Here is a 69,418-nt window from a genome sequence, read left to right as displayed (position 1 = left end):
ACCTTATCTGAGAGCTTTTTGCATGTAATCATACGCCCCTTGTATTGCATAGGTCAACAGATAGCTGATACTTAAATAATAAGAAACCCCTGCTCACTAAGCGAAAATTATCTGACATACTGTCCCCAAGTAGAGGGTATCGGTTTTTTTCTTGTCACTTTCAGCTTCAGGGGAAACAAATCGAAGAACTTTTCCTTGGCCACCTGGCAACTCGAGGAGATATATGAGGGGATCCCTTTGCACCCTAGTGGAGAAACATTGAGGCAGCCTCTTCCCGCCTCTTCAGTGCCACTCACGTCCCTTGTGTCACCATGAGCTGGCAGGTCTATGCCTTGAAGTGTCAGAGCAGAAGCTTTGGCAGAGGCTTGGCCATCCTGCCAGGATGGTGCTAGAGAGGGACAGAAAGCTCACTGTCCATCTGTAAGAGTGGTGGCTGTTGCCAAGGCCATGCCAGTCTGCAAGGTTACAGTAGCTGGAATCTCGTTAGCTTTGGTGGGAGCAAGAGCATCTCCATCAGTATAGCTGGAGGTCTGGGCCATGGCCGCAGTCTGGGGAGCTATGGGGATAGGCGTTATGGGGTGGGCAGCCTCGGTGTTGTTGGGTTTGGCTTTGGTGGTGGTTTTGAGGGGCTGAGGTTTGTATGTCCAACAGTCTGCCCTGGGAGCATCTCAGAAGTTGTAATGGATCACTGGATGTGCAGATTGCCCCTGAGGCCCAGGAGGTGAGCAGCTGGAGAGGGGGCAGATCAAGGAAGTCAATGACAAGTTCACTACCTTCATTGACAAGGTGAGTGCTCATGCCTGGGGGGTCAGACAACCAGCCCTTGATAGCTTCAGGGATCTGCAGAAAGATCTTTCTCCTAGGACAGAAATGGGCTAGTGACTACCATATTGGACTGTGCTGGTCTAGATTATCTGAGGTCAGCTAGCCCAGTTTCTGTCTCTTTTAATTGGCCCTGGAGGAAGGTGTTTACTTTATTCTTCATGTTCTCCAAGCCTCCCTAAGAGGTTGGATCTGACCTTCAGCTACTTGTCACCACCCCATCAAACTAGGGCCTTATGGTGTTACCCTGAAATAAAGCAAATCTGTTCTGCATGTATACTGAATCAGAACAGGCTGACAGGTTCAGTTTTAAAGAAGTAAAAATAGTCAATGGATGTCTTGTAAGTGGACACATTGACTTTGGCAAATGGTTTCTTCCCCATAAGTTGCCACTTGATTCTGGGTCTTGGAGTTTCTTTCTCTATAGACCGGCATTTCCACTCTGAAAGCCAGTGAGTGGAGACCACAAAAAATCAGATGTTGTCCAGTTAATGGGCTCTTGGAAAAGGAGCATGGGGCCATTGCAAATGATTTGGCCAAGTGTTTTTCAAATTCTGTTGGCCAGGCTGTAAGTGGTGAACTATATTTGTAGCCCAGAAGAATCCTGACCTTCAGATCTCATCTTGTCTTAGCACCAAAAGGAGGTCAGACTTCTTATACTAACTGCACCAAACAGTGCGCTCCTAGAGCAACCTTGGATTGAGGTTTATTGTGAATAGCCCTGGGAAAGATGAGGCAGGCAGGGAGGTTGCATCTTGGGTTTGTGCCAATGGGACGCTCAGGATTGTCTGGGAAGAATGCTGTGGTTCTGCCTGGCCCCACCCTTCTCCGGGTGCTCTTTCTAAGGGAGGAACAACTATGGATTAGCACTACTGCATAGACTGGGAGCTGGGAAAACATAAGAAGAAGCCAGTAAGAAGAAAAGTAGAACTGGTGAATGTGCCCAGAGCTCTGGATTTAAGGCTGTCTTACCAGCATAGATGGTGCAGTAAGGAGCTATGTTCTATCCTGATGATTGTAGTTGGTAACACTGTGTCTGTGGTGTAATTGAAATTTGCTAAGAAGGTGAAACTTAAGTCTGTCTCTCTCTCTCATTCTCTCTCTCTCTCTCTCTCTCACACACACACACACACACACACACAAAGAAAACATGTGAGGTGAAGGATGTGTTCATTAACTCAAATGTGGGAAATCCTCTCACAATGTATACATAAATCAAATCATCATGTTGTACACTTTAAATACATTACCATTTATTATATCTCAATTATACCTCTGTGAAGTTGAAAAAAAAGGTGATAAGTTGTATGGGGCTCCTGCGTGATTAAACCTCCATCTTGGAAAACATTAAACTCAGCTATGTTCTTCCTTCATTGCCTGATAAGGGCTGCCGGGGTGAGAGGTAGGGGCAGAAACTGAGGGATGAATAGGGGAGGAGGTTTGCTGCAGGGAGACAGTGTCTCGTGAGCTTTACCAAGAAGGTGCTCAAATTCAAGATACTGATTATCAGTGAAATTTTTCTCTTTTGCTACTTATTGTGGCTGTCACTTGCAATGTCAGAAATACAGACAGAATCATGGGAAAAAGGAAATATTTTGTCCACATCAAGTAACTCTGGCTATGTGGTAAAAGAATATTCCCGAAAGTGAGTTATTTTGCTGGCTCATTGATGAGCCTTTTCCTGACATCTCTTCCAAATGATGCAGGCCAGTGGTTCTCAAACTTTGGTGCAAACAAGAATCAACTAGGGAACTTGGTAAACATCCAAAGGCTCAGTCCTTATCCTACGTCAGGAAACCTGGGCCTCTATGTAAACATACCAGAAATCTCTACAAATAATGGGGTGAACTAATCTCTAGCATAGCATGTTGGGATTAACACCAAACTGGAGTCACTTGTCACTCTCACCAAGCCCAAGCCCACTGTGGCTGTCTTGTGGAGCTGAGCCCTTGGACTTACTGTTTTCAGGTGCGGTTCCTTGAGCAGTGAGACCAAGATTCTGGAGACCAGGTGGGTGCTGCTGCAGCACCTCCAGCCTGGAGCCCAACTTTGAAGGCTAAGTCAAGGCGGACAAGTTCACAGCAGAGAAGATGAGGCAGGAAGCAGAGCTGAAGGTCACCCAGGGTTCCATGGAAGAATATGAGAAGTGAGTGGTGGGGGGAAGGTGGGATACTTGGTGTTGGGCCAAAATGCGTGTGGATGTCTGGTGTGAGAGCAGTGCTAGGGCATAGAATTGGCCTCTCCTTCCAGGAACTTATGAATCTGTTTGTGGATGTGGGTTCAGAGTGTAGGAAAGCAGAGAAAAGGGAATGTCTTGAGACTAACAGTCTCCTCTTCTATAGACTCCTGCCAGATGTGAAGCAGAGGTCAACAGCAGGACAAAGGCTGAGGGTGACTCCATGGTGCTGAAGAAGGTGAGAGGCAGCTGGCTTTGTCCCTCAGGTCTTGAGGGACAGGGCTCTTGCAATATTATGCTCTCCAACCTTCTCTGTACTGGGCTCACTTTCCTCAGCTGTGAAGCATCCCTGGCCAATGCAAATGACTTCCAAGTCAGCACTGGGCTTCAGGCAAGACTGTCAGAAGTAGTAAGAATGAAGGCAACCCTGATTTCTGGCTCCAAAGTCTTGTTTTTCAATTTCATAGGATATCAAATCCACCTGGCATTGTCTCCACTTCGTTAGTCTCCCCCAGTGCCTGCCCTGTCAATGTCACTTTCCCTCTGGCATCTTGAGGCCACTGGACCCATTGCTTCCTTTCTTTCAGGATGTGGACAGTGGCTGCTTGGTCAGAGTGGACCTCAATGCCAAAGTGGACATCATGCAGCAGGAACCTGAATTCCTCCAAGTCTTCTATGCTGCTATGAGTTTGGGGTCTGAGCTCCCTGGGAGCCCCTGGGATAGTTGGAAAACTTAGAAAGAGAGAAAAGTTCCCCTGGTCTTCCCCTGAGGACATGGCTGCTGGCGAGGGCACTCAGGGAACCTCTTAATGTGGGTACTGAGCTTTTCCAGAGGATTGATCTCTGTTCTGCTGGACAGGAACTGGCCCAGGAACTGCAGACAGTCTAATGGTACCAATGTGGTGACAATAACCAGCACCTGGACCTGGACAGCATCCTCTCTGATGTCAAGGCCAAGGCATTGTACCAGACCAAGATGCCCACCTGGAGAACTGTCCTGTGCTGGGTTATGCCCAGAGAGCATGTAGGATCCTCATCCCTGACAATAGAGATTGACCTGCTCCATTGGCCTTGTGGTTGGTAGGGCCACCTGCCTTCATATGTCCTGTCCTGGAGATTAGTGGGGAAGGAGCCCATGAAATCTCTGGCTCAGCCATCACTGGAAGTTTCTAGGCTTCCTGGGGTCTTACCATTCCTATGTTGGGGGAGCTGACCCAACACCACAGACCCAGATGCCTTTAGAGACACCAAGGTTTTCAAACCTGCACAGCCAGCTCTTCAATCCATGCATCGTTGTAGCCCGTGTCTTACCCAGGCTGGTTTCTTTCTACCAGCACATGCTCCCACTTCCTTTCCTGCCACATGCCTGTGGGAGCACGTCTTCAGGGAGCCCGATCTTCCGACTACCTCCCTGAGTGGAACATAGTTGAAGGCAGTTCCTTAACATCAATAATAATTCCAGGTCCACACATGAAATAGTTGCTGCCTTCTTCCTATTGTGGGTTGCCTGTTGCAACTCCCCTATCAGAGTCTTGCTGGGAAGGACAGACCAGAGATGTGTTCCTGTCCAGGATTTGGCTCTGTGATCTTTGGCAGTTGCATATCTATGGTGGTAGGAATGTTCTTTCCTCAGCTAGACCCTGAATTACCAGCAGACAGGAACATGTCTCCTCTATGGGTTGGTTTCGTCCACAATGACCAGACGGAACAGGGCACAGGAGTCCTGGTTGGGTGAAGCTTTGAGGTCTGGGGTGAATTGCCCTGGGTTTGGTTCTCCCTGTGCTACCTTTCACTCCTGCCTTTTCCTGGTTTTAGGGTTAGGGGCTCCAGGAAGCTGCCAGGAGAAAGGGTGATGACCTCAAAGTGATTAAGGTGGAGGTCAACCCAGCCATCCAGAGACTTCAAGCAGAAATTACCAACCTCAAGAAACAGGTGGGACACCAGCGTGGCAGTGGTAGCTTTTGAGGGGGTCGGGTTAAGATAGATTGTCTTATTTCTTTATTTTTCTATATTTGCACATCTTCCATAATAAATTATGAAAGTGGACAAAAGAGAAGCCCAGCAAGGAAGTAGGTATCTGGTCTTCCGTGTCCCACTTACTGTCTGCTGATGGGTCCTGGCAGAGTGCTGCCCTGCAAACACCTTCCTGGGGGCAGAACAAAAGGGTGAGGTGGCCCTCAAACATACCCAGGACAAGCTGGCCGAGGTGGAGGCCGCCCTGCAGCAGGCCAAGGAGGACCTGGCCCGGCTGCTGTGTGACTACCAGGCTGCTGAGGGCCAAGCTGGCCTTGGATGTGGAGCTCTCCACCTACCACAAGCTGTTGGAGGGCGAGGAGGGTAGGTGGGTGACTCAGAGGAGAGAGAATGAGTGAGCGTCCATCAGCAGTGACCTGTGTCAGCCTTACCATCTGGATGCTGGGCAATTATTTAACTCACTTCTTCCTGAAACACAACCTGAGCTTTGTCAGTGGTGGGGAAGGGGGGTGTCTGGTTACAGTGTTTCACCAGAGTGTATGTGATAGTACAGGCCCCAGCCCTGTATGCTGGAGTCCCTACCTCCTCTGAACTTTCCCTCTGGACCTCTGGACCAAGGGGAAAAGTGGGGAGGTTGCCCTACCATTGAGAAAGACAGAGAAAAAAAGGACTAGTTTTCCTTAGCTTTGCCCAGTCCGGGCACGGCTGCCCTGAGCCCAGGCTGGGGAAGGGTCAGAGAGGGATGCTCGGTTACCTCTGCTGGCGGAAGCATGTGTTATTTCTATTTAGCTTTGGAAGGTGGGCAAAAATGACACTTCCTTCCCGTCCTCTTTGAAGAAGCCCGGCTTCCGTTTTTAAAACAATTAACTTCAGGTCCCCGAGCCTTGCTTGGCAGCCAAGCAGGTGTCATTATTGCCCAATTAAGGAATAATAGTATTATTATTGTTATTGTTATAAGAATTATTATCAGGTAACAGCCAGAAGGTGTAGAGTGGGAAGCCGCAGCCTGGGGGCTCAGGTCACAAGGGCACTCTGCACCAGAATGTTGTTCCCAGCACAGCACACATGGAGTCCAGTGGAGTGGGATTGGGAGGACAGTCTCATCAGTTCCCTGTCATGAGGTCTGTTGGGAGCGCTGAGAGGAGGGAACACGGCCAGGCAGGGGATGGGCATAGCTCCTCGTTTGAGCAGGCACTAGGTGTCTAGAGAGGCAGCATTCATTCATTTGACAGTCATTTATTGAGCACCTACTATGTGCTACATCCTGTCCTTGATACTGATGCAAAAAGATGACCAGGACCTATGTATGGGGAAGGCAGGCAAGAGAATGTGCAGAGTCAGGGATGTAAGTGTTATCTAGGGGAAGTCCCTATCAGGAGCAAGGGGCCAGATTAGCAGGATGGGGGGAACTTCCTTGATGAAGAGTCCTCAAGCTGAACCCTCAAACCTAAATGTTAAGGAGGAATTAAGGGAGTGTTTTAGACAGAAGTGCTATCTTCTGGCGATGGGAGCAGTACCCGGCACATAGTAGGTGGTCAATAAATATTGGTCGAAGGATTGAAGGAGCTTGACAAGAGCTTGGCCCTTCGGTCTCTTTCCCAGAAGTGCAATCTGGGGCAGCTGGGAGGAGGTGTGGCAGGAGAGGTTGATGAGGACCTTTCTGGGTAGAGTGACCAACTTGCTCTGTTTTCCTGGGATATTCTGGTTTTAAAACTGAGCATCCCATGTCCTAAGAACCCACTATGTCCCAGGCAAACCAGGATGGTGGCTCATCCTGCCACTTTGTTAGCTCCAGCAATTTGGACTCCATCCCGCAGCATAAAACAGTAGACTGATAAAGGGGCAAGAGTGTTTATCTAGAAGACAGAACGTGCCTGAGCCTGCCAGTTGTCCCCTACTACCCTCTCCCCTCTTCTCCTACAGAAATAGAAATTACAGATGAGCACATGGCCATACATACAGACTACATTTTCAAGCCTCCTTTGCAGAAAACTGTGGCTATGAAGCAAACTTGTGCACAACGGGATGTGAGTTGAAATCATATCATGCTGTGCCCTTAAAAGGTGGGGACCTTGAGTGTGGATTCAGTCTCTGAAGAAAAGAAAGTATGAAGAAGCTTAAGAAACTCTATAAGCTCAGGCTCTACCCCAAGCCTTTTGAATAAAAATCGCAGGGTTGAGTTGTTTTAAAAAGATTTCAGGCAATAGTAGGTAAGAGTGTGGGCTCTACAGTGAGCTGCCTGGCTTCCATTCTCAGTTTCCAGCTGTGTGGTCTTGTCCAAGTAACTTAACCTCTCTGTGTCTCAGTTTCCTTATGTATGTTGATCTTGCAGCATTTATCCAGCACTTAATATGTGCCAGGTGTTGTTTTGAGACTATTAATGTGGAGAGAATATTCTGCATTTGTTGGGTAGAGTATTCTATAAATGCCAATTAGATCCTGTTGGTTGATAGTGTTGGCGAGTTCTTTTATATCCTTGATGATTTTTTCTCTCGTGGTTCTAACAAGTGTTGAGAGAGGAATACTGACATCTCTAACTTTAATTGTGGATTTGTCTATTTCTTCTTTTGGTTCTATCAATTTTTTCTTCACATATTCTGTAGCTCTTCCATTTTGTGCATACACATTAGCATTGCTGTGTCTTCTTGCAGGATTGGCCCTTTTACATTATATAATACCTCTTTATGTTTCACAACTTTTTTTTGCTCTAAAGATGACTTAATCTGATGTTAATATAGCCACTTCTATTTTCCTTTGATTAATATTTGCATGATGTATATTTCTCCATCCTTTTACTTTTAACTTGGATATATTATTATACTTGAGGTAAGGTTTTTTTTTTGTAGATAGCATATAGTTGGCTAATGTTTTTTAATAAGCCCTGACAACCTGTCTTTTAACTGGTGTATTTAGATTATATTTAATGTAATTATTAATCTGTTAAAGCATAGGTCTGTCATTTTATTTTTTTGTTCTCTGTGCTTCTCATTTCTCTCTGTTTTCCTGCCTTCCTGTGGCTGCTTGAACATTTTTTAAGAGCCCATTTTGATGTATGTATAGTGTTTTAGAGTATATGTCTTTGTATACCTTTTTTAGTGGTTGCTCTAGGTATGATATATATGTAACTTATAACAGTCCACTGCTGTCATCATTTGACCGGTTCAGGTGAAGACACCTTAGCTCTTTATATTCTTTTTCTCTCCCTCCTTCATAATATAGTTTCTTAAATATTTCCTCTAAATACATTTAGAACCACATGAGTGTTATAATTTTTGCTTCAATGATCAAACATAATTTAGAAAATTCAAGAGGAGAAAGAAAGTCTATTGTATTTCCTCATATTTTTTTATTACCATGTTCTTTCTCCTCTTTCCTGATGTTCCAAGATTTCTATTATTATACTTTACTTTCTACTTAGAGAACTTCCATTAGCCATGCTTTTGAATTAGGTCTGCTGGTAACAAATCCTTTTAGTTTTCAATCATCTAAGAATGTTATGATTTCCCCTTCATTCCTGAAGGGTATTTTTGCTGGGTATAGGAAACTGTGCTGACAGTTTTTTGCTTTCAAGCACTTGAAAAAAAACTGTGCCAGTCTCTTCTAGCTTCTGTGGTTTCTGACAAGGCATCAGCTGCCCTTTGAAATTGTTTCCTTTATAGGTAAAGTGTTGTTTCTCTTTTCCTGCTTTCATAATTTTAATTCATCCTCAGTTTCCAGAATTCTGACTATGGTGTATCTTGGTGTATATTTTTTTGATGTATTCTTTTTGGATTTGTCACCTTCTTGAATATTTAGATTTATATCCTTTGCTAAATTGGGGGAATTTTTAGCTCTTATTTGAGTACTTTTTTAGCCAGTCCTTTTTCTTCTCTCACAAAACTCCAATGACATGAATGTAAGATCTTTTGTTATAGTTCCTCATGTCCCTGATGCCCATTTCCTTCCTTCCTCCCTCCCTTCCCTCTTTCTTCCTTCCTTCCTCCCTCCCTCCCTCCCTCCCTCCCTCCCTCCCTCCAACTTTCTTTCTTTCTTTCTTTCTTTCTTTCTTTCTTTCTTTCTTTCTTTCTCCTTCTTTCCTTTCTCTCTCTCTCTGTCTCTCTCTCCTCTCTGTTTTTCAGGTTAGGTAATTTCTGTTATTATATCTTATAGTTCACAGTCTTCTCTAGTCCCTATATCCTGCTGTTAATCTCGTCCATTGAGTTTTTTTTTTACTTTGGTTATTGTATTTATCAATTCTAAACCTTCCACTTGGTTCTTCTTGATATGTATTTCTTTTCTGAGATTTCTATTTTTTTCATCTGCTTAGCATGTTCTTAATTGCTCTTGAAGCATTTTTATCATGGCTGCTTTAAAATATTCATCAGATAATTCTAACATCTTTGTCACTTTAGGTTGACACCTCTTAATTGTCTTTATTCATTCAGCTTGAGATCTTCCTTATTCTTGGTCTGCTAAGTGATTTTTTATCAAAACCTGGACATTTTGGGTATTATGTTATGTTATGATCTTGTTTACGTCTTCTGTTTTAGCTGTCCTCTTCTGACATTGCCCTAGCAGGGGAAAGGATTGGGTGCCACTCTATTATTTCCAGGTGGGGGTGGGAGTCAGGGATCCCCATGTGGTATCCACTGATGTTGGATGGACCTGGGACAATTTTCTATTTGTGGGGATGAAAGTCCCAGCTTCTGCTTTGGCCTTCCCTGGCATCACCCAGTTGCCAGAGGAAGGGGGCAGTTGAGGTGCCTCATTATAGGCTGGTGAATCTAGGCTTCCTGCTCAGCTTTTGTTGGAGTAGGTCGGGGTGGGACCTCAGTGTTCTTTGTAATGTTTGGCTAGAATAGAGTGGTTTCTGTTTCTGAGTTTTGTCTTTCTAGGCTGCCCTATTCTTGAATATTTCTCTCCAGAGAGTTAGACTTCTGCAGGGTTTTTGAAAAAATTTGTGCCCTTCCAGGCTGTTGCCTTCTTCTGCCCCAAGTCTGGGATGTATGAAACAAATAGGAACACCAGAGAACTCACCACCATGCCATTCCTTGGCTCCCAAGATCCCTATCCAGTATGACTTCTTTTCTCCACCTTTCAGAGTCTTCTCATGTCATATATATATATATATATATATATATGTATATATATATATAGTATTCAGGTTTTAGTTATAGTTAGTGGAAGAAGAGTGTTCACACTATTTCTTCTGCTCTAGTAGCATCAGAAGAAAGGAAAAGTATGTCTATTCCATCTTTCTGAATTACAGATCCTACATATTCTTCTATAACATGATTTTACTGCCTCTGTGGGTGATGGGAGGTTGATTTCCTGCTTCTTGTGTGCTGCACCCATCAGGGATGCCTGCCTAGACGTGAGCAAAGGCTAATGGCAGCACTGACCTCTGTGGGAAGTGGGTGAAGGTTAGGTAAGTGTTCAGCTGGCATCAAGTTTCCCCTGGCAAGGGCAGTAGCAGGATGTGAAGCAGAAATGGCCCACTTAAGGGAGTTTTAAAGACAGATGCTAAGGATCCTGTCCTTAGGAGGAATGATTTCAAGGGGGCATTGAAGAGTCTTTGTGTCCCTCCATGACTTCCTGAGAGTCCCTCACTCCTGTGGTTCTGGGATGGAAACAGGGAGGATAGGGTGTGGATCTCATCCTTAAGAATGTTTCTGGCTATTGAGGGAGATTGGTACACTTAGGGGACACATGTGAAAAAATAGGTACAGTCTGGAGGCCGACCAGAGAGGAGAGTTGAATTGAGATGTGACAAGAGATGTTTTGCCGGGGTATCCATATGTCAGGTTCATGGGGAGGAAAAACTGGTGGGAGAGGGGAAGTGAAGGCCATGCAGAGTGGAGGCTGGCTGCCCGTTAGCACTCACACACCACCCCGCAGAGCTAATGCTCACAGTGTAGCCACTGGCTGTCAGCCTTGAGGGAGGGATCTCAAAGCTTGTGACAGCAGTCTGTAGTTTTGCCATGGGTCTGAATCATGTCTACTCTGCCGCTGGTGTGCTGAAAGGAGCCAATTAGGGAGGGATTCTGGCTGGGACACTGTATCCGCATCACAATACAGCTTTGTTGGTGTTCACTCATCATGCCTTATAAAGAAATCGCAAAGGGATAAAACCTTTGTGCCTAAGTGAAGAAAGATGGAAAAGATGGAAAGATGGAAAAGAAAGCCAAGTGCTATTACTGGTGTGAAACTGACATCATCGAAGAAAAAGATTATTCTTCTTTTTTCAAATGTTTATTTTTTGAGAGAGAGAGAGAGAGAGAGACAATGAGTGGGGAAGGGGCGGAGAAAGAGGGAGGCACAGAATCTGAGGCAGGCTCCAGGCTCTGAGCTGTCAGCATAGAGCCTGACATGGGGGCTTGAACCCATGAAGTGCAAGATCATGACCTGAGCTGAAGTCAGAGGCTTAACTGACAGAGCCACCCAGGTTCCCTAGAAAATGATTATTCTTAACTAAAAATAGTTGTTTTGTATAAAAAGAGAAGGGGAGGTTGAATTTGGCAATTGCTTGGTTCTACAGTAGAGACATAACATGGGCGTATTATAATATATAATTCAGAAGAGGGCTAGAGTATCTGGACAGAAGTAGAAAAGAGGGATTGGTAAACTGTTCATTCAAGCACTCTGGCTGCTGAAATAACTGCATTTTTATGGAGGATATTATATACTGTGAATATACTTGGGATTTGGGAATAATGAAACATTTGGGTCACATACTTTGGTGTTGTCAAGGCTCTAATGAAATGTGAGTGTCTGTCCTCACCCCTAGAATTGTGAGCTAGGCTTCTGTCTTACAAATTTATGACCCCAGAACCTAACACAGTAACTGGGACAGAGTCAGCCATTAACAGAGGGCTGTTATGGGATGGATGGATGAATGAATGGGTAGGTCAGTGGGCAGGTGGACAGACAGATGGACAAATATGGCCTTCATAGCTCTGTATGTAGGGTCAGAAGACCAGACCAGGGACTCTCAAAGTGAAGGCTTTCATTTTGTTGGGTGTTTGCATCCTCTGGGATTCATACAAAGAAAGGGCTCATGAAATGTTTGCAATCCTCAGTTCTCTGAGCCTCAGTTTTCCCATTTGTGAAATGTGGGTTATCATACTCCTCCCCAAGCTGACTGAGTGGACTCAGTGAGATTCAGTGTGCAAGGAGCTCTTTTAATGCTGTAAAGTGCTTTACTAGTGTTGGCTATTGTGAATGGTAGCAATGCCATTATTTCAAGGTCAAGGGTGGGATGGCGGGAACGCACAGCAACAAAGAAGCCTGACTGCACAGGGGAGCGTAAGACCTGCCTGGGAGGGCACAGCAGAGGCCCTGGATTCGTAGTGGGTCAGCCTTGAGAACTGTCTCCAGGAGCCCTGGGAAGCCAGGCCACAAAGCCTTTTCTTAACCACATAAAAGCAGCTCAGCCAGGGTCCCTGATCTGATGCCGGTAGAGCTGTGAGATCTCTCACAGATGACTCTGTCAATTAAAGGTCTTCCTCTGCACCCCGGCAATCCAGCTTCCCCACTCCCTGGGAAAGGGCAACCGAGGCTGTGACAAATCTCCCAGCCAAGATCTTTCTAGGGATAATTTGGTTAGGCTAATTATCCCATGTTAATTAGATAAGACTCAAATTACATGAGCAAGACATGCAAACCCAGCACTTTGGGGATTTTCAAGTTATTTGCCTGGTGTCTCTGATTTTGCTAGGAGAAAATGATTTTTTGCTCCCAGGCAAACTAAACCCTCAAATTAGGGCAGTGGTTCCCTCCTGAGCCTTATAAAGGGTGAGCCTGAGACTGTAGGCTCATGAATTGCATCTCAGCTAAGGGTTAGCGTATTATTCCATCTCTCTGGCCTCCCCAGCATGAACCGCCAGTTCACCTACAAGTCGGGGGCTGCCGCCAAGGGGGGCTTCAGCGGCTGCTCAGCAGTGCTCTCAGGGGGCAGCTCGTCCTCCTATCGGGCAGGGGGCAAAGGGCTCAGTGGGGGCTTCGGAAGCCGGAGCCTCTACAGCCTGGGGGGTACCCGGAGCATCTCACTCAACATGGCCAGCGGCAGTGGGCGGGCAGGGGGCTATGGGTTTGGTCGAAACCGGGCCAGTGGCTTTGCTGGAAGCATGTTTGGCAGTGTGGCCCTTGGGCCTGTGTGTCCAACTGTGTGCCCTCCAGGAGGCATCCACCAGGTCACTGTCAACAAGAACCTCCTGGCCCCCCTCAACGTGGAGCTGGACCCTGAGATCCAGAAAGTGCGCAGCCAAGAGCGGGAGCAGATCAAGGCTCTGAACAACAAGTTTGCCTCCTTCATTGACAAGGTGGGTCTCTTCGGAGCAAGCCAAGCATAGACCCCCTTCCTTCTTCTACTTCTGCTGCCCTCAGTTGGCTTTCTATCTGAGACAGGCACCTCCCCAAGATGCAGACACAGCAAGAACTGAGTAGGGAGGAACTGGACCAACCTGGACGTCAGGACTGAGGGTGAGGGTGGACAGAGGGGCAGGAAGAGCCAGGGAGCTTGATTTGGGAATGTTCCCAAGAAGCAGGGCAAGTGGCCTCAGAGTTGAGAAGTAGGAGAATGACAGTTTATGAAACTAGGAAGCCAAAGGAGAGGCTCATGGCAGCCGAGGATTTCTATAAAGCCATGAGACCCAATTTCTCCTCTCATGGGACCTAGAGCAGCTCAGATCTTGGTTGAAAGATGGACTCATAGACTATAATACACCCAATCTATGGGGGAAGGCAGATGGGGAGGAGCAATGTACTAGAGCAGTGGTCCTCAAAAGTGCTCCCTGAACCAGCAGCATGAGCATCATCTGGGCACCTGTAGAAATGAACATTCTCAGTCTCCAACTCATACCTACTGAATCGCAAGCTCTGGCAGTGGGGCCCAGGAGCCCCCAGGTGATGTTGATGGCCACTTGAGTTTGAGAACCCCTGAGGAAAAAAGGGGTGGCAGGGCCTTGAGAAATAGAGACTTCCTGAGCTCAGGAGAGCAGGGGAAGCTCACCAAGGGTGGCAGTGAGTAGGGTGGCAAAGTGTGAATAAGAGTTCACTGGATGGAGGTGGGGAAAAGAAACCTAGAGAGAGGGAGAAGTCCCGTGTAGCATGGTAGGACTTGTTTGAAGAACGGGGAGAACTTGCCTTTGTGTGAGTATTGGGTGAGTGGTGGAAGGGGGAGGAGGGGTGGGCACACGGTGAAGAGCACAGGGAGGAATTTGGACTGGACTCTGCAGGTGATGTGGAACCACTGGACCATTTTGAATAAGGGAATGGTATGGTATTTGTAAGCTACAGCTTGAGAATGCTGGTTCTTCCCCCAGATTAATGCTCTGAGACCAGAGAGTTGGACATGAAAGCAACATGGGAGGGCCCAAGATCCCCAGTCAACTGAGTGCTTGCCTCTGGCTGGGCTGGGAGATGCCATGATGGAGGAGACAGAGAGCAGGCAGAGCACAGTCCAGGCTACCTGGCCCTGAGCAGAGGTGCCCAAGAGTGCGAAGGCCAGTACAAGGCCAGCTTACACATCTAGGGACTTGGCTGCCCATGGACACAGGTCCCTGCAGATTTAGACATTTACTAGTGGTAAATAAAGATGATGAGCCCCTGCCCAATATCAGAGGCTGTCCCCACAAAGAGAACCTCAGTCAGACAAAGGGCCCTGGATGGGGAAGGGTGTGAGGGACATTTTCTAAGTCCGGAGGCCTACGCTTTAAGCTAATGTAGTGTAGGACGACATAACCACAGCCCAGGAAAGGAAACCCCACAGGCCCTCCCTATTGACAGAGTGCCTGTTGATTTGGGTCCCAGGTGCGGTTCCTGGAACAGCAAAACCAGGTGCTGGAGACCAAGTGGGAGCTGCTACAGCAGCTGGACCTGAACAACTGCAAGAACAACCTGGAGCCCATCCTCGAGGGCTACATCAGCAACCTGCGGAAGCAGCTGGAGACGCTGTCTGGGGACAGGGTGCGGCTGGACTCGGAGCTGCGGAGCATGCGGGACGTGGTGGAGGACTACAAGAAGAGGTGAGCAGGACCCCATGCCTGGGCTGGCTGGCCTGCCAGAGCTGGGCTTTCCCAGCAGGCACTGGGACACTTGCTCAGGGGCACTGATCTTGGGTGACAGTGCCCCGTCCTGAGTTCCCCTGCCTTGGCAAGATGAGGGCCCTCTCTGGGTGACTGGGCAGTCTGGACAGTGGATAGTCAGTCTCTCAGGCAGTGGTAGGGCTGTTCTTGCAAGTGGCCACCTCCTTGGCACACTCCCTTCTGTTTCCCACTTGAGAAAGCCTCTCAGCTCCTAAGCTCGCTCAGAGGTCCCCCAAATTTCCAGGAACCACCACTTCCCCAAACCAGCAAGTCAGGGAGGTGGAGTTTCTCTCATTGTCTTCAGGTCCTGGACATTTGGGCCATGCTCCTTCTTCCTGTCTGGGACAGTTCTAGGTTCCTTTAGATTCACACTTTGGGATGGGGTGAGGTTACTAGCAAGGTGTCAGGCAGCTGGAGTGATGCAAGAATCATGGCTACAAGGGATAGCAGCATGTTCCTGTGATTTGGACACTGAATGGGAGGAGGAAGAACCTAGTTACTCCCCAGGCATCAGGGGGAATCCAGACCCAAAATCATCTGGTCCCCTGACCTGGGAGGGAGTTACTTTCAAACCCTGTCTACAGCGCTGGCCACATAGTCCTAGTGAGTGGGACAGATTTGCAAAGATGTAGAATAATAGCTGCTAAAAGATACATAGAGTGGACACCTCTTTTCTGTTCTTGTGATGAGAACACACACACACATACCTTGCTCATGTTATGCTTTTCCTATAGGTATGAGGAGGAAATTAACAAGCGCACAACTGCCGAGAATGAATTTGTGGTGCTTAAGAAGGTGAGGAGGAGGTGCATATATATGCCTGTCACCTGGCGGTGGGGCATGGAGGGCGGGGGAGGTAACAGAGAGGAAACTGAGGTCTGTGCTCCTTGTAGAATGACCAGGATCTGAAGTGCCAGAAGAAGATGGAAGGATGTGTTGCTTGGGATATCTTGGGACACCTAGATGTTTACCTAGAATACATTACCTTGTCAGCTTTAAAAAAAAAAGTTTTTTTTAACGTTTATTTATTATTGAGAGACAGAAAGACAGCATGAGCAGGGGAGGGACAGAGAGAGGAGGAAACACAGAATCCAAGGCAGGCTCCAGGCTCTGAGCTGTCAGCACAGAGCCCGATGCAGGGCTCGAACCCACCAACTGCGGGATCATGACCTCAGCCAAAGTCGGACGCCCAACAAATGAGCCACCCAGGCACCCCTACCTTGTCAGCTTTTTATATTTGGCATCGATGGGTGGGAGTCCAGATATGGATAGCCAATGTCCAAGTTATGTCCACTTTGGCTTGGGGAACAGGATGTGCTTTGGGGAGGGCTGCACGCTTACCTTCCAGCTCTGCCTGTCTCCGGCAAAGTGCTGTGGCTGCCTTGGGCTCTGACTGCCAAATGACCCCCTATAGGAGATATCTTTCCCTCCTGTAGCCTCTCTTTGAGAAATAGGGGGAGGAACAGGATTCCATCTTGGATGGGGGCAGATGATTTCCAGAGGGTCGCAGTGAGTCTTGGGTGGAAGTTATGTTCCTGCCCTCTGAGGCCTCACTCCATTCCCGGGGGCAGCTCATCTCAGTGTTGGTGCTTGGGTGTCAGTTCCTGGGAGAGCACTTTCTGGGCTTGAAGAAGGGTGATATCAGGGGGTCTCTGGATTCCTTTAGGATGTGGATGCGGCTTACATGAGCAAGGTGGAACTGCAGGCCAAGGTGGATGCTCTGGATGGAGAGATCAAATTCTTCAAATGTCTGTATGAAGGGGTAAGTCTCCATCCCCCAGCCCCATCCCTAACTCTTTCTTCTGGAAGACAGACATGTGAATGAGTGGTTACTCGTTCCTTGTAACTTTAAGAACCCAGGGGATCTCCAGCATTTGGATGCTGGGGGGCATGTAGATCAAAGGAAAGCATGACATCTATCCTGTTGCCTTCAAATGATGTGGACCATCAGTCCCAGCCTGGGACTCCCAGTCACAGTCTCACATCTTTGAGGAAGCCATGGGTCCTTGATACACTGATGTTCAGCTAAGGATATTCTCATTTCTGCCTGTCTTCTGTCTGCCACTTGGGGTGTCTCCCTGGGTCTTGAACAGGAATCTCTAGGGATAAATGTGGGGGAGTCCTCACACCCTTTCTCCTACCTCTGATCATCTGGCTTAAAGCCCGATCCTGTTGGCCAAGCATATGTGGGCTCCTGTGTCCTTAGTGTCTCTTGTGTGGTGGCCAGGCTGTTTCTCCTCTATATTTTCGACTCCTGACCTGTTTCAAGTGACAGATAGATGGACTGTTTTCTTCTTGGGCTGCTTCCAACTCATTCAGCAGTTTTCAGATGTGGTACTGAAACATCTGGGCTGGGGGGCTTTGGAGAATACAGCTTGTCTCTACTTGGGAGGCTCTAGGGGCTCTCTATGAAAGGGTCATCACCTTGGCCTTCCTCCATCCACAAATGGCATTTCATGTTTCCTTCCTTCCCATGTAGGAGATTGCTCAGATCCAGTCCCACATCAGTGACACATCTGTCATCCTGTCCATGGACAACAACCGGAACCTGGACCTGGACAGCATCATCACTGAGGTCCGCGCCCAGTATGAGGAAATAGCCCTGAAGAGCAAGGCCGAGGCTGAGGCCCTGTACCAGACCAAGGTGGGCTGAACACCTCCTCAGAGTCCATGGCCCACCATGGTCCACACATTTGTCGGGAGCATGGCACTGTCCTGGGTTCTGGGGTACTCCCAAAGGGAGGAGAAGATGAAGCTCTTGGACTGATCCACAAAGACTGGGGCAGCCATTGACAGACACCCATTGCTGAGTGCAAATGAATGTGGCATAAACAGAGTCCTGGATGCTGGGGAGACAGAGGTTAGGGGACCAACTGGGACAGGTCAGTACTGACTTCCTGAAGGCTGAGGGGTTTGAACTGAGTCTGAGAGGGAGGAAAACATGGGTAGTTAGCATCTCAACTCTTCCATTAATTACAATAAATTAGGGGGTCTCTTGAATGTCATCTGAGATCAGGTAATTCCTACCTTTCATTCAAGTTCAATTACAAGGATAAAGGGGGAGTATGATCTTAACTCCTTTAATGGGTCGTGGGTGGGGAAATGATTCTTTAGATAATTTAGTTTCTCAGATCAGATGGCAACTTCCTAATTGTTCCATGCTATTTATCGGGTTCCTTCCCAGGGGAAATTCACACACTTAGGACCTTATCTTATCTCTCCCCCTGCCTCCTTGCTACCATAGGGACAGAAAGATGTGGTCAGCAGGGTTGGGAGGAAGAGAGGGAGGTCCAGGCAACAACACAGGCCAGGGCTCCTTGATAAGTGTTCAAACCCAAGTTTCCAGTTCCCAAGTCCCTCCACGTGACTGTTGCAAGCCAGTTTCAGGGACGGCCATGTGGCCCAGGCACTCTGGATTGTCAGTGGCCAGTGCTTAACCCCAAACTCCTTCCAGAGGAAGTATGGGGTTATCCATATCTGCAAGTCTCCAATTGGAGCTAAGCCCTTACTGACCAGAGTTTCATTAGTGTAGTTCTAGCAACAGAATTAGAAGGGCTTCTTCTTCTTCCCCTTTCAAAGATGAAGAAGGCAGGGATCAGGGCATTTAGGTAATTTGCCAAGGTCACTTAGCTGGGAATAAATGGAGCTGGATTTGAATCTAGATGACTGACTACAAATTCCACGGTGTTCAGACAAAAGATCAGGACATGACTCTGTTAAGAAACATTTATAGTGACAACTTAGGATGGGCCAGGAACAGAGTGGAGAAGGACACTGGTCTGTTTGCTTCAGAAGGAGCCTGCTTGGTGTCAGAACTTAGGGAATTAGTGCCTCCCTCCCTGTCCATTTGTAGGGAGGGCCATCCTCCTCACATAGCCTTGCAGAGAAGCAGGGAAAGACCACCTGTTCTGCCCCAGTGTTTATCATCCCAAGATTAGTACCAAAGATAAAACACAGGAACATAGTGAGAAGCCTCTTTGTCTTCCAGGGGACCTGGCATTTTTAAGAGGAATCCTGACTCTAGGGCCTTGTTAGGGTCAGGTATGACAACCCATAAGGCCAAGCACCAGTTACACAGAGAGAAGCAGTGTGCAGTCACCAGAGTTCTGAGTGTCACACTTTTCCAAGTTTCTCATAAGCCAGATTCTGGGGTAGAACTAAAATATTCTCTATTGACTGTTCAGTGGATGACATCAAGGCGGGAGTGATCCCAAACTAGTAGATGACCTCAAATTCATGGCTAGTGGTGTTAGACTAGCAGAATATACCAACACACACGCGTGCGTACACGCACGCACGCACACACACACACACACACACACAATGTTCCTCCATTCCCAGAAACAGTTCCAGTAGCCCACGGCCCAGCTGGGCTATAAATGGCAGGAAGTCACAGAGAATACAGGTCCCTGTCATCCAGTCATGCTAAGTCTGATGGGGAAGACACAGAAAGGTGTGCTTATAGTACAGTGTGGTAAGATCTATGAACTGGAGTGGTAGGAACTATGGAACCCGAAGTACACCCAATCAAGGAAGATCAAGGAAGGCCTTCCGGAGGAAGCTGATCTGCTTTGGCTGAGTTGGAACTAGCTAGGGAAAAAGGGAAAATGGATGAGAAAGGGTTTTCCAGGTGGAGGTAGAGCCTCATGCAAAGTCTCAGAGACTTCAGAGCACAGGGACATTTAGGGAACAGTTCAGCACAAGTGTAGAGGCAGATGGGCAGGGGTAGCGAAAGATGAGTCTGGAGAGACTGGTGGATGCAAATCTCAAAGCACCTTGATGCCATGCTCATGGTTTGAATTTGACCTTGACTTTGAAGGGCTATCAGTAGAGCAGTGTCATAGTTGGAGTTGTATGTTATATGGTTGCAGTATGGAGAGGAGAAGACTTTCAACAGTCCTTATGGCCAAATGTAACCATCAGTGAGAGAACTGTGCTTAAGACAAACAAATAAATCCCGTGAACAGATAGATGTTTGAGTGGGGGGCTGTTGACAGGCCTGGTGAAGTTGGGGACCCCTACCCACCTCTGTCACACTCTGAAGGCAAAGGCATGGTCTGCCAGGCTGAGCTCCACCAGGCCTGGGTCAAGGTCTCTGATTTGCCCCCTATCCTTCTAGTTCCAGGAGCTCCAGCTAGTAGCTGGCCGGCATGGGGATGACCTCAAGCACACCAAGAATGAGATCTCCGAACTGACTCGGCTTATCCAAAGGCTGCGCTCAGAGATTGAGAGTGTGAAGAAGCAGGTGAAGGGGCTTTGGAGGTTCCTGGCTCACTCTCCAGGGAGGTGTGAATGGTCTATCACACATACTCCCCCAGGTCTCTCTCCTACTCTACATCCTTCATCTCAGAACCCACTTTCTCAGGTGGAGACCCTGATCTCATCCTCCACACTTACCTCCCATCTGAAATCTGGAACAATTGGAAAGGTCTTTTCAGAAAGCCAAGTGGCTAAGAGTAAGAATCTCCACTGACCCAGTTGAGGGGACTCTATCTATCACCATGGATGTGGCTTTGCTGTAGGAATTGGGGCCAGACAGAGGAGGGTCTGACCACAGTCAGCACATGGAGGATGAGGGGTGAAGTGAGGCTTGGAGTGCCTGCCCTTAGAACTCAGGGGAAAATGCTACCTCCTGTCCCGCAGTGCTCTAACCTGGAGATGGCCATAGCCGATGCCGAGCAGCGGGGCGATAGTGCCCTGAAGGACGCCCGGGCCAAGCTGGACGAGCTGGAGGCCGCCCTGCACCAGGCCAAGGAGGAGCTGGCCCGGATGCTGCGGGAGTACCAGGAGCTCATGAGCACGAAGCTGGCCCTGGATGTGGAGATCGCCACCTACCGCAAGCTGCTGGAGGGCGAGGAGTGCAGGTAGGGGGCGGGGAGGGTCTTAGAGCTGGAAGAACTTCTGGACTTTTCTGACTCAGTTTCCCAGAGTGCGGGGGAGGTTGCTGGAGTGGCTGGAGATGCTTTTCAGGTCATGACAAACAGCTTTTAAACAGCATCTGGTCAGTCAATGAGACAGCAATCTCCTTTATAGTTTTCCTGCCAGTCTCCAGACCACAACAGGGAGAAAGTTTCAGGATGGTTCTGTTGTGTCTTTAACACCGCTCGGACCCTTGCAAATATCCCTATAAGTAAAGAGATACTAGATCTTAGGTTCAGAGCCTCGGGAAGGCAACAATATCTAGCCCTAAAGTTTTAAACTGCTTTATTTTCATTATATTTATTTTTACTGCTACTGTTTTTTTTTTTAATCCTTTTTGATCAGGTAGTGTTGGTTTTCTATTTACCCTGGTGAAGGAAAATGTCTTAAAACAATTTTTTAAAATTTATTTATTGAGAAAGAGAGAGTGAGCGAGCACGTGAGTAGGGGAGGGGCAGAGAAAGAGGGAGAGAGAACCCCAAGCAGGCTCCACACTGTCAGTGCAGAGCCCGATGTGGGGTTTCACCTCACAAAACCACGAGATACGATCTGAGCCAAAGCCAAGAGTTGGACGCTTAACAGACTGAGCCACCCAGGAGCCCCATAAAACTTCTTGTTAAGAGAAATGCATTTTTTTTTGGTATAAAAGGCAGAGTCCATGAAAAATACTAAGTATGTAATGGTGTGAGTCGTACAGGTTCATAGCACGTCAGAGTGAGGTACATAAAACACTGACATGTGAAAAGCTTGCTCTAACTGAGCGCCATTGTAGTGCTGAGACCAGCAGAGGAGAAGTTACTGGTCCTAAAATCAGACGGTTATTTCCTTAGGGGCACCTTCTGATGCTAGCATTTCCACACGTGTATTTATTCAGGCAGTAGCCTCCCAGGAATGAAGAAATGGGATAAAGAGAAACCCAGAGGAGGGGCCCTGAGAGGTGCTGTTGTTGGGGCCCATGTCTGATGTGGGAAGGGTAGACTGGGGGGCGGGGCAGAGCAGAGACATGCAGGTGCAATGATGACATCTGGCCAGTTGGAGGGGTTCGTGGAGGCTGGGCTCATGTGGCTGATGATCTCAAGCTGCGGTGTGGGGAACTTGGATTCCAAGCGTTGGAGACTTACCTCCCCTTTTCTCTCTGCACAGGATGTCTGGAGAACACACCAATTCTGTGAGCATTTGTGAGTATTTCATGCCTCTGGGGGAATATTTGTAGCCCATTAATGAACACAGAGGAAATGGGTGCCTGCCTCCGGGCCCCCATGGGCTCTGCCTGGTAGATCACCTGGTCACAACCCCCTTCCTCGCTAAGACCTGTTCCCTCTTCCTCTGTGGAGCTCCCACTGACAGCTTCCCGTCACAATCTGATATTTCACATGGGCCCCTTCCCCAGAGATCTCACCTATGCTGGGACAAAACTCTCAGCCCACCCTCTTCTGCCTCCCCCGTCCCACGACAGCTCTCCTGCATGATGGAAGCTGTGAGCAGCAAGAGCCCACCTCCTCACTGAGAGCAGAGACCTGTGCTCAGGCACGCTGTGCACGACCAGTGTGAGTGCTGGCTCCACAGAGGTCAGCCTGGTCTCCTAAGACGGGCCAGCAAACCTTCCCGAAATCAAGCAATCCGGAAGTTCTTTGAAAAAAATTAAGAGCATATTCTAAAGTTAAATGAGAGCCCTACTGGCTTATGTGATGCTTCAGGGGACACTCTTGGTACTCCTGTTTGTTCAGAGAAGGAGAACACGCCCAATTTGGGGATCCTGTGGGATCTGGGCTAGTTTTTCCAGTGCCTGAGCTGCTCAGGAATTGAGCATATATCCTTAGAGTCCACAGTTGACGTGAAGCGTTTGCTTAAGAGGGAGACATTTAAGCTAGTTGCAGGTGGGAGATTGGAGGGGACTTGGTGTCACCCCTGTCCTGGGACATACACTTATCACTCCTCCCTCCACCCCCACAGCAGTCATCAGCAGCACGGTGGCCGGGACCACGGGCACAGGAGCTGGCTTTGGTTTCAGCGGTTCTGGCACCTTTGGTTACCGGCCCAGCTCTGTCTCGGGGGGCTATGGCATGCTGTCCGGGGGCTGTGTCACTGGCAGTGGGAACTGTGGCCCCCGCGGGGAGGCCAAAACCAGGCTGGGCAGTGCAAGCGAATTCAAGGACGCCCAGGGGAAGACCTCAGCTCTGAGCTCCCCCACCAAGAAAACCACAAGATAAAGTGAAAGTGTATTTCCCCACTGTCCACCTCACCCTGGTTTCCTCTGGACTCCCTTCTCCAGGACACTCCTGCATCACATTTATCATTGTCTCCTTCTTGCTTTTCCTTGCCACTGACATTCCCTCTCTTCTACCTCCTGCCTTAGTCTTCCTTCATTCAGAATCTGGATTCTAGCCCATCCTGCTGCCTCCATACTAAGAGACTCCCTAACTCAGGCTCCCCTTCCTGAAGCATTGCCAAGGATGAAGACCCAGATCTTTCCCTGGCCCGCACAGCCTCTTGCAGAGAAAGGTCTCTCTCAGCAGTCCCCCCTTCCACAGCCTGGCCTTAGGGAGTTATTTGGCCACATGCTGCCTGGGTTCATGAGATTACAGGGCCACCGACAGACCCACAAAGACTGTCTCCTGTTACAGCAACAGCAGCTCAGGCAAAACACTAGGTTATGGGTTCTATCTTGCGTGGCCCCTACACATTTACAGAGCTGGGAGTAGCCCTGGAGATTGGTCTTATCCATGAAGGGATTTGTGCCTTCAATATGTGAGTTCCTGTCCTCGTTCAGGTTTTACTTCTCTAATTCCCGAATCTCACCAATAAACTTAATAAAATTCATGCAGGACCAGGCTGCTTCTCTCTTCTATGGGAATCCTCATCTCAGACCACCTATTTTCTTCTTCTTTTTTTAAATGTTTATTTATTTTTGAGAGATAGAAAGAGAGAGAGAGAGCAGGGGAGGCACAGAGAGAGAGAGAGAGAGAGAGAGAGGAAGCAGGGTCCAGGCCCTGAGCTGTCGGCACAGAGCCCAACATGGGGCTCGAACCCATGAACCATGAGATCATGACCCAAGCTGAAGTTGGACGCTTAACCCACTGAGCCACCCAGGAGCCCCTCAGACCACATATTTTCTATCTGTGGAGGTAAATGACCTGAAACCTGGGTCATCGAGGTCTGGTGTGTTCCACAGCACCCCAGAGTATCTTTTAATCTGAGAGAAAGATCCTTGCATGGACTGCAGGATCCCACTGGATTTTGTGATACCCTGGATTTTGTGATACCCTGGAGTCATTTCTTACCCCATCCCCAGTAGCTGCGCCTTCAAGTCATGTTTTTCTCAAGCCAGTGCTCCAGTGAACAGGCGATCTTGAAGAACGTGCTGCTTATCAGCAGGGGGAGGGAAGCAGCATTTATCTTGTGGCAGGATTTAAAATTGATCAAGAGACAGAAGGAAGCCAGTTCTGGAAAGTCTGGGGCTCGAGTTATGGCTGCTCCCTGATCTCTGGGAAAATGCTGAAGTAGATGGTCTTCAAAAAATTGTTTTTCAATGTCTGTTTGTTTTTGAGAGACAAAGACAGAGTGCAGGTGGGGGAGGGGCAGAGAGCAAGGGAGACACAGAATTGGAAGCAGGCTCCAGGCTCTGAACTGTCAGCACAGAGCCAGACACAGGGCTCGAACCCACGAACTGTGAGATCATGACCTGAGTGAAAGTGGACGCTCAACCGACTGAGCCACCCAGGAGCCCCCAATTGGTTTCATTCTTAAAAAAAATTTTTTTTTCTTAACATTTATTTATTTTTGAGGAGACAGAGACAAAGGCATGAACAGGGGAGGGTCAGAGAGAGAGGGAGACACAGAATCCGAAACAGGCTCCAGGCTCTGAGCTATCAGCACAGAGCCTGACACGGGGCTCGAACTCAGGAACCATGAGATCATGACTTGAACAGAGGTTGGACACTTAACTGACTGAGCCACCCAGGTGCCCCGACAGTAGATTCTCTTTAAAACAATGAGCCGTGTTCCATCAGTCTTTGGTGAAGTGAATGCATTTGTGTATGAGTTGTGTTGAAGCATGTGCCATCTCTGTTATATACACTGTTCAGCTTCCAAAACACTCCTGTGCTGAGAGACTTCTGCCAGGTTCCCAGGCCGTGATGATGCTGTCAGGATGCAAAGAGCCAGTGAGAGGCTGGCATTCACGCAGGCTGTGACTCACAGGTGCATTTGAACAGGGTCACTGTGGGTCTAGAGAATCTTAGAGTTCAAGTCAATGGTTTTGAATTCAGATTCAGACTCTGCAACTGACTTGGGATTGTAAGCAAAGCTCTCAAGGCTTTTGAGCCTCATTTCTTTAGCTATAAAATAGGCAGACCAATCACCCCTGGATGATTATTATGCCCAAATGAGGCAATGTAAGCATGTCTTATGCAACTTCTGGTACAAAGTTCATACTTAATAAATGTCAGTGGAAACAGGATCTTGTCCTCAATTTTCTTGGCTCAAACACTTGACTAAATCTGCTCACCGAAAAGAGGTGTTTAGTGGTGGCAAAGCAATTTGCAAGCTCCAAACTTTAAAGAGACCACCTCAGGGCGCCTGAGGGTGGCTCAGTCGGTTAAGCAAGCGTCCGACTTTGGCTCAGGTCATGATCTCACGGTTCGTGAGTTTGAGCCTTGCGTTGGGCTATGTGCTGACAGCTCAGAGCCTGGAACCTGCTTCAGATTCTGTGTCTCCCTCTCTCTCAGTCCCTCCCTAGCTTGCACTCTGTCTCTCTCTCTCAAAAAATAAATAAATAAACGTTAAAAAAATTTAAAGAGACCATCTCATAAACTATATGCCAATTTATTTATTGCCCAAAGGAGAATCGGCTGGCAGAATAGCTAGTTTCAGAGAATACATTCTCGGGGCCAGTAAAGAACTTATAATCAGTCCAATGAGTATTTGTTGAGTATCTAGCATGTGCCTGGCACACAGTTAGTGTTGGGGATATAGTGGTAGGCAAACCTGGTCCATGCCCTTGATGGTGACATGATGGTAATAAACGTAACTGTAACACAGTGAGATGCTGGTAACAAAAGGAGATACAGAGACAGCACAGAGGAGAGTGAGGAGCTCCAAGGAGGTCAGAGGAGACTGCTGGAGGGATTACAGCAGGTGGAGAGGGAGGGTGCAGTGGTGCTGGGGGGCTGGGGAGGGCGGCAGCAGCCACATCAGAGAGGCCCTCTCAATTGGCTACAGAGCTGGGATTTTATACCGTAGTGCTCACAGGAGAAGCCAACACCTTGGGCATCAGACAGACCCAGGTTTCAGTCCCCCTCCGCCACTCACAATGTGACTTAGGCAAAACACTTTTGTTCCATGAATCTCAGTTTCTTCATCGGTATAAAGAAGTTACTATTAGAAGTTCCTGCATAAAGTTGTCATGAGAATTAAGTTTAGCTGAAGAATGCACAAGAATTATTATTTTGTTCAATATCTGGCACATACTGTGTGCTCAATAAATAGTTGCTATTATATGATTGTTACTACTGTCACTCTTAGCATTATTAGGATAGACTAGTCTTTCAAAAAGGCTGAGATGTGAAGTGCAGAAGGTCTGATAGCAATCAGATTATTTGATGAAAATGTGAAAATGAACTAAAGAGAAAAATGCATTGGCTATTAAGAGATATTTGTACCATCGTATGCTTAGATCAGAATATGAACACTGACTGACTCCATGGACAAACTCTGAAGTCTCAGTGTCTCAACACAATAAAAGTTCATTTCTCGGGGCGCCTGGGTGGCGCAGTTGGTTAAGCGTCCGACTTCAGCCAGGTCACGATCTCGCGGTCCGGGAGTTCGAGCCCCGCGTCAGGCTCTGGGCTGATGGCTCGGAGCCTGGAGCCTGTTTCCGATTCTGTGTCTCCCTCTCTCTCTGCCCCTCCCCCGTTCATGCTCTGTCTCTCTCTGTCCCAAAAATAAATAAACGTTGAAAAAAAAATTAAAAAAAAAAAAAGAAGTTCATTTCTCACTCATAGGCCGAGACCCATTTGGGCAGCAATCCCACATGATTCTCCCAGTGGGTGTCCCACAGAACTACGCGCTTCTGTCTTGAGCCTGGCCACATGGGACATGTGGCCTCAAGGTTACTTACTGGAAAAGGGGAAATGAGAGGTGAAAGAGACACATGGACTATTAACTGCCTCACCCTAGATGCCACTCACATTTAACTGGCCAATAGGGTCCCAAGCCCCAACCAAACCCCAAAGGAGGCTGGGAAATGAGGACAAGAAGGTGGATACTTGATAAGCACTAGAAGTCTCTGGCACAACCTTTTTGGTTGGTGACCAACCAACCAGGTAACCAGCTCGAGAATTCTTTTCCCCATGAGCAGTGCTTAGATGGCACCAGCACATGTGCCCTTGTCCAAGCAAATAACTTCCCTTTGACTTTGACAGTGTCAAAGACACTGTGCTTAGGCACAGTGCTATAGACCAGATGAGGCTGCACGCTATGGTAATTATATTTAGTTCTCCTTCATGTTTTTTTTTTTTTTAATTTTTTTTCAACGTTTTTATTTATTTTTGGGACAGAGAGAGACAGAGCATGAACGGGCGAGGGGCAGAGAGAGAGGGAGACACAGAATCGGAAACAGGCTCCAGGCTCTGAGCCATCAGCCCAGAGCCCGACGCGGGGCTCGAACTCCCGGACCGCGAGATCGTGACCTGGCTGAAGTCGGACGCTTAACCGACTGCGCCACCCAGGCGCCCCTCTCCTTCATGTTTTTAAGGAGATATTGGAAGACTATTTGGATTTGGGAAATGTAAGTCTATCTAATTGTGAAATAGAGATAGCTTGTTCAGTGTGTCTTAAAGCACATTCCTTGAAATGCTGGTTCCTATAAAATATTTGGCCAAAAAGAGGTCTTTATGGTCAAGCAAAAGCTTGGGAAACACACACACACACACACACACACACACACACACACATGCACACACACACACACGCACACTTTGTTTTTTTTTTGGACAAAAACAGTTCTTTATTTCTGATACTGGAATCGGCCTACCTCCCTTTCTTCTCTAGTTTTTTTTTTCAGTAACTCATCTATAAAAACATGATATGCTCACATGAGAAAATTTAGAAATGTTAAAAAATAGAAAAAAAACACTTCCCAGTCACCATCTTTGGAAAACACTGAGTTTCGCAGGATCCTTTGGTGTAGCTTTCCTAAGCATAGTGATGGATCTAAAAAGTCCCACAATATGATGCCCTGCTTAACCTTTTTCTTTTAAAAACCCAACAAAGAATCCATCCCACGCTTTTTTTTCTACACGGTACCTATTAATCTCCTAAGAACTACAGTTCCCAGGCAAACGAGAGCCAGTTTAATTGCAATATGTTTGCAAAGCCTTGCTTCAAGGATCCATCCATCCGTCCATCCTTTGTTGTTGAGCTCTTGTTTCAAAGGGTGATGCTTCTGGCTTAGTCTACCAACCCAGGTGTTGCTCCCACCTGGAACTAATGGCAGAGGTAGTCACTGGAGCCCAAATGACAGTAGGCTGCTGTCAGAGGCACCTTCAGTGTGAAGCCCTCCTCCCAGACCTCAGCCACCTTTTGACCTGCCCACATCCCCACACATCCCATGCCTTCCAAACCTGGTTGTATCACTTCTGTCTCTCCATAATCTGTAAGGAAGGTAAGCCTGGGGCTTCAAAGGAATTCCTGATTCATCTGGCCAGTCAACCCCTCAAGGGAAGATGAGAAAAGGTCATCCTGCCTGTTCCCTGACCTTGGGCAGAAGTTGCTTGGTTCCAGATGCCTGGGTGTCTCAGCTTCTTAGAAAGTGTCCAGAAAAAAAAGGAGACTTCAAAGGCTCCCTTTGAAACCCAATCCTATGTAAGTTTCTTCTGTTTCAATAAATACTTTTCCTCTCTTCTATTCTCAATGGTCAGAGTTAATAAACTCTCTCTTGTGCTTGTGGGGGACAAAAACCCGGCTACATTTATGGGGCATAAGAAACAATCTCATGAAATAATGGAAAGCCTAACCTTGAACTTCTCAAAGGGCCTGCTGGTCACCCAGCTTCATTGACATGGCCCCTCTCCTCTTCAGAGGGAATAGACTGTAGTGTCTCCCCTGAGGCAGCATAGAGAGCCCACTCTCTTTTCCACCCAGGACCTTCTAGACTCCTCTATCTGTTTATCTGTGGCTGGCGCCATCTCTATCACTCACCAATGTCCCCACAGCCTTGTTCCCTGTGGGGTAAACACCTTGGCTGTTATTATGCTCTGATTGGTTCAGTGGAGGCTGTGTCACTCAACTACACCCAGGTACCATCTGGCCATTCCACGAGGGTTCCAAGGGGGAGTCCAGGCTCCAGGGTATAACTGAGGGCACAGCAATGAGCCTTGTCCTAAGCACCAGTCTGTTTCACACTCACCCTGAATGTCCCTGGTGCCAAGGCTGGGACTGAACACCAGTGAGCAGGGGAGGGAAGGGTTAATCCAGAAGGACCTGCTAATCTGATGGTGGAAATGGGACACATACTCAGGACTCAGACAGACTGAGCAATAAGAGTGATGAAGCAGAAGCCCACCAGGGTGTCAGAACGGCATTATGGGAAGGGAGTGAGAGCGGGGGAGGGGCAGAGACAGACTCCCAAGCCCACTCAGGCTGTCAGTGCAGAGCCAGATACCGGGCTTGAACTCACCAACTGGGAGATCATGACCTGAGCCAAACCCGAGCTTCAGTCAGCTGCTTAACCAACCGACACACCCTGGTGCCCCTGAGAGGGGCCGATTCTAACAGAAGAGAAGAATTAGAGGCAACTTAAGTTGGAAAAAGGAAATTGGGTTCGATTGGAAAAGATACTCTTGAACTTATTTGGAATGAAGTTCTAGAATCTAGTTCTTAGTTTTTCAGATTGGAGGAGTCTTCCTCAGCCCTTCTCGACTTGTTCTTAATCATCAGTCACATTTTGGTCCAGAATCAGAAATGCCAAGGCAGCAAATGTCCCGATCAGGGGTTCCTTGCATGGGACGAATGATCATCTTCTGCTATCAAAGTAAAAGAAAACACGCAAATCCCACGAAAGACCATCTTCCTAAAGCTTTCTTGTTCCATCTCCTCTAGCATCTCCCTCACTTTTATTCCAGAAATGTTTTTGGAGAACCCTTTTAGCTCTGGGCCAAAGTCCTCACCCTCCACCTCTTGTGACCAGAGCTCCCACTGGCCTTAACTTTGTCATTGTGTCTGATCTGCCTCAACAGACATAGAATTCCTTGTAGACAGACCAGAAATCTCCACCCTCTGGGACTTCCTTCCAGTACTCAGGTCAGAGCCGTCTTTATCCAGAAGCCTTGGGAAAGCAGCAGCCCACAAGCTAAGGGTGATCCTCTGGAATATTCTTGACCCTGTTCATGTCCTTCGGAAGCAGAACCCGCCTGGCCATCTGCTCCATTGTACCACACCCCTCCACCTCTAAAGGGTGTCTCCCCCCAACCCCAGCCAGACCCACTGGAAGCTTCCACCACAGATCTTGACAGTGATAACCCCAGTAATTGGAGGACAGCAAGTGAAGATAAGGTAGCCAAATTATAATGCAGGAGGTGAGCAAACCAAATGCGGGGTTCCGAGCCATTTTATAGGGGATTCATGGGGAGTTCACGGTTGGGGGGGGGGGAGACAAATCTCAGGGAGAGGTGGTAATCTCCTATACGGAGAGGCCCCAGGTGGCTAATAGGTGTTCCCGACCTACAAATTAGGCTGCTTCCAGCCGCCTATTTAAGGGGCTGGGGGCGAGCCAGGCCGACCAGCGCAGCCGCCCTCCGCGCCCCTATCCCGCGTTCCGCACGCGCCCGCACCCGGTCCCCACAGCATGAGCCGCCAGCTGCACCAGCGCCCCGCCGGCGAGCGCCCCAGCTTCAGCGGCTGCTCGGCCATCATCGCGGGCCGGGTCAGCGGCAGCTCCGCCTCGTTCCGGGCCGGCGTCAAGAGCACGGCGACCTTCGGCAGCCGCAGCCTCTTCAGCCTGGGGGGCGGCCGGCGCCTGGCTCTGTGCGCCGCGGCCGGCCGGGGCGGCGCCTACGCGCTGGGCCACTGCTCCGGCACCGGCGGCCGGCTGGGCGGCTTCGTGGGCACCGTCTTCGGCAGCGCCGGGCTGGGGCCCGCGTGCCCGTCCGTGTGCCCACCCGGCGGCATCCCTCAGGTCACCGTCAACAAGAGCCTCCTGGCCCCCCTCCACGTGGAGCTGGACCCCGAGATCCAGAAAGTGCGCGCCCAGGAGCGGGAGCAAATCAAGGCGCTGAACAATAAGTTCGCCTCCTTCATCGACAAGGTGGGTCCTCAGGCATCTGTGCGGCCTTGCGTTGGTGACCAGTGTGCACCGGGGTGCTGGCTCTGCCACTGACAGCTGTGTGAAAACTTGGGCCAGCCGGTTATCCTTTCTGGGCTTCCCTTGGCGCCTCTGTAAAATGGGCACACTGTGGCTCTTACCCCACATGAGGATGTGAGGGTGAATTGGATGTTTCTAAAGTGCTTGGAACAGTGCTAGGCACCCCCACCCCCCGACCCACGACCCATGGTAAACAGAAGCTTCATTTTATCCTTGTGGACAAGACCCGGGGTCCGAATGGGGGTGTGCCACAGGCAGGAGACTTGTGAAATGGCCCTCTGAGAGCTCTCAATCATCACACAAGGAGATGGGTACATATATCCAGGACAGGAGCACAAGAGGGACACTGACCAGAGAGTATCACAGGACGTGATGCTTGGTGAAGGGAAAGGACTTAACAAAGTAGGAGGTAGGATGGGGGTATAAGCCAGGAAGGTGTCTAGAGGAGATGAAAGAAAAGGACCAGAAAACTGAAAGCTGGGGCTGGGGCGGGGGGGAGGGAGAAGGGAGATTGAGAAGGAAGGCATGTCGAGTTACAGGTGTTCATTCTCTATGTGTCTGTGGGGATGGGAGCATGCGGAGGTTAAAAGGGAAGCTGTCTCTGGTGACTCAGAGGCAGTGACCCCAAAGAATGAAGAGGAGAGAAGGAATATGCTTCTGTATCCAACCTGGGGCAGAAGGTCTAGGCCATGAGTCACAGGGGACATAATACTGACAAGAGCTGATGTTACTCAGTGCCCGGTGCTGTCCCAAGGGGTTCCCATATATCAACACACAACCCGTGATTGTGTTATCATTCTGCCTTGTGGATGAGGAAACCAACATGGCAGGAGGCCAGTAAACATGCCCAGGCTGATAGAACAGCAACAGAGGACTGTGTCCCTCACCGCTGTGCTCAGGAAGAGGAAGGAAGTGGTTGGAGGGGAGAGGGAAGGACTGGAAGAAACAGAGCTACTGTCCCAGAGGACAGGGCTCATTTTCCTGTTCAAAGTCTGTTCTTCCCCCTCATGTTTCCTTCTCTCCCTCAAGCTAGAGGTAGGGAAGAAGAGGAAGGCTAGCGAGTAGCAGAGGCTTGAAGTTATTGAGCCCAAACATGTAAGACTTTTGGTCAAGCATGAAGGAACCTTCTAAAGATGTGAGAACCCTCTTTGAAATGAAAACTGAAGAAACCAACCAAGAGCGACTTAGGTTGCAGATAAGAGAGAACGTGTTAATGGCCAGAGTGACTTTCCAATGCCATTCCCCACCCCTGCACTGTTCCTCCCTTGCTTCCCATCTTCCTTCACTCTGAAAACACCAGCATTTACAGCAAAAGAAGCTACTTCCATCACACGATAACTCATGGTGGCAGTTATAGCACTGCGTAAGCCTACTTCCCGATTTCTTTTAGACTCAATCTGATTTCTCGTCTTGGAGACCCAGAAAGGCACGTCCCCCTGGCTGAATCCATTCTCTGATGAGTCTTGCTCTTTCCTCCCTCCCATCCAAGACCGACTGTATCTGATTTCTGGGGCCCTCTCTCCCCACTGTGGAGAGGCAAGAACAGAAGGGGGATTCTGCACTATGACCACCTTTGGGTTCCAGGTGCGGTTCCTGGAACAGCAGAACCAGGTGCTGGAGACCAAGTGGAACCTGCTGCAGCAGTTAGACCTGAACAACTGCAGGAAGAACCTGGAGTCCGTTTATGAGGGCTACATCAGCAACCTCCGGAAGCAGCTGGAGACACAGACAGGCGACAGGGTGCGGCTGGACTCGGAGCTGAGAAGCATGCAGGATTTGGTGGAGGACTACAAGAAGAGGTGAGTGGAGAGGTGGAGAATCCGCCACTGGAGGGTCTTGATGACAGATTGAGGTTTCGATTTGCAGCCAGCATTTTTGCCTTCTTAGGTCCTTTGCTGATACCATGTGCGATTTCCTTTCCCCTGGGGAGGGAGGGAGATCCAGACAGGTTGAGACATAGGAAGAGAAAGGATCTCTACCCAAAGTGGTGCCCTGAATCGCCTAGGAAATGGTGTGCCCATTCTCACATTGGAAATGGAAACATGGGGACAAGAGGGCTGTCTCAAAACCAGATGGACAGCCCAGGTGGCATTGTAGCTCCTCCTGTGTGAGGGGCCTTCCACGGGAGTACCTAGGATGTGAGCCATCACGCCAATCCCAGAGCAAAACCTAAAGCTGAGCAAACAAGGGTTTTAAAAACTTTTTTCATGCTGCGGCATATCTGTGCTGCTGAATCCCATTAATTTCCCCCAGGCTTGAGCCATCCCGGCTCAGTGTGATCTGGTATTTTGGAAGCTGGCTTTCAGGTGCCAGGATCTCTAGGGAAAGATGACTTCTTCCACAGTTCAAGGGGATGGAGATGGTCAGAGCCAAGTGATTTCTCTTGCTCCATGTTCAGTCTGCCTGTCCACCCCTGTTCTGAAGTAGCCCCAAGCGGAACTCTGCCCTGAGACCTGCGTGGAGTCCTGAGGGAGGAGGTGACATAGTCTATAGTCCGAAAAGCACACAGATTATGGGGACAGGCTTAAAGAACACGCTCAGAGAGCCCCAGGCAGTGGAAATGAATACAGTGTGAACTGAGACTGAGTGGCGTTAAGATGGAAATGCCACCCCATTGGATATTTGGGTAGAATTCTGGAGGAAAAGAGGGGATTTCCAGGCAGAGCCCAGATGTCCAGGTCAGAAGCATCCAAAGATCGTGCTGCCTCTGGGCTTTTCAGACCAGGGAAGCCAGGTGTTCTGGAGTCACCACCATGACCATGAGTCACTCAGTCCTCTGAGAACTTCAGCTCTAATATTTATAAAATTCAGATACTGCTGCCTGCCTCGCCACTTGCACGAGCTGTTGAGAGAGGGTAATGCCAGAAAGTAATGTATTAACAGCTCTTAAAAGAATGAAAGTGCTAGGCAACACTAAGGCCTTGTGTCCTGATGTCATTGAGATCCTAGCTTTACTATTAAGTAGCTTTATGTCTTTACCTCATGTATAAAATTGGGGGATGATAATAATAGAAGCTATTTCGCAGGATTACCGTGGGGATGAAATGAAATAATGAAATGAATTGGGAACTATTGTAAAATCCACTTGGCAAGAAATGAAAGTCTACATCTTGTACAGTAGGTTATTGGAAGCATTCAAGATTAAAGTGATAGAGATGTAATATAATTAATATATCTGTGTTCTAAAACAAAAAAATCAATATGCATTTGGCTGTGGCTTAACTTTTATGTATGCATTATAATGTATTTTGTAAATTATAAGTTAGTTCCAAAGTCAATAGTGCTATGAAATGCGTTCTTTTTCTTTATAAAAGGGTGTAGATGTGTATGTTCTGCTGTTTGGTTTCTAGAAGTACCTAATGAAAAATTATGGCCAAATGAATGTGATTAATTTTGATACCCATCATGATCAAACTTTTTCTATGTATTTTATGGAATAGAAAGATCGGCTAAAAACTAATTGGTCTGCAACTAGGGTATACTCTTACTTGTTAACGGGAAGAAGAAAGATTGAATATTTTCTAAGATAATGTGAGATAATGATAAATTGTAATAGAAACAACTATTTGATAAAAAGAAGTATTCAATTGTCTTTTAAGTAACCCACATGGAATCTGAGATAAATCATATCAACTGTTTTTTATGTATTTTATCCAGTGTGACTGACAAAATCCGGCAGGCTCAGAAAATGTGCTAGTCACATTTTAAAATAACCCACTTCACTAACCTGTACTACTTGAGTCATTCAGCAGGACTTTTTCCCCCTTGGCAGCCAGTGGCATGCCTTAGGAAGAAGGAAAAAGTTGAAATGGATTGCTCGTGTTAAATCATGTGGAAACAAGCCATTTTCTAGCATTAATTAAGATTCATTATTCAACATTCTTTGACAACAGTGAGAGGTGGCATAGGTCTTTGAGTCATCTATACTCTTGTCTCCCCAATCTATAATATATCTGCATGAAGAACATCCCAGCCCTATCCAAGCATCCTGTTTCTAAGACCTTGCTTCATCTGGAACAGAAATATGTATATATAAAAAAAAAAAACCCAGTAGAAACATCTCGAAGGTGGGGATAGTGTTTTGTTTGGTGCCTGGGACGTTTTGCACCATGGGCTAATGCACTGTGCTAAGGGGCCGGATGGCAGAAAGGGTGCGTCTTTCTGCTGTCAGGAGGGTGGGGGTAGTTGTGAAACAGAGGAGGGACAGTGAAGCCCCCCACAGGTGCATTCTAGGGCAGCTGCACGGCAGGATAGGTCACATGTGAACGAAGGAGCTGGATGTGAATTCCTTTAAACCTGTTCCCATCACGTCCCCTTTAGAAGGCTGTGCATGTCCCAGGGTACGTGAACCCCAGTTTGTAGGCCACTGCCACGCAGCTCTGGGCATGGAGGTGATCACCAACTGCTCAGGGAGCATTTGCAGAACTGAATTATCCCAATGGCAACACCACCTCCATTCTCTTGCCGCACACAGGTATGAGGTGGAGATTAACCGGCGCACAGCTGCTGAGAATGAGTTTGTGGTGCTCAAGAAGGTGAGAGGGGAACAGGAAGGGCTGGAGGAGGCCTAGGGAAGCTCCCTGAACACCTGACACAGTGATGTCGGTAGGCTGAGGAAAGGGTGACCGGGGTTCTAATTTCCCTGCTCTCCTAAGTCCCCTTGCCTGGGATGCATGCTCCCAGAACCTGCCAGCTTCCAGTCCACACATTTCGCCACACTTCTGGCACAGCCATTGCCCCTCGCATTGGTTGGTTTGCTCTCAGCAGCCGGGCCTCCCTGTGAAGGCCAGGGAGAGGGGAGTAGAGCCCATAGGGAACCTGAGGCTCCTTGTGGCAGGGAGGGAGGGCAGGGGAAGGCAGCTGGCTCCTCTCTGTGTCCCCCAGGACGTGGATGCCGCCTACATGAACAAGGTTGAGCTCCAGGCCAAGGTGGACTCCCTGACGGATGAGATCAAATTCTTCAAGTGCCTCTATGAAGGGGTAAGTATATCGCTGAGCTCTCCTGTGTGGTCTGTGCCACTCACAAGTGGCTTCTGGCCCTCGGCCTGCATGGACGTGTCGACCGAAGGTTGGCAGCTCAGTGCAGCTGACGTTTGCTGAGCAATGAGGTGGGCTTGAGGAGGGCCTGATGGAGAATAAATGATCCCTGTCTTCCAGGAAGTCGCAGTCCGATAGGGAAAACAACCTGCAGATGAGCTCTGGCGGGGAGCAGAGGAAGGTATAGGGAGTTCTGCCTGAGCTGCCAGGGAAGGTTCCCAGAGAAGGATGAGGAAAATCTCAGGGGGTGCTGAGAATGGCACGGGGGTCTTGCCTGAGGGAGCTGGATGCGTGGCCTGAGTTGTGCTAAACCGTGAGGGGCCTGGGGAAGGGAAGGTGGTCGGTGATCCTAGAGAAGCTCTGTGTGCCACGCTCAGATCTAATATTCCGGATGAAGTCATAGAGTGTGGAACAGGGGTAGGTAGGTGCAGGCCTGAGTGCATGATGGAGAGGGCAGTCCCACCTTGGGGCTGAAAGCCCAATGCTCTCCCCTCGTGCCTGGCACACACCGGCACTGGTAGGCTCTGTGGAAGGCTGAGGGAGGGCAGTGAGGGATTGGCCAGGGAGGGTTGGGAGATGTGCTCTCTTCATGGGGATCCTCTAACTGGCTCCACTTCCCTAACTGTTGTCCAGGAGATCGCTCAGATGCAGTCCCACATCAGCGACACATCTGTCGTCCTGTCCATGGACAACAACCGGGACCTGAACTTGGACAGCATCATCGACGAGGTCCGCGCCCAGTATGAGGAGATCGCCCTGAAGAGCAAGACCGAGGCCGAGGCCCTGTACCAGACCAAGGTGGGCTGTGTGCCGGGTGTGCAAGGCCCAGTGACTACGGCTGCCACTCTCTCCTCGTGTGTGCCATGTGCATGTGTGTGTGTATTGGGCTGGGTTGAGACCTCTTTTGTCTTGGAGTTGGGCCTTGTGGAAATGCCCCCCTGTGGTCCAGGGAGGGCAACCACAGCTTTGGCATGTGTTAGGGGCATATATGGGCTTGGCTGTCGGCCCTAGCTGACAGCAGAGGTCACATGAGCCACAACCCAGGGAAGACTCTGTCAGTTTCTGTGGGTAATCCATCCATCTTGGCTTTTCTTTGTGTTCCCAACTTCGTAGAACTCCACCAAGGCTCTCACCCTTGTGGACCTGAGGACCCTGTTGAGCTGGAGCAGGGCCTTCCTGTCTGAAAGGAGAGGGTGGTCTTTCTCTCCCTTTTCCTTCCCTCCTAGTCCCTCCCCCCCCATCTCTCCTCCTAGTACCTTTGCTGCTTGGGCAGTGAGAACAGCATGTGGTCCCCCTCCCCCTCTCCATGCTCAGGACCCTTGGGAGGTGAATTCCCAAAGTTCCTCTGCTCCTCCTTCTGCCCCCCAATGTCAGATCCAAGAACTGCAGGTCACAGCGGGCCAGCAAGGGGACGACCTCAAACTCACCAAGGCTGAGATCTCAGAGCTCAACCGCCTGATCCAGAGGATCCGCTCAGAGATAGGGAATGTGAAGAAGCAGGTGGGTTCCATGAAATGAGTCAGCTGACGGGCTGTCTTGAGCACCAAGGGTATGAGACTAAATACGGAACAAGGATAAGACATGGTCCCTCCTGAGGGCATTTACAGTCCAGGAGGAGAGAATAGTCTGAACCCGTATAAAAGGATGAAGCATTCCACCCACTGTGAAACATGCTTCCTAAGGGCTGTAGGGGTCCAGAGTGGCCAGAGCGGAATGAAGACCCCAGGGAGGCTTCCTACAGGAGGTGGGAGGGGATGGGCAGAAAGGAGAGGGAAGGGAAGGGGTCCTGGGGAGGGAGCCGGCATGAGCAATGGATCCAAGGTGGGCGCTGCATGGCATGTGTGCAGGGGTGAGAAGCACCTAGCTCAAGCACAAGTTCTGTGATGGGTGGGGTGCGAGGGGGCGGGACCCCACCGGGTAGCACGGGGCAGATTATGGGCACCTGTAAAGCTGGGCAGTGGAGTTTAGACCCGACACAGTAGGTGAAAAGGAGGTTTCATGTGATGATGAATCGGTGCTAGAGGAAGGAGAGCCCAGCAGTGGAATTTAGGAGAATGGGAGAGAAAGAGCTTTCCAACGTAGACTTGGCCCAGGGCTCTGCTCTGTGTTTGCGCCCTGCTGTGGCAGTGCTGTGTGTGGTGGCCTGGCACTGAGTGACCCCATGACCCCAGGTGCATCATTTGGGTTATCTGAGTCTGTAGGAAGCAAACCCAGGAAATTCCCAGAGTTGGTGGAGGCTGGCACAAAGGCTTCCTGGGCAAGTCAAGTGGCCCTGTCCCCTTGTCCTCTTCTTTAGAGGCCCCTCCCTTCCCTACACACACACACACACACACACACACATGCTCTTCTTCTGTGCACCAGGCTCCTGGCAGCTGAAAGAAGAAAGACCACATTACACAAGAACTCATGGCGTTTTTCATTTAATCAAGGTCTGCATACATGAAAGAAAAACAACAAGGTGTTTGAAGCTGCCCTCAAGTATCAGATTATAATGTGTAGCTGGCAAAATGCCGTGTGTTCACGGTTGGGTGAACTTATTACCAGAAAGTGACGTCTGCAATCAGAACACCACCTAGGAGGTCAGGGAAGATGTCCTCCGTGGGGGAGCCCATGCGGGTCACTCTCGATGCTTGGTCCCCTTGAAGCTCCTCCAGAGGGCCCTCAGTCAGGGTGCTTTCTGGCCCTCTGGCCTTCCCACCAAAGAAGCACATAGTTTCACCTGCAGACTGTCTTGACATTTGCTGACCCCAGGATCCATGGGATGATTGTTGTCAAGGATGCCCCAATTTCATGCCCTCTCCCCTCACGCCACATTCACGAGACCCAGAAGCCTCCTGGGCTCACCGTGCGGGACCTCAGTCAGTGAAAAGGAGCAGAGGCCAGCTTGGCAGAATTTGGCACACTTTCCTATCAGACAGGAAGGCCCTGCCCCAGCCCAACAGAGTGTATTGCCACGCCCTGAATGATTAGACCTCCACAGTCCTGAGGATGGGACGTGGTCTTCTGTGGTCGGGTGGCTGGGTCCTGAGGCTGTGAGCCACTCACCTGAAACACTATGGGTGTTTGCACGGCTGGGGGCCTGCCCGGCACAGGGGTGGTGCCGGCTGGACCGCAATCTAGAATTCCGTCTGGCCTTAGCATCAGCTGCTTTCCTTGGGGTGAAGCAAATTTGACTGCAGAGGAAGGGGACACACCAGAAAAGAGAAGCCAGAGTTTTAGATCCCACCAAAACCTTGGCCTAGTGAAGGAACACACACCAAGACTAAGAGGTCCAAAAGCCCACGGCAGCCGTCCCATGGCTGCAGCCCAGAGCCTCATCTGCAGTTTTGTATTGCACGTTAGCCTTCCACCTGACAGCAGCTGCCTGCCCGCTTGGGAAACCTGGTAACAAGAGTATCTTTTGAGGCTATTACTCCCCTAGTGTGATGCTCTGTGGAATTTTGGAGGCCAGACTCAGTGTGGCAGGTTTACTGGACAGAAATTTCATCAGTAAGGAACTTTATTAATCCCTCTTTTTTTTTTTTTGGTTTTTGTCTTGGGTTGGCATTAGAATCTTGCAGCCAGTGTTACAGACCAGGAGGGAGAGGGCAGGGGCCACAGGCCCAGGGAGCTTGCCTTCTCAGTGCCCTTCCTCCTCTTTCCCAAGGTAGGGAAGCTCCAGCTTCACATGCCAACGCATGAGCGGAGGTGAGCCACGCTGGAGTTAGGAGAAAGGACAGATTCATCTGTAGCAATGTCCAAAGCGGGGGACACTGGGAGGACCTCAGAGCATTTACTATCGGTCAGGACCAAATGAGGGGAAGGTGTCTGAGCAGGATCTCAGAACCGCGTTCTGGCTCAAAGCGCTGGATGCACTTGCTCCGCAGTGCTCTAACCTGGAGACGGCCATCGCCGATGCCGAGCAGCGGGGCGACTGCGCCCTGAAGGACGCCCGGGCCAAGCTGGATGAGCTGGAGGCCGCCCTGCACCAGGCCAAGGAGGAGCTGGCCCGGATGCTGCGGGAGTACCAGGAGCTCATGAGCACGAAGCTGGCCCTGGATGTGGAGATCGCCACCTACCGCAAGCTGCTGGAGGGCGAAGAGTGCAGGTGGGAGGCCAGATATCTCTAATCTGGAACAGTTCCCTATCTGCGTGAGTAGGAAGATTCAGGGCAAACAGTTTGGGTCGGTTCAGGTCCTACTGAGGCAATGGGTTTGACATGGTGCAGTAGGAAAGACCAAAGTTAGACTCTAGGAAGGACCCAGTTGTCCCAGAGAGGTAGTGGGAGAGGAAATATTAACATCTGTAGCGGTTGCAAAACAGAGTGTCCCTGGCCCTTTGTGCTGTGCGCTTGAGGGTGAGTCCGGGGAGGGGGCGGGCAGGATGGCTTCCAAGAGTCATCTGAGTGCGAGGTAACTCTGGCAAAGCCTGAGGCCCTGCGAGGATGTGAGCTCGTTCTTCTTGACTGTGTGAGGCCACTGGCATAATAGAGGGGAGCAGGGACATGATCACTCCAGCCACCAGACCACTCCAGAGCCGCTCTGATGGAGAAGGGAGACTTCACAGCAGATTTTTTTTTGTCTCTGTTCCTTTCCGGAGAGGTCCCGCTGGGTGTGTGGGAAGAAGGGATGGATGGGCAGTGTGCATTCTGAGGGGCATCCCTGTGACCCCCTGGATAGATGTAGTGCTGCTTTACAGAGGGTTTATCTGCCTCCCCCACTTTCTCTCTCCAGGATGTCCGGGGAACACCCCAGTTCCGTGAGCATCTGTAAGTACCAGGACCTGGTTCTGCCCTTGGTCACCTACCAGAAGTCTGAGCCTCCAATTCCATGACACCAGAGAGAAGTCAGGACAGCAGGGAGGGTTCAGGACAGATGTAGGGGTGTGAAGAGGCTTTAGTAGCCAATGAGAAGCAGCGGATGGAGAAAAATAATAATACCGTGAAAGACAGAAGCACAATCCATGGAAAGATCAAATGATGCCCAGTAGTGTATAATCCAAACGCCTCTTGTAAGCATGAGGCTTCCTGGAGACATTCTATTGATCTTGAGACCAGCACACAATCAAGGCTCTAGCTTGCAGTCGGTGGGGCGGGGGGGAGGGTAGTGGTGCTGGGGGTGGAGGGGGCTGGGGGGAGCCTGAGGGCAGGACGGTGGAAGGAGCTGAAACAGGCTGGAAAGCTAGGGACGGTGCAGGGGAGTTACTGTGGGGGTGGGGGGGTACTCCAGCAGCCCCTTCCTTGGGGGCCGCACCGAAGGGTCTTTGTTTCTGTGGGGGAAGGTCCCTGCCAGAGCTCGCTGGAGCTCTAAGTCTGTCGCTGGTGGATGGACGCAGACCGATAGGACAAGGTCTAATACGTGCGGCCAAATACTTGAAAAATGATCAGTGCTGCTGAAAACCTCTTTGTAAACTAAAAGCACACTGCAGAGAGAATCTGTCCCCAGGGGGAGGGAATTGAAGGAGTGGCCGGGATGCCACAGGCCAGGGGTCTTCTCTCCCCGCCCCCTTCCAGCTGTGATCAGCAGCACTGGCGCTGGGGCAGGAGGGGCTGGCTTCAGCGTGGGCTTCGGCGCCTCGAGCAGTTATGGCTTTAAACCCGCGGCCGTGGACGTCAAAACCAAAGGCAACTGTGGCAGCGAGTTCAAGGATCCCCTGCCCAAGACCTCAGGCAGCAGCTGTGCAACCAAAAAGGCCTCGAGATGAAGGGCTGTGCGCAGAAAGCTGCAGAACCCGTCTGCTCCACCCCCACTCCCTGCCCGCCCCCACCCTGTCCCAGCCTTGAAGTGCTTCCTCTGGAGCCCCAGTCCCTGAGCTGTCCCCTGTCCCTGTGGTCCGGGTGGTGCACGCTCTTTTGTGGGAAGTCCGGTCACGAGTGCTCTCGGTGACCTCCTTCTTGGCCATTTATCATTGGGTCGCTGCCCCCAGTGCAGAGATGACGCATCTACGTAGGATGTTTACCCCTGGCCAGGTGTGAGCCCCTCTGTCCCCATGCCTTTCTTGGGCCTTTGTGGCCCAGGGGGTCTCTCTGTCCTCTGCTTCGGGTCATGTCCGGTTCTCCACTTCTCCTGCAATAAATGATCAGTGCCATTTGATTCCCATGTTGAATCTGTTGCCCAGGAAGTTGATGTTGGCAGCGCCCCTTCTAAAGTTCCTCGGTCTAATTCTGGGGTGCCAGGCCGGATGTGGGTCTCTGCCGTCTGGTTGTGGCCAGGTAGGTACTGCTGAGGGCGGCTCCTGGTCAGCAGCTGGGGTTTGTTTCTGACATGCCTCTGGACAGGCTCTGCTTCCGGGGCACCTGGGCACCGGTGCACACAGTGTGAGGTGGGCACTATCACCCCTGTTGCGGACAGGCTCACATCGCGGTCACGCCAGGACGCTCAGGCACGCGAGCTTCGGCGTGGCTTCTCGCCCGGGTTCTCAAAGGCACCCACACTAAGTGCCTCTTATTTCCTTCTTTTTCCTTACCTCCTCACTCTCCTGCCAACCCAGCTTAACTCCACTGCCCCACAGAGGGCCTCTTTCTGTTTTTCCAGCCAATTCTTTTCCACCCCAAAGTTTGAGGCTTGCCTGTGTGTACGTTTCTGGATGCGCTGGATCTGTTGGGTGCAGAAAGTAGCGGCTCACCAAACCAGTCTTCAGGTACTGGGAATACTGGAGTAAACAAACAGGCACAGACTGTGTTCTCAACAGAGCTTACAACCTATGAGAAGAGTGAAACCACGCAACTAACAGAGACATCCATAACACACGGTCAAGCAGTGATTATTGCCACGAGTGGAAATTAAGTGAAGAAAGAAGGGTGCCCTCTGAGGCACGCGCGTGTCTCTGCAGGGGTGTTGTTTTCTCGGAATCAGTTCCCACCGTTGGTTCCAGCAAGGTGCTAAGAGTGAGACCACCTTCCAGGGATGAGTCTTGTTTGAGGGGGGCATTCGAGGTGCCCAATGACGCCTTCTCTTCCCACATCATCCCTAGCTTTAACCTTGGTTTTTCTTTCCAGCAGGCCAGGACTTTTCATACCCAAGGATCTTTGCAAATATGATTTTTTCACTTGCAGGTTCCCGTGCCCCATTTAGGGAAAGCCCGTGTTCATCCTTTGTGGCCTGGCTGAAATGCCACCTCCCACGTTCATGGTTTTTCTGGTCCCTCCAGGCAGACTCCATCAAAGTCATTGAACATTAAATTTTTTTTTTCAATGTTTATTTATTTTTTGGGACAGAGAGAGACAGAGCATGAACGGGGGAGGGGCAGAGAGAGAGGGAGACACAGAATCGGAAACAGGCTCCAGGCTCCGAGCCATCAGCCCAGAGCCTGACGCGGGGCTCGAACTCACGGACCGCGAGATCGTGACCTGGCTGAAGTCGGACGCTTAACCGACTGCACCACCCAGGTGCCCCAAAGTCATTGAACATTAAATGAGAGGGAACAGGGGCGCCTGGGTGGCGGTCAAGCGTCCGACTTCAGCCAGGTCACGATCTCGCGGTCCGTGAGTTCGAGCCCCGCGTCAGGCTCTGGGCTGATGGCTCGGAGCCTGGAGCCTGTTTCCGATTCTGTGTCTCCCTCTCTCTCTGCCCCTCCCCCGTTCATGCTCTGTCTCTCTCTGTCCCAAAAAATAAATAAACGTTGAAAAAAAAAATGAGAGGGAACATTAGAGCTGGTGGCCAGACAGTTCTCCCTGTCCCCTTACTTAAAAAAAAAAAAAATGTTTATTTACTCATTTTGAGAGAGAGAGAGAGCACAAATGTGAGTAGGGGAGACACAGAGAGAGGAGAGAGAGTCCCAAGCAGCCTCCATATCGTCAGCATGGTGCCCGACATGGGGCTCGACATGGGCTTGATTCCACGAAAGGCGAGATCATGACCTGAGTTGAAATCAAGAGTCGGATGCTTAACTGCCTGAGCCACCCAGGCATCCCTCCTTGTCTCCTCACTTTATAGGCCAGCAAATGGAGGCCTGGATGGTTCTGTGCTCTGCCCTGGTTCATAGCCCCACACATCCACAGCACCATTCCAGAATCTGCATTATAGTTGGTGCTTTATTTTCCTGGTGTCCTGGTAGTTGCACACACGTGTGTCACCTCACCCCACTCCCTCTCAGCCCCGTGTTTCAGGGTCCCCAGTCTGTGTCACAGTTGAGACTCAATACACGTTTGCTGCAAGAATGCATGGCTTAGTCTAGTCCACCTTCGCTGGGGAGAAGGGGCTTGGGGTATACACAGGTGCCCTGATGACTTGGTTTGTGAGTAATGAAACATACTTGTGTTAATAAATTTGAGTTTTATAGACATCCATGTATATGAAGTTTATATAACTTATCAACCAATCTGGAACCCTTTGGATATGGACACTTGCTAAACTGGATGGTCAGATGACAGGCATAAGCCAGCCTGTCTCAGGCAAACGGTCCCCCTGCTAGCATACCAGTCGAGTGTCATAAGCGTGGCTTCCCATCCTGGCTCTTCTAATGGCTAGTTGTGGCCCTCGTGCAAGATCTTGCCCTTGCAAGATAGGATCGACACAAGCTGGCCATCACTGAGCCTTTCCTATGACAGGCACTGTTCTCGACGCCAACTCTCCTGAGCACTTTACGTCCGAAAACTCAGTTAATTCTTCCAACAATCTGATATAGGTGTTATTGCTACAAGATGCAATGATCATAATGCACATCTTACTAATGAGAATACTGAGGCTCAGAGGAGTGAAAGAAACCATCCAATGTCACATAGTTAGGAAATGGCAGCGTTGGGAACCGAACGCCAGCCCAACTGCAGAGCCCATACTTCCAGACAGGACACTTCGTTACTGACAAGGTTCTCATTGTAGAGGAGTAAGTGAAAAAGGATCATGGAAGAACTACAGTTTGCCTGGAATATAGTTTGCAGCCAACAGATGTTGGTTGTTACAATATTATTGCCCGTGCAGGGGCCTTCTATGCCGGCTCTGCACTGGTTCACGACCCATCAGTCCACCGTAGGACTGTGCCCAAGGACCTGGCTGAGAGGGGTTAAGTGCAGGACAGGGAGCACTGGGTCTTCTCATTGAAACACATTCCCATGCGGTCACGAACTGCTGATTTCTAAGCAGGAGAAAGAACGCCTTGGAGCCTGGATTTTGTGCACACACACTGCCCTCTGCCAGCAGCCCCAGGTACTGCACCTTCCTTTTCCGCAGCTCCAGAGGAGACTTCCCTTTAGTGCAGAGGGTGTGGAATGATCTGGAACAAGGCTCTGTGCCCGCCACAGGGTGCCAGCTGGAGGAGATGCTGTTTCACTCCCTGGCGCGCCCAGGCTGGCCCCAGCCTCCATGTTGCCCAGACCCTGGCTCCTGCCCCCTCCCTCTCCTCTCTGACCTCTCACTCACATAGGGTGAGGGGCGCTGGCTGCGAAGCCTGAACCTCCTCATCTCTACTCAGAGATCTTGGGGCTTCCAGCCAGCTCTTGCTCAATGAGTGCCTGAGAATCGTGGTGCTGATCTGGAGGTCCTGGGGGTGAAACCCGCATCCCTCAGCAATATGCTCCCCCAGCCCCATCTGTACTGTGTGCAAATCCCTGCCTTGATGCAGGGCGGCCCCCTCTGAGATCTCTCTCTTTCTCTGTCTCTCTGTCTCTGTCTCTCTCAGTAGATGATACAGGCATGGAGGTGCTGGCAAGGCACAGCCAAGGGGTAACAGAGGAAGGAAAAGATCAGAGCTGAACACAGACATTCTGGGAAGGCTTCCTGGAGGAGGTGGAAAGGGCATCTTAAAGACCTTTTATGTCACATTTGGCAGCTGCTCTGAGATTTCCAGCTGCCCTTTGCTAGCTGTGTCCAATCTTTCTTCCAGGGCCTCCACCACTTCTACCACCTTCAGGATGACAACTGCTTGTAGGACAATCGCTTTATTTGGCAAGTGCTGTCAGAACCGCCAGAGACAGTGAGAGTCTCTTCTCTCCTGTGAACCACTTTCCATGGCCTCGCGCATCGCTGCCCTCTGGTAAACGTCCACACCACACCCCTGTGTAGATGTGGTCCCTCTTAGAGGCTTGTTGCTTGAATCCTTCCTTCTTGCTTCCAATCCATCCATCCATCCATCCATCCATCTTCCCCAGGAGGGCTCTCAGGGGGTCCAAACACTCCAGATGCAGCACCAAGTTCCAGATTAAAGCTGCTCCCAACAAGTGACCTGAACCATAGCACAGTGGACCGAGGCTAGAGGGGACCTGTGTGCAGGAAGTCGCCCTGTGTGGAAGGGCACAGTCTGCAGTTGGCCAGTTGAGTATTTCTTTTGCCACTTATAAAACTGTGACTTGGGCAACCCGGTTTGCCTGCTCCTTTGTTTTCTCATTTGTAAAGTGGGAAAAATAAGAGTATTTATCTACAGGACTGGTGTGAGGATAAAATGCATCAAAATGCACCCAGCAAGCCCTCAACAAGCGAGCACTCGGTGTCTACACCTGAGCACAGCTGTTTCACTGTGTGGATTCCAATCCCTGCTGGATTCCCTGCTGGATTCCAATCTCAGGCCAGCAGCTCTTCCCCGTCTTATTCCCTTCAGCCCTTCCAGCTCACATCGGTTTCTAGAAGGTTCTCTCCCACAGCCGCTGGTCCTTCTCAGCCCTCTCCTTGGCTCTCAGTTATGACATGTGGCCCCCACCCTTGTTCCATGCTGCCCAGCTGTTCCTCTGCCCTAATGGGAACCAGTGCGCCCCGTCTCTTGTGCTCACTGGCTCCCACTTCCAGACCGTTCCTGTCCTGGTATGCGGCCCCGTCCCCCACTCTCCGATCTGCAGTCTCTTTTCACAACCAGCCTCCTGAACCCACAGCTGTGTATTGCACCTATAAGCTTGGCCATAAAGTCTCACGTGCCTCAGTGGGAGCCCACAACACAAAGGAGAGGGGGACTTGGGGTCTCCAGTCCTCTTGCTCTGGAAGGGAGGGTTGACAGAATCTTATAAAGATGCTTCACTCAGGTCTCAGCTCTGAATGGAGCTCTGACCTCAGCCTCAGGTGCCAACGTGGGGCGTCACCGAAGCCCCACCTGCCTGAGGTTCTAGGTCCATGCCAGGCTGGCGTTCCAGACAGTGGTACTTAGGACCTCCCAGCACAGTAGCCTGCAGGTAACTGTCCCCTTCCACCTGGGCTGGGGCTGGATGGAAATGCCTTTCTTGGAACAGCTCAGTTCAAGCCTCTGCCTCCAGAGACTCTTCCTGTACCCTCTCTATATGCCTTAGCCCCTCCCCCCAGGACCAACCCATTCCCTCCGCCCCCACTGACCCAGTCTTTTCCAGCTTCCTTTTCCTAAAACAACAGCTTCTCGGGGCGCCTGGGTGGCGCAGTCGGTTAAGCGTCTGACTTCAGCCAGGTCACGATCTCGCGGTCCCGGAGTTCGAGCCCCGCGTCAGGCTCTGGGCTGATGGCTCGGAGCCTGGAGCCTGTTTCCGATTCTGTGTCTCCCTCTCTCTCTGCCCCTCCCCCATTCATGCTCTGTCTCTCTCTGTCCCAAAAATAAATAAACGTTGAAAAAAAAAAAAAAACAACAGCTTCTCATTTCTTGTATTTCTTTCCAGATGTCCCGTTTTTATATTTTTTCCTCCCACTTCCTACCTTGCCTATGGTCACCCCAGACCCCTTAGTGCTTCGGTCCTGCCTGGATGCCTCTTCCTTTCTCCGGTCCCCTTCCCAATGCCCTTCCCCAGGACCCCCCAGGCTCAGGTATATTAGGGCACAGGGAAGGGGGATGGCCATTCCCCCCACACCTGAAGCAGGTGCCCATCCCCCCCAGGCCCAGCTCACCACTCACTCCTGTTTCTCCCTAGGAACCGGATGGGGGTGGGGAGGGGTTTCCCCTCCTATTTGGGCAGGGCTGCACCATGCTCCGATGGGAGATAGAGAGCATGTCATTAGTGAAGAGTGGCTTAATTACAGCCCACTGCACAGCCCAGCCTGTTTGCTTTGGAAATGGGCAAAGGAAGAGGCAGATCAAGCACCCAAGTTCACAGTCACGATAGAAAGATTAAGACATTTCATTTCCTCCAGCTTCTCCATTGTCTTTCAAAAAAAGAATCGAGCGATAAAGGGGACCAGGAAATACCTTGCAAACTTCTTCCAGAAGCGGCTGGGGTGGAGGGGTCTGAGGTAAGGAGACAGATGAAGTAATACAGGAATGGGGGCCCAGTGGTATTTTCAAACAAGCAAATGGAAGAAAATGTGTCCTCTTCCAGAGCAAGACTGTGCTTGTCTGCACATACCTCTGTGCACTTGAGCTGAGAGGAAAGTGCCCTGTGATGACTAGGTGGGTGGTGGGGTGGAGCTGTAGAGAGTTTAGAGAGCTTTTCTTTTTAAAAAGGTGGGGGGGGGGGGATAAAGAGCTACCGAGTTCTTGATCGACACTAAAGGACTGGGGGTCTGTCCAGCCATTACAGGCTTAGGAGCCAGGGAGTAGGAAGAGAGAGAAGGAAACAAGAATGGAGGAGTTTAGTGAGACACAGTCCGGGATATGCTGAAGGCAAAAGGGTACTCAGTCTGCTAAAATCAAAAACCAGACTGCAGAACCAGTCAGAGGGAAGGAGGGAAGGACAGAGTTCCCTGTGGATAGAGCCCAGAGTGGTCAGGGGCGGGAACTGGGGGACCACCGCCCTCTCCCAGGGGCTCAGTGAGGAAGAGACCCAGGGGACTGGATGACAGAGCCCAGCCAGCCCTGGAGAAGCAGGGGGGAACTCACAGGGAAGCCAGGACTCTCTGGCGACCCTCCTGTTGGGAGGAGGGAGACTTCTGGCCAGAGGCTCCGACTCACCGTACGTCATGAGCCCATCCTTGGGACTCAGGCAAGCCACCCAAGGCTGCCCTGAGGGCCACGAGGGTTGTGCCCAGCACCGGGACCTGGTGAGGGGGCGAGTGGGGCTGAAATCCAGTGGTGCACCCAGGGGACGGGACTGCCCTGCCACTTTTCTCCTGAGGAGGGAAGGAGGAGTCGCGCCCCTCCTGAGCTGGACTATGCCAGCAAGAAGGAAAGAGATGCTGGTGCGGAGGAGGGGACGTGGGGAAGGCCCTTGACTCAGAGAAGGGTGTTTGTGGAGAGATACCGAGGCGTGTCTGTAGAAAGTTCTATGAGAACTAGCAGGGAGAAGTTTCAAGTCACTAAACATCCTCTGTTAAGTTGTAGTCAGTAGAGGCTCCTGTACAGCGTCTTCTATGCTAACGTGGCACCAAGAAATGGCAGTGGGGACCATGGTGATGGCCCATCTGGGATTTCGCTGAGCACAGCACCTTATAATGGGGCAAACATTTAAGTGAGTGAGTGTGGAATAGAGTTAAATTGATGTCATCTAGCTACCCGTCTTCTCAATAATCTGGGGTGGGGGGAATTCATGCTAACACTTGGGTAGGGGGCTGTTGGGGGGATTAGCAGAGAGAGAGAGAGAGAGAGAGAGAGAGAGAGAGGGAGAGAGACCAGAGAATTGCTTGGGTATTGACATTTTACAGACTGGGGGAGATGCAACTTTAGTGACCCCTACAAACTGCTGGAGAATTTGCTAGTCTGTACAGTGCGATATGGAGGGTGCTAGAGTGATCAACCATCTGGGTGTTTCAGAACTGCCCAGGGGGCAGCACTGAAGGACGCATGTTTTGGAAAAACCCTCCGTCCCAGGCAAACCGGGATCGTTGGTCACCCTACAAAATGGTCTTCAGCTACTTCTCCCAGCCGTCCTGTCTGGGGTGCTCTCCCTCATATCCTGTGCCCCTTCTTCCTAACGCAGAACTTTCTGTCTCAGTTCCTCCACATCGTCTGCCCCTCTGCCTCTCATCCTGCATCTGGAGCCCCAGATTGTCGCAGTGGGCTGGGCCCCACCTCACAGGTGCATGTTCTATCTGCTGTCAGATGGGATCCTCCAGGATGCAGAGCATTTCATGTCAGGGAGGGGAAGGGTGTTGGGAGGGGGTGTGGTGAGGATGGCAGAAAAGCACATGAACTCTATTGTTGGGGCTAGCTAAATTTGGACAAGGATGGAAAAACAGCCTCCTTTCAAACTGGTTCAGACAGGTCAGGAGTCTTAGGTTTCTGCACTGAGCTCACTTTTAAAGGGAAATCAGGGAATTCAGTTCCAAGTGCTTTTGCCATTTCTAAGGTGCTGGGGTGTGTCCCCAAGTCTTGCAGCCCCAAAGTTCGGTCAAGGATCCTTCAGGTTTCTTCTTCCCTCCATTAATGGCCTTTAACTACAGAACACTGCTTCCCTAGACTGTGTTGAGGGGTAGTCCAAAGGCCAATGGACTAGAGGAAAATGGCCTTCAATATCCATTCTCAAGCCAGGCAGACGGGACTTTGGTTGTGTCCATTTGAGATTATTCAAGGCCCTGCTTTTGATTTACCTCCAGTGTGGTGTGCCCTGCAGAGTGGGCCTCTTACCCTCTGGAAGTATCCTTAACCAAGATGGCAGGAGATGGTGGTGTCTACAGGCTCAGCTCCCTGGGGGCTCCCCGGGGTACCTGTCTCCCGACAGTTCTCATGCAACACAGAGACTGCTCATTAACCTAAAGCGTGACGTCTCTTCCCCTCTTTACCCTCGCACGATGCCGCACTGTCCGCAGGGAGAAGGCAGGTGTCCCGGCCACTCCACCGTCTTTCCCTTTTGTCCCCTTTGCCCCTGTGCAGCCTGGCCCACCTCTCACTTCCCGACCCCCACCTCAGAAAGCCCCATGTATATTTTTTATTATTTATTTATTTTGAGAGAGAGAGAGAGAGAGAGAGAGAGAGAAAGTGGGGAAGAGGCAGAGAGGGAGAGAGAGAGAATCCCAATCAGGCGCCTTGCTGTTAGCTCAGAGCCCAACGCGGGGCTCAGACTCACAAACCGCGAGATCATGACCTGAGCCGAAGTCAGGTGCCTAATCGACTGAGCCCCCCCGGGAGCCCCAAGCCCCACGTATTTTATTCTGATTTTTTTTTAATCGGAATTTCAGTAACTGCTTGTCGGAGTCACACGTAATCCAGTGCAGGCATGTGGCATTAAAACTGCAAGAGCAACGAACAAACAAGTTTCACACGCTTGTATTTTGTCTCCTCCACTTCAGTTTCCGTTTTTTTAGAGAAGAAGGAGAGTGTCTTAGACGTTTCTCTCTCACTGTCCCGCGGAGAGCGGTACACACAGTAGGAACTCAATTTTATGGCTATTGAATGAACTGATCTCTTCAGACTTTGGCATGCTCAGTAGCCCAGTGAACTCAAAGATTGGGGTGGGGAGCGTGGTGGCTGATTAGAAGGTGGCCATCACAGCAAAGATCGGGACTGCCAGAGATCCCACAATGTGGGTCGGAGACAATTCCCTGCAATTACGTTCCCTAGAATTCGCTGGGAGGGGCACCTGTGCGTGGCAACGATGATGACACCTGTCTGGAAAGTCCCCTCTGCCTCCTCCTCTTCCTTCTGCGTCACCACCCCCAGCCCGTGGCCGTCATCACCGCCATCACTATCACTGCCCAGCCCCCAGCACAGAAAGCCCTGTGTCTTTGCTGCTAGCTGACATTTTATCCCATTACGTGCTGGTTGGGAACGCGGCCTTGAGACCAGACGCATTCGAATTCCAGTGCCAGCTCTGACCTCCTAGCCCAGTGCCCTCAGGCAAATTCTTTATCATCTCTAAGCCTCCGGTTCTCACCTGTCAAGAAAAGTGTGGAAGGTCAGGGTTAAAGTAGAAATGCTGGTGGTCCTGAGCACAATGCTGGGCACATGCGGTGTGAACGATTGATGCGAACTCTTTTTGTCTGCTCTGTCACTATTACTACGGTGGGCGGGTTCTATCGCTGCCACCATCGCTGCCACCATCGCTGCCACTACAAGTCATACGTCAGTCCCCTGGGAGCAGCTGCTGCGAACCAGCCCCCACCCCCAAGAGTGCTGGCGGGGGGGGGGGGGGGGGTACTAGCCCCACCTTCTGGAGGTTCCTGAAATCTATGGTCAAAATTAGCGTGCTTCCCCTAGCATCACAGTGCTCTTCTGTCTGGAGCTCTGGCCCCAGATTAAGTTCTTTACGGAGATTCCTCTTATTGGTCCACAGCTCCTTGGTGGCTGGGGCTGTGTGTCGGTCAAGGGACTCATTCACAAACCAGCACCTGCAATATGGCTTAGAAAGCCACAAGAAACCACTTACATTATGCCCCCCTCCCCATGCCCTGGGGCAAGGCCCTGCTGGGGCGGTGGGGGATGGGAGGGTGGGGGGCTGGGGAGACAGGGTCCCTGGAAAAGGAGCTTCTGCAGTCCTGCATGAGGATAGCTACCAGATGCCTGTTTCTGAAAGAATTTTGTAACATTTCACCCCACCAGGACTACCTGAACTAAGAAAGAGCTGCTCTCTCCTGTCCCTTAATTAAGTGGCTTCCTGAAATGATCAGGAAACTGACAGAACAGTCCACCCCGAACTCAGGGACTCCTGCAGCTTGGTCCCTGGGTGTGGAGTGTTTCTCTAGGGATCACAGGGGTTGGGGACACCCAGTATGGGGTGGACAGCCTTATTCGGGAGCAAAAACGTGGCTGCGGGAACTGCCAGCTGCCTGAAAAGGTTTTTACTGTTGAAAAGGCAACATCAAGGTCACCACCAACCACCACCCCCCACAGGCCTCACCCACAGAAAGCCCCAGACAACACCCCTGCTGAGGGCCATGCAGACTCTGTGTGGTTGCTTCCATTATCTTCCTATGGTTCGTTCCGTTGCTGAACAGCTGGGGTCCCGACAGTGACCCAGAGAATGACTCCTGGAACTTCTGTCTTGGATCTAGATCTTTGAAGACACCATGTTCTTTCCAAGTCTCCTCTTCTCTGGCATGAGTACTTCGGCTCCTCACTACCACCACCCCAATAATGGGAGATGGGTTCTCTTGGGAGGAAACCTTGGGTTTTCAGATGGGTCTTCTCTGCATAAAGCCAGGCATTGCCTTTGCTCCTCACGGATAGATAAACAAGACAGAGGAAGCCCTGGAAAAATAAAGCTAGGAGATCTCTGAAGGGGATAAGTTTCCTGCTCCCTAATTAAGAGCACAGATAAATGCCAGATTAGACCACTCCGGTCTGCAAGGACAGCATATTCCGCTTGCTATCAGAAATGCTTTGTTCCCACGAAGGGTTGGAGATCTCTATTCTACAAATTGCCCATGGCCCCTGGCCCTTTAGCACCAGGAAAGGAGATAGTGGAGAGACGCCCTTTTCCGGTGTCCTGGGCTCGACAGGATAAAAGGAGGCAGCACTCTGGGTGTCCCGTCAGAGTGTTCTCTATCTGTTGGTATTCTCTCCAGCTCTGTCAACTCCATCCTTCCTACCATGAGTCGCCAGCTGAACATCAAGGCTGGTGGTGACAAGGGTGGCTTCAGTGGGCGCTCAGCTGTGGTGCTGAGGAAGGCTGTGGGCAGTATGGCTTCTTGCCGTGCCGCTGGCAAAGGACCTGGGGCTGGCTTCAGCAGTCGGAGCCTCTATAGTCTTGGAGGGAATCGGTGTATTTCCTTCAGTACAGCTGGTGGTGGTGTTTGGACTGGAGGTTACAGCTTTGGGCCTGGCTCTGGATATGGAGGGGGCCGGGCCACTGGCTTTGCTGGCAGCATGTTTGGCAGTGTGGCCTCGGGGCCCGTGTGCCCATCCATGTGCCCACCCGGGGGCATCCATCAGGTCACCATCAACAAGAGCCTCCTGGCCCCCCTCAATGTGGAGCTGGACCCTGAGATCCAGAGAGTGCGCACCCAGGAGCGGGAGCAGATCAAAGCTCTGAACAACAAGTTCGCCTCCTTCATCGACAAGGTGGGTCTCACAGGAGGAGGAGGAGACAGTCCAGTGAGATGGGAACAAATCCCTGTTGCCTGGGAGTAGACAGGGCACAGTGGATGGAAAGGTGGCAGCTGGGTGTCAGGAAGGGTTCCCTGATCATAACATCTTGTAAGCTAGGTAGCACAAAGAGATGAATGAATGTGCTGCTTTCTTGGGGGGTTTTGCAAAGAAGGGTGGAGAATTGAGTGAAGCATAGCCCCACCTTGAGAAAGAAGTGCTGGGTTTCTGGAGGACAACTTGATGAATCTCCAGCTCTTTAAAGAAGACAAGGTAGGATCAGCACTATTGGGAGGGGAGGGCTCACAGTACAGAAGAAACCCTTGGCTGAGTCATCAGGGGGAGCATCTCCCAGGTGCTGAGTCAGGTGACGGAAGAAAGCTATGGAATTTCCTTCTTCCTCGAGATTTCAGGGATTGGTTTTGTCCAGAAGGCTATGGAATGACCACTTGTAAAGGTCTAGTTTGCATGGAATCCCATGAGTGGAGAGTCAGCACTTAAGCCAAACGACTTTAGAAAAATTCATATAACCTGGGAGTCAATGGCCCATGTCCATGGACACAATAGCCTCCATTGTGGTCCCAGGTGCGGTTCCTGGAGCAGCAGAACCAGGTGCTGGAGACCAAGTGGGAGCTGCTACAGCAGCTGGACCTGAACAGCTGCAGGAAGAACCTGGAGCCCATCCTCGAAGGCTACATCAGCAACCTGCGGAAGCAGCTGGAGATGCTGTCCGGGGACAGGGTGCGGCTGGACTCGGAGCTGCGGAACGTACGGGACGTGGTGGAGGACTACAAGAAGAGGTGAGCACGGCCCACCAAGGTCATAGGTCATATTCCCAGAGGCTTCTTGGCAAACCCAATCTCTGTGCCACTTTTTCGGTGGGGAGGGAGCAAGCACCAGGACCAGGGGCTCAACCCCCCCCCCCCACCGGTTGTGGCACAACAGCTTGCTCTGTTGATAAGACTGTCCTATCTGGTTGATTGGAAGGAGTTCCATGCTCATTGATCCACCGACTGGTTCAGTGGCCAGTTTAGGGAGCCTAATGGACACTTGGATATTTTCCTAGGATCCAGAGAGTGGAATATAAATGAGGCAACTCAGGGACATAGTCCTGCCACTCCCAGCCTGTGCAACGCTAGGCAATCCAGCAGGGACTCTGCACCCAAGCATTTGCCCGGACAGTGGGAAGGGAAGGTTACTTGGCCAGTGGGACTGAGGTCTCTGCTATCCTCTCTCCTTTCTCCCAGGTATGAGGTGGAGATTAATCAGCGCACAACAGCTGAGAATGAGTTTGTGGTGCTCAAGAAGGTAAGGAAGAGAAGAGCCTATGGACCTGGGTCTCTTGCACCCCCATCTGAACCGCCTCCACTCAGGACTCCAGCCCAGGCCTCCTCGGGAGGGGCTTACACCTAAATGGGGACGGAGTCATTGTTCTGGCCTCTAGCAAGTTGGAGAGACAGGACACACACCCAGGGGATGGGCAGAGAGACAGACAGCAGAGAATTCTGGCCTGGGAGTCAGGAAACTCTGGTCCAGCTTGACCTTCCTGTGTGACTTGGGGAAACTCATTCTACCTCTCTGGGCATTGTTTTTCTCCAGTGTAACAAGCAACATTCCCCTTTCCCTATTTTCAGAGAGTAAGTGAGTATGAGAAAAAGCAATATTGAGTGATTTTATTCAACCATATGCTTCCATTTGCAGGCAAAAAAATAGGAAATCAGATGGCTCTGGGATCAGGGACAGGGAAAGCTGATGAGATGGGATGGTATTGACTGAATGTTCTGGGCACCTCTTGGCAGGATGTGGATGCAGCCTACACAGTCAAGGTGGAGCTTCAGGCCAAAGTAGACTCTCTGGATAAAGACATCAAGTTCCTCAAGTGTTTGTATGACGCGGTGAGGATACTCCTACCCTTTCCCCACCCTGCCTCTTGCCAGCTGGGGGCTTCACTTGGCTCTTCCCTGGGATGCCAATTAGAAGGATTTAGAATAAATAGAATGAAGCCTGTTTTTATAGAAAGGTGCAAAACTCTGCACTGCGAGACCATGGAAGTGTAGGATCTTGGTCCCCAGAAGCCATATACATAAGAGACAATCCCACCTGGGCTATGATAGTGACCTTGTGTGCAGGCAGGAAAAAATGACCTTGTGAAGTTCTACTCAAGCACAGGTTCTTAACCCTGTGAGTTATGGGAAATGCCGTTGACTGCCTGCTGCCCATGTGGGGTATATCCTGCTGCTGTGAGCCTTCTCCCTTGGCTCCAACAGACAGATCTGGAGCAGGCACTTCTTCCCACCACGTCAGCCCAGAAGACTAATAAGCAGCAGAGGGAGGCTGGGTGACACTGACTCTCCTCATCTCTCTATTCAGGAGATGGCCCAGATCCAGACTCATGCCAGTGAGACCTCTGTTATCCTGTCCATGGACAACAACCGGGATCTGGACCTGGACAGCATCATCACCAAGGTCCGAGCTCAGTATGAGGAGATCGCCCTGAAGAGCAAGGCAGAGGCTGAGGCCCTGTACCAGAGCAAGGTGGGCACCAAGGGGATCGCTGTCCTCCACCAGCCTCTCCTTTCCTGGGAAGGGACACCTCCACCAGTGAATTCAAGAGCCATCTTTGTAGATGTGCTGAAAGAAAGAATGGTTACAACCAATGCTTTAACCACATCCTACTCGAAAAGAATTCTTAGTAGAGACTATCATCCAAGGTAAAACATAAAATTGGTGTGGATGGGCATATTCAACGGAGAGGGACAGGCAATCCATTGACGGAAGAAAGAAGAGAGGTGTTCCTGCTGTAAAACAAATGTGTTTCCAGGGATTATGGCATGTCATTATGGGGCAGAAGAGTAACAAATATGGGGGAGAGTAACTAGGGAAGACCCAGGGTGGGGTGGGGAGGGAAGAGGAAGCCCCGAGCTCTTTCCTAATCAGTGTGGGGAGACTTCCAAGATGAGGAAGTGAAAGTCTAGGCACCTTCTGGGCAATGGCAATTATGTTTGGAGGAGACTCTACCTGGGTGCTTTTCAGGGCTTCACACCTGCCATGCTCTGGCCCCCCTTTTCATGTTTGTTAAATCCCACTAACAGCAAAGATCACAGATTCCTCGTCCCCTGTCCATGGATATGTCATCCCCTCTTCTCTGGAGGACTGGGCAAGGGGAGAGGGGAAGATATGAGCTACGAGCCCCGAGCCAACAATCCCGCCATCTTAAGGGTACACACGGCCGTCAGTTTCCTGGCTCTCCACTTGTCACTGAGAAAGGGCTATGGGAGAATTTATGTTCTGTGGGGACAGGGACTTCACCTATCCTGCTCACTGCTATGTCCTCCAGTACCTGGAGCAGACCCTGGCCTATGCAGATGCTTCTGTAAAGAGGTGCTAAACAAGCTGAAGCACTTCTTAGATTTTGAAAGTGCTTAATAAATGTGACTTACGTCTTTCTTTCATCCAGCTGAGGAAAGAACACAAGCAGAGCAAGGAGAAAGGACGGACCCAGCACACGGGCTCTGCTTAGAGAAGGGGGTGGACTTCTGGGCCGGAACCACCACAAAACCCCTGGAAGGGTGCCCAGGCCCCCGCTCTATCACTTCCTGCTCTGGAACCACCTCCCCTGGTTGGTCCCAGCCATGGGATTGTTTGCTCAGGACCCTTCCCCTACTTCAAGTCGGGGGACAGGGGATGCAGTCCTGTCTCATAACCAACTTTCTATCTCTGGGAAACCAGATCCAAGAGTTGCAGCTGGCAGCCGGCCGGCACGGTGATGACCTCAAACACACTAAGAACGAGATGTCAGAGCTGAACCGGCTCATCCAGAGGATCCGGTGTGAGATTGCCAATGTGAAGAAGCAGGTGGGCAGCAACTTCACAAAGATTGTCAAGTTCTTGGTGAAGTTCAATTTCATCCCCTGCGATGGAGAAACTGGAGCCCACCCTTTTGCACAAAGCAAATCTCCCAACCTGGGCGTGGGAGCCCCTCAGCCATCCACTGTCCCTGTTTCCCACCTGCCTCTGTACCCCTGTGGTCAGAGCTGGCACTGTGCTCAGGATTGGGAAATGCCTTGAGCTTACCTCATCTGACTCCCAGTTCATAGGTAAGGAAGATGAGCTGGAGAGGGAAAGTGACTTGCCCAAGGTCTCCAGCCAGTCATCAACAGAGCCAACATTAGAAATCAGGTTTCCTCTTTCTTTTTTCCCTCTTTCTCAGACCTTTTCTGTGTGAAACAAACCTGCTGTACAACCCTTCAGATGTGCCCTCTGGCAGCAGCTCCCACACCTCCTCCTCCCAATGGACACTCAACACATGTGGGATGCGTGGGGAATGCATCCCGGGCCCCTCCATGGCCACGTTAAGTTCCTGCCCTCCGGGTGGGGTGTAGTCCTGGTGACGGAGGGAGGACAACAGCAGATGAAGCCCTCCTGGGTGGCCCTGCCCTGTACCACGTGGGATGTCCACTTCAGCTGGGGGATCCTGTCTCACCTGGAAGCAGCAAGACTTAAACACCATGTCAGTGGGGAGCTGATTTTAAGGTGGTGGGGAATCCTTCCTGTCCTGGTTCTCCCCAAAGAACCAGGTCAATTCTGCCAGTGACAGAGTCACCAAACTGAAAGATCAGAGCCTACTCTCTTCCCCGAGGCCTCTACTCCAGGTGATGTGGGGGAGCCCGGGGACAGCTTTCCTCCCCATCAGTACATGACATCACAGTGCTGCTAGGTGTTTGTCAGAATCTAGTTTCTGAGGTTGTAGTTGTGATTTCAGACCTTTAACCTCCTGCTCTAAGGGAAGCCTCCTTCACCCAATTCAGGCTGCCAAGCGGGGAGCACTGAGCCAGACTCTCCCTGCAGAGTGCTGGATTGGTCCAGAAATGCTTGCTCTTGGTGCTAACAGGTAGCAAGCGTCCTGACTGGGAGCTGTCCTGCAGGCAGGAATCTGACTACAGTGGCACCTTGGCATGCTGTCTGCTCCTTAGAGGTGTTCTGGCTGGGGTCTCAGCATGATTCTCTTGGACCTGGTGTCCTTTGAGTTTATAGCCACTGGTGGCCTCCAACCCCAGGGACTAGACAACTTTGCGAACATCAAAGTTTTCTTCCTATACTCATGACATGTAACTGCTTCAACAGCTTCTCACACCAATTCCTGTAAATATCCATCTGCGACAGAAAATAGAGGAGACCCAGGGTCGAGTGCTGGCTCTGCAGCTTTTAATTGCTGTCACCTCGGGCCTCGTCTGTAAAGAATGGGGGTTGTGCTACCTAACCCAGAAGATCTAAAAACTATCTTGCATTCTGATGATCTCCCTGGTCTTTGGCTTTCAGTGTGCCAACCTGGAGACGGCCATCGCCGATGCCGAGCAGCGGGGCGACAGTGCCCTGAAGGATGCCCGGGCCAAGCTGGACGAGCTGGAGGCCGCCCTGCACCAGGCCAAGGAGGAGCTGGCCCGGATGCTGCGGGAGTACCAGGAGCTCATGAGCCTGAAGTTGGCCCTGGACATGGAGATCGCCACCTACCGCAAGCTGCTGGAGGGCGAGGAGTGCAGGTGGGGGGGTGGGCGGGGGGAAGCAGGGGAGAAGGGGCTGTGGGTGGCTCGCTGCTAGGCTGGGGACATTTGGGAAGTGGAAGATGAACAACATGAGCACAAGGTGGTGGTTTGACTGGGGAGCTCAGCTTCCCTTCCTTCCTGTGATGGAGGTCAAACATGAAGCAAATAGCATGAGGGGTGCTCTGAAAATACCAGGTGGGGTCGCACAGAAACCCCAGATTGGGTTTCATCACTAGCTTTGCCACGCACAAGCTCTGCAGTCCTGGTAAATCATTGAGCGTCTCTGCATCTTTATGTTCTTACCTGTAAAATGAGAGTATAATCCCCATCTTGAGGATTGTTTTAAGGATGAATGAAAATAATCTACGGGTTAAAGCAGGTGCCCATCAAGGTTTAGCTGAATGTAGACACTTCCTTGAGGTTTTATCCTTCTCTAACTTTCTGTCTTACAGGATGTCTGGTGAGACTCCATCGTCTGTGAGCATCTGTAAGTGTCCCTGAGAGATGGGTTGGGTGGGGACTCTGGCTGGATGGGAAAGCTGTGGACACCAGGATAGGGCGATGCCACCTCCTTTAGTGGTTCTGCCCCACCCTCAGTCTGGGAATTTCTGCAACTGTCTTTTGAAGCTTCTCTGGCTTCAAAGGAAACCTATTTCCCTTTGTCCCATGGAAACAGTGCCTGAAGTCATGCCTACCCCATTTCCTTCCTGTCTCTTCCCAGGGCATTGTCATCCAGAGAGAGGGTTAACAATGTGCACAAGGGCAGGGATGCCTGGGTGTCTCAGTTGGTTAAGCGGCTGACTCAGGTCATGATCTCACGGTTTGTGAGTTCGAGCCATACGTTGGGCTCTGCACTGACAGTGTGGAGCCTTCTTGGGATCCTCTCTCTCTCTCTTTCTCTCTCTCTCTCAAAAATAAATAAAATAAACTTTGTTTTATTTTATTTTATTTTTTTAATTTTTAACGTTTATTCATTTTTGAGACAGAGAGAGACAGAGCATGAATGGGGGAAGGTCAGAGAGAGAGGGAGACACAGAATCTGAAACAGGCTCCAGGCTCTGAGCTGTCAGCACAGAGCCCGACGCAGGGCTCAAACTCACGGATTGAGAGATCATGACCTGAGCCGAAGTCGGACGCCCAACCGACTGAGCCACCCAGGCGCCCCAAATAAAATAAACTTTAAATAACAAGTTAAAAAAAAAAAGAATGTACACTGGGCGCCAAACAGTCCAAGAATCTCCAGGAGGACAGGGACCGTGTCTGTGCTGTGTGGTCCTCGCCGCACGCGGAGCCTGGCACATTGCAGGGTGTCTGTGGGTCTTTGTGATGTTTCCAGGCTGCTGAAGGTTGCTGGGGGTTGAGGGGGGATGGCTTCTTCGCTGACTGACCCTCACTGCCCTTCTCTGTTCTCGGCCCTTCCTCCTCAGCTGTCATCAGCAGCGGTGGAAACAGTTACTACCACCCCAGCACCTCTGGCAGTGCTGACACGGGGCCCAGTGGCCTGGCGGGCAGCTCCAGCAGCACTTGGGCCGGACAGTCCAGGGCCAAAGGGGCACGAGTGGGAGACCTCAAGGATGCCCGGGGCAAGAGCGCCCCCTCCAGGAAAGCTACCCGATAAACTCCCGGCACCTGGGAGAAGAGAGATCCTGGCCACCGCCCTACCTGGAGTTGCCTGCTGTCCCCCACCCTCCACCCCTGAGTCCCAGGACTGTCTGTAGTGCACTCGGCCACCCGTGCCATGCCTCCCCTGACTGTCCTGTTTCCTCAGGTACCGCGTGGACTCTGACTTCTTGTTTCCCCTTACTGCCTTCAGGAGGCTTTGGGGCACAGGCTCCAATTACCTTCTTGGCCCTGGGAAGCTCTGGTTCTCCCCAGAAGAAGAGGGGAAGGGGGTGGCGGAGAGGGAGGGGAGGGGGGAATAGTCTTGCTGTGTGCTGAGGCTGAGGCTCATTCCATGTGCACCCAGGAGGCAAGCGGTCAGCCAGCCCTTGCCTGTCCCCTCAGAAAGGTCTTTGCCGAATGACTCCATTATTTAGGAGAAAAGGTGTCCTCTCTCAGACCACTAGCTGTATCTGTCTCTACAAAGCCAAGTGACAGAGAACGTAGGGATCTCCTGCCACCTTGGGTCACCCACCACTCCTCCCTTACTGGTAATAGCTACAACCATATGCTAAGCACCTGCTACGTGCCAGGCTCCCCGCATGCCTGTCTTTCTTACCCAACCTGCTGGGTGGATGCAACCAGCATCCTCAGGACAAAGGAGAAGCCCCATCCTCTGAGAGGCTGTAGAATCTGTCCCTGTGACCCACGAAGTACCAGGGCTACGAGTCAAGCCCAGGTCTGGCTGACTCCAGGGTCTATACACTTTCCATGGCATATCACTGCCTCTTTCACAAAGGGAGTTTTTTTGAACCCATGGTTCTTTTGATGAGGGCAGCATGATTATGTTGCCTTTTTGTTGAGGACTGTGGGTGTGTGACTTATCTTGAGTGCTCTCTCTGGGGCTGTATCCTGCTGTGCTTGTGATTCTCAATTCTTGTTGCTATCAGCTGTGCTTGGTGGGGGGAGCTTGATCTATCTCTGATGGTACTGCCCAGGCCAGAAGTCATGGCTCTTGATGTAAATATTCCTAAAAATGGTCACACCCAGTCCCTTCTTTGCTTGAGTTAAGAACTCTGGATTCCTGCTGTACAATCAATAAACTGCCCTTGAGTAATATCAGAGGTACACTCTTGTCAGTGTGTCAATCTCACCAAATTGCCCACCCCCTAATGATAATGGGCCCCGCCCCACCCACATGCACCAGCCTTTAGAAAGTCAGGAGGCAGATCAGAGCAAGCTGCTCTGGAGGCCATCGCAGGCTGATGGGACAGATGGACATAGATGCAAATCATGTCCTCGTATAAATCAGGGAATGGCAGTCCCATGCAACAATGCTGAGAAGAGACCAGGATGTAGAAGCTAAGCAAAGAAGGCTTCCTGGAGGAGGAGGAAAGTTTAATCAAATAACTAGAAAGATAGGCACATAGATTCCTGGAGAGAGAACTTAAAGCACACCACCACGGTAGGTTTGGGGATAGCTTTTGTGTGCTTATTTTGGTGGGGAGTGGGAGGTCTTAGATTTTCCAAAGTGAGCAGTGGGGCTGGGTGGGGTTCCAAGTCCCTCAGCTTTGGCCTGCAGAATTCAGCCCTCTAGTTGGCTTTCTGATCCATCTGGTATCATAAATGTGCCTGAGATGTTTGCCCCTCCAGCCCTCAGGGTAACAGGGGCAGGCCTTGCAAGGGCGGGTCCTCTCGTCCCAAGCTGCCACCTCCATTGACCTCACTGTGCCTTTCATGTATTAAGGAGGTCCCCTTCTGTGTGTGCCAAGATGCAATAAACCTTGGGAAGCACAAGAGCCCAAGAGTCTGGTGGGCTTTCCGCCCAAATGCCTCTCTCTGATGTCACCGCTGTTGTCACTGTAGGTACTAGAAATAGTGCCCTGGGAGTTATGGGGGTTCTGTTCTGGCTCAGCCACTAACCATCACCTGTTGCACTCAGACCAGCTGATAAAAGCTGTGGACCATCCCCCCTGAAAAAGGGTACAGAAATGTGTTTGAGTGTTCAGAGGTTTGCAAACCCACAAAGCCCATCCATGGACTCTGTGGGTCATGAACCGCAGGACCAGAAAACCCTAAAGCCCTTCACAGCACTGATGCTCTGCCTTTCTCCAAAGACCAAATTCCCAGTGACCCAGTAAGAGAGGCTGTGGGGAGGGGATGGGTGGATGGGATCTGTAACGTGAAACAGCCTTCAGAGGAACCCATGAGCCATCCATTCATGGGGTTTACCTCCTCTAGGGCCACAGTGCAGGCATATGTCTGGCCATGGGGTGGTAAGGCCTGGGTGCTGTCCTCGGTCCTGGGTGCACAGTGAAGGAGTCTAGGTAGATGTGATTTTGAGGGACTGAGGCAACATGTCCTGTGCTGAGGTGTTGAGGAGAGCAGAGGGTCAGCTCCTTTGGTTGCAGTTTATCCACCTGAGAAATGGACAGATTCTTTGTTATCTAGGGCTGACTTAAGATCCTGAGAAGTGCACAGGGGTGACTGTGCTGTTGCTTTGGGACTCAATTTGGAGATCTCTGTGAAGCCCAAGAAGGAGAAATCGTAGAGGTAGGACCAGTGGTGACTGACTTCAATTCTGTAGGTCTGACTTCAGCACACAGGACAAAGAGACCAGAAGAAACAGGTGTGCATGGAACTTTTGGTTGGAGAGCAGCCCCGGGGAATGAGGGAGTGTCCACACTGTCTGGGAGGGTAAGCATCTGGTTTACTTGCTCTGTGTAGACCTCCAATGAAGATGTATTTAGGAGCTGAATCATCCATCTAGGTGATGCTCGTACTCAGCTTCTGTGCATAGACTGTCATTTGCACCTTTCATTACCTGGACAACTCTTAATGCTCCTTTGAGATTCCATTCAGGTACCCACTCCTTCTGGAAACTTCCATGAATCCCTAGGCTGGGCTGAGTGCCTATTTTCTAGGATCTTGCAGTGCCCATTGCTTACTCCAACATGACATTTCCACACGTGATTGAGATGTTCTCTCTGTGTGACTGATTCCATCAGGACCAGACTTGGGGGCTTCAAGGGCAAGGACTGCCTTATTCTTTTCCGGGCTTTACACTTAAGGGAGGTTTACCTAAAAGAGGCACCTAGGAAATAATGCTCCTAGAATCTTTTTACCTAGTACAAATGCGTTCAAAAGATTTGGGGGAGTAAAACCCATGCATTTATGACCATTTTGACAAGGATGCCAATGCCATGCCTAGACATACTGGGACAATTGGCTAGCCACATGTAAAAGAATGAAGTTGGACGCCCACTTCTCATCATATACAAAAATTACATCAAATGGATCAACAAGCTAAATATAGGAGCTAAACCCATAACTCTCTTAGAAGAAACGTAGGAATAAATCTTCATGACTTCGTATTTGGTAAAGGATTCTTAGATATGACATCAAAGCACAAGCACCTAAAGAAAAAATAGATGAGGTTGGACTTCATCAAAATTTAAAACTTCTGTACATGAAACAACACTATCAAGACAGTGAAAAGAAAACCCACAGAATAAGGGAAGATCTTTGTAAATCAAACATCTGCTAAAGATTTAGAATTCAGGACATATAAGGAACTCGTAGCACTTAACAGCAAAGGACAAACAACCCAACCAAAAATTGAGCAAAGGACTTTAATGGACTTCTTTTTTCCAAGATCTACAAATGGCCAAAGAGCACATAAAAGGGTGCTCAACACAATTAGTCATCAGGGAAATGCAAATCCAAACCATAGTGAAGTACCATTTCACACCCACTGGGGATGGCTGTAATAAAAAAAAATAATAATGGAAAATAAAAAGTGTTGGCAAGCATGAGGAGACATTGGAACCTTTGTACATGGCTGGTGGGAATGTAAAATGGTTCGTCATTGTGGGAAACAACTGGGCAGTTCCTCGTAGAGTTAAATGTAGGGTTGTCATATGAGCAATTCTACTCCTTGGTATGTATATCCTAAAGAATTGAAAACAGGCGTTTAAGCAAATTCATGTACATGCATGTTTATCACAGCACTGTTCGCAATAACTAAAGGCAGAAACACATTGCTGTGGTCTGAGTGTTTGTGTGTCCCCCAAATTCACATGTTGAAATCCTAACCCCCAAAGACGGTGATGTTAGGAGATGGGGGGTTAAGAGGGGGGAGGTTAGGAGATGTTAGGTTATGAGGGGGGAGCCCTCGTGAGTGGGATCAGGGTTCCAATAAGACACCCCACAGAGCTCCCTAGCCCCTCTACCATAGGAGGACATAGTGAGAAGTAGGTGGCTATGAACCAGAAAGAGGGCCTCTTCCACAATGCGACCATACTGGTGCCTTGACCTTGGACTTCCCAGCTTCCAGAATTGTGAGAAATAAATTTCTGTTGTTTATAAGGTGCCAGTCTGTGGTGTTTGTTATAGTTGCTATAGCAGCCTAGAAGGGTAAGACATAGCCCAAATGTCCAACAATGAGCGAATAGATAAAAAAAAAATTGTGGTATATCCTTGGCAATGGGATGTTATTCAGGCATAAACAGGAGTGAAGTACTGATACGTGCTACAATATGGACGAATCTTGAAAACACGGTGCTAAGTGAAGGAAGGCAGACATGAAAGGTCACACATTGTATGATTCCACTCATACAAAGTGTCCAGAATAGGTAAATCCATAGAGACTTGGTGGTTGCAGGGGTTGGGGGAGGGGCAGAGCCTGCCAGTGGGTACTGCATTTCCTTTTGGGGTGATGAAATGTATGGACCTAGACAGAGTGATGGTTGCACCAGAGTGATGGTGCATATACTAAATGCCACTGAATCGTTCACTTTAAAATGGTTACTTTTATGTTATGGGACTCTCACGCAAATAAAAAGTAAAATTTGGGGGTGGAGGGAAGCAAGAAAAAGACCAAAGAGACCATGTCCTTGGACTTTGCTCCCAGCCTTTCCCACCGTATGGCAAATAGCAACCTGTGATAAAGATGGGGGAGCAGTCGGGCCCAGTAGGGGGACAGAGATAACTAACCCTCCATTTTATTGGTCAAGGACAAGCCCAGGGGATTTGCCAGCCTCTCTTCCTCTGTCCCCAGTATGTGGCCAATGCCTGGCCCAGAGCGGTTGCTAAGAAGACGGCAGTCAGTGTGTGTGCTCTGCCTCCTGGAGCCACAGCTGCTCTCCCCCACCTCTCCTCCCTGTGCCTTTTCCCTCTGCCTAGAACCCTCCTGTTTTCTCATCTTCACAAACCTTCTCCCTCTCTTCCAAACTTGGTATCATGTGCGGCTCTCACTGATTCGTCCATGTGCATTGGCAGAGAAGCTCTCGGTGAAATGGATACTCTGTGACCTTGAGAAGTCACCTTGTTCATCCTACTGCCCCCCTCCCCCCCCCCCCCAGGAAGAGGTGTTCTTTCAGGCCCAACTAGCCAGAACCTCTCCTACTTTTGTGGTTTCAGGGATGTTGAAAGAATGAATGAATTTGATTCCCTCAAATGGTCACCAGCTGGGAGTCACCATGCTGTCCCTCATGGCTATTATTGAAAAAGAATATAATGAAAATGGGACACTGACCTGTGTGCCACCAATGGAGAGGAACAGAGAGCTAGTCCAACAGAGGCCCCTTGTCATCAGAAACCAGTGTATACATGCACAGACACATGCTCATTGGCCCACAGACCCATGTCTTCAGAAGATACCCAAAATACATAACAGCCGGTACAGTCAGGCACTAGCCCATCACAGTGGATGTCAGCCACACACCACTGGGACAGCCAGGCCACTCCCTGCTGGCTGGCCACCCATTCTGCCCATGTCCATGCTCACGACCACTCACGCACAGATGTGCACCTACACACGTCCTCCCACATGGGCTGGGAGAACATGACATCAGGGAAAAGCCGATATACGTGAGAAACACGTAGCTACCTCACAAGCACCCCCCGCCACCTACCTTCGCCTGAGTTCTGACACTACATTAATGTTCTTCGGAAGAGCAAAGAAGGCTGAGAAGGAGAGCAGGAGTCAGATACAGCAGGCTGGAAGGTCTGTGCAGGAAGAAGAACAGGAGAAAATCCGTTTTTCACACTGAGGTTGAGATGACAGAGGGACAGCAGGGACCAGGAACCGGAACTTGAGGGTAGTGGCCCTGCGCACCTGGAATAGGACAGGCACTTATACACAGGAAAGCCAACACAGTGTAGAGGCTAAGAGTGCAGATGGCCACCAGGCTGTCCGGATTGGACCCTGGCTCTGCTACTTACGAGCTTAACTTCCTTATGCCTCAATATCTTCATCTGTAAAATGGGTTGATAATAGTGCCCACCTCACACGCTGCTGTGAGGACTAAATGAGCTACCACACACGGACGGTTTAGAGCGGTGCCTGGCAGAGGTCACAGTGTGTGTTAGCTGTTATTAGTAGGATCAGTACCATCATTATCGTTGTTATTTACAAAGTGTCTCCCATCCACCTCTGGGAGCAGGTGGAGCACATATGAGCATCCCCCTTTTTAGAGATGTGGAAACAAAGGCTTAGGAAGTTGGGAGACCTTCCCAAGGTCACCTGGTGGGATCAGGACCTGGTTCCTCACACTCTCAAATCCACACACTTCGTCAGAGGCTTCAGTGGGGCTGGAGGAAGGAGATGGCCAGCAAAGCTCAAGGGAGATGCTCCTGGCCACAGAGCTGAATGAAGAGGACACCTCTCTGGCAGTCACACCACACAGTGGGAGTGGAGCTGAGTGCCTGGCGGGACAGCCCTCCTCCATCCTTTATACCCCAGCTCCTCTGGGGTGAGCTCACCTTTGGCCTCGCCAGCTGCAAACCTGCTGAACAGCTGTCCTGCCCCCATATGAGTGGCTCTGATTGCGGCCAAGTCCCCCAGGGATTGCGCTCCATCCAGCCACCTTGGGCCTGAGTGCCGCACCTGCTTGAAACTGCGGGGAGCACAAGGGTTCGAGGGGGACCTGTGGGGGGTCCACAGACCGCACGCTCACTTCCTGAGTCCATCTGCTGAGGAGGGTTGGCAGGATCGGAGCTGATGTCATCCAAACAACCCAGCTCATTCTCTCTAATTTTGGACACAATTATTTTCTCCGAGAACCCTGCCCCTCTCAATGCCTCCAGCCTCTCCCCACCCCCACTTTTCCTACCCACCCAGTAGTTACATTCTGTTTCCTCAAACTGTATTGTTCAGGGTCTACCTGGCTCAAGAGCCTTCAATGCCTCCCTATTACATACACAGCTTGGGATCTAGGGGCCATCACCCATATTCGCCCTTTGCTAGTGCTTGCTCTAGCTGGAGGGCCCTTTCCTTACAAATGCCCTTCCTGGGCTGCTTTTGCCATTCCCCATCGCCAGCCCACCCAAACCTTTTTCCCTTAACAGACTAGAACCCAAACCCCCTCCTCCAGGCAGCCCTTGTGGATTCAGTGTCCCCAGGGCTCGCCTCCCCTCTGTGTCTTTCCTTTTTCCTTCAATCTCTAGTACCCTCTTGGATTGTACTTGATTTTCCCTTCTCCCTCTGAGGCTTTCTCTGGAGGTTTATCAGACCCCAGAAGGGAGCCAATGGGTCGTGACTGGGGCCAATAGATCACAACGAGTGTGTCACACTGATCAGACACACAAAAAGCTGTGTAATTAAATTCTTTGTATAAATAAAGTAACCTGTTTTGGCTATAAAACCGTACAGATGTAATTTATTTAACAGGCAATTAAAAATTTCCTTGAATGTTTAAGGAAAGCTAGATGTTCCTGGTAACGTGGGGGTTTGATTCTCTGATCTGAGGCACTTCCCGACTGTTTCACAGATGAGTAAAACTGAGACTCAGAGATGTCCATGCCTGTCTCAGAATATAATTCCCAGCTAGAAAACTCAGTGATCCTGGTACCTTGAAGGGTGTGAGGGCAAGGTGCAGTTGGGACACAAGATGTGGGAAATTGTAGCCTATCTCTTCTGCCAGCCCCAAGGCCTCCCAAAGCAGGGGGCTCTGCCCCATCCAGCCCCTAAGTCTCCCCAGGTCTTAATTAAGCCTAGGGCAGGGCCTTCATAACCTTGCTGAACTGTGGTTCTATCCTGGTTTCCTTCTGTCCCTCCCTTTTTCCTCCAGCAAAAACACATGCACTCCAGGAGCCCTACCTGGGCCCACCCTTCCTGTGGGTGGCCCCGAACTCTCCTCCTTCCTCTCCTATCATCATCCTCATCAAC

At 50.3% G+C, this 69,418-nt stretch overlaps 3 protein-coding genes across 4 annotated transcripts; all 3 read left to right on the top strand.

Annotated features, from left to right (window-relative positions):
- The first annotated feature begins 12,762 nt into the window (after positions 1-12,762).
- LOC122473448 (keratin, type II cytoskeletal 73) lies at positions 12,763-23,775 on the top strand. 2 transcript variants are annotated; one of them, XM_043564018.1, is made up of 9 exons: positions 12,763-13,272; positions 14,762-14,976; positions 15,771-15,831; positions 16,703-16,798; positions 17,516-17,680; positions 20,156-20,281; positions 20,680-20,900; positions 22,099-22,133; positions 22,912-23,775. In XM_043564018.1, the coding sequence occupies exons 1-9, from the start codon at positions 12,826-12,828 to the stop codon at positions 23,163-23,165; spliced, it is 1,620 nt and encodes a 539-aa protein (XP_043419953.1). In that variant the 5' UTR covers positions 12,763-12,825; the 3' UTR covers positions 23,166-23,775. The 2 variants fall into 2 exon arrangements, with proteins under 2 accessions (XP_043419953.1, XP_043419952.1); XM_043564017.1 differs by having other exon boundaries at positions 12,764-13,272; positions 22,909-23,775.
- Positions 23,776-30,732: 6,957 nt separating this feature from the next.
- Positions 30,733-42,423, top strand: KRT72 (keratin 72). The gene is made up of 9 exons (XM_043564020.1): positions 30,733-31,258; positions 32,900-33,114; positions 35,790-35,850; positions 36,200-36,295; positions 36,986-37,150; positions 37,727-37,852; positions 40,219-40,439; positions 41,065-41,099; positions 41,844-42,423. Exons 1-9 carry the CDS (start codon positions 30,800-30,802, stop codon positions 42,032-42,034), a joined length of 1,569 nt encoding a protein of 522 aa, XP_043419955.1. The 5' UTR covers positions 30,733-30,799; the 3' UTR covers positions 42,035-42,423.
- Positions 42,424-53,537: 11,114 nt separating this feature from the next.
- Positions 53,538-62,376, top strand: KRT74 (keratin 74). The gene is made up of 9 exons (XM_043564019.1): positions 53,538-54,082; positions 54,692-54,906; positions 55,354-55,414; positions 55,906-56,001; positions 56,477-56,641; positions 57,836-57,961; positions 59,426-59,646; positions 60,102-60,136; positions 61,077-62,376. The coding sequence occupies exons 1-9, from the start codon at positions 53,612-53,614 to the stop codon at positions 61,265-61,267; spliced, it is 1,581 nt and encodes a 526-aa protein (XP_043419954.1). The 5' UTR covers positions 53,538-53,611; the 3' UTR covers positions 61,268-62,376.
- The last annotated feature ends 7,042 nt before the right edge of the window (positions 62,377-69,418 follow it).

Source organism: Prionailurus bengalensis, chromosome B4 (genome assembly GCF_016509475.1).
Source record: "Prionailurus bengalensis isolate Pbe53 chromosome B4, Fcat_Pben_1.1_paternal_pri, whole genome shotgun sequence".
NCBI classification, from domain to species: domain Eukaryota; kingdom Metazoa; phylum Chordata; class Mammalia; order Carnivora; family Felidae; genus Prionailurus; species Prionailurus bengalensis.
Note: the sequence above shows the minus strand (reverse complement) of the source record. Positions and strands in the feature narration are given on the sequence as shown.

Coding starts and splice junctions, on each gene's coding strand:
- LOC122473448 (XM_043564017.1), top strand. CDS start 12,826: ATGAACCGCCAGTTCACCTACAAGTCGGGGGCTGCCGCCAAGGGGGGC. Junction 14,977..15,770: donor GTGGAGGACTACAAGAAGAG/GTGAGCAGGACC, acceptor CTTTTCCTATAG/GTATGAGGAGGAAATTAACA. Junction 20,282..20,679: donor TTGAGAGTGTGAAGAAGCAG/GTGAAGGGGCTT, acceptor CCTGTCCCGCAG/TGCTCTAACCTGGAGATGGC.
- KRT72 (XM_043564020.1), top strand. CDS start 30,800: ATGAGCCGCCAGCTGCACCAGCGCCCCGCCGGCGAGCGCCCCAGCTTC. Junction 31,259..32,899: donor TCGCCTCCTTCATCGACAAG/GTGGGTCCTCAG, acceptor TTTGGGTTCCAG/GTGCGGTTCCTGGAACAGCA. Junction 37,151..37,726: donor AGGCCCTGTACCAGACCAAG/GTGGGCTGTGTG, acceptor CCCCAATGTCAG/ATCCAAGAACTGCAGGTCAC.
- KRT74 (XM_043564019.1), top strand. CDS start 53,612: ATGAGTCGCCAGCTGAACATCAAGGCTGGTGGTGACAAGGGTGGCTTC. Junction 56,642..57,835: donor AGGCCCTGTACCAGAGCAAG/GTGGGCACCAAG, acceptor CTGGGAAACCAG/ATCCAAGAGTTGCAGCTGGC. Junction 60,137..61,076: donor TCCATCGTCTGTGAGCATCT/GTAAGTGTCCCT, acceptor CTTCCTCCTCAG/CTGTCATCAGCAGCGGTGGA.